The 72089-nt window shown below is 33.8% G+C and overlaps 1 protein-coding gene and 1 long non-coding RNA gene across 3 annotated transcripts; both read right to left on the reverse strand.

Moving 5' to 3' along the window:
* Window positions 1–20746: 20746 nt before the first annotated feature.
* Window positions 20747–26194, reverse strand: LOC145334297 (uncharacterized). 2 transcript variants are annotated; one of them, XR_013884800.1, is made up of 4 exons: window positions 26038–26194; window positions 25257–25316; window positions 24411–24497; window positions 20747–22664 (listed from the first exon to the last, which is right to left on the reverse strand). It is a non-coding gene; the product is annotated as an uncharacterized LOC145334297 (long non-coding RNA). The 2 variants fall into 2 exon arrangements; XR_013884799.1 differs by having other exon boundaries at window positions 25257–26185.
* A 14214-nt stretch (window positions 26195–40408) lies between these two features.
* LOC145333433 (uncharacterized) lies at window positions 40409–47807 on the reverse strand. Its single transcript, XM_080178574.1, has 7 exons — window positions 47658–47807; window positions 47247–47311; window positions 46705–46780; window positions 45738–45777; window positions 41738–41823; window positions 41273–41304; window positions 40409–40831 (listed from the first exon to the last, which is right to left on the reverse strand). The coding sequence occupies exons 1-7, from the start codon at window positions 47748–47750 to the stop codon at window positions 40714–40716; spliced, it is 510 nt and encodes a 169-aa protein (XP_080034700.1). The 5' UTR covers window positions 47751–47807; the 3' UTR covers window positions 40409–40713.
* Between the last annotated feature and the right edge of the window lie 24282 nt (window positions 47808–72089).

The raw sequence follows: 72089 nt of genomic DNA on the forward strand, positions 1-72089 counted from the left end.
GGAAGCGAATCAACTATATAATTGTTACCAGAAAGTCCATACGTCCATTTAACACATGCTGATTTTTAACATAAAAAAAAATGTTTTATGTGATTTAATTATCTATCATCTGGTTTTTAAAAAACTGATTCATAGGACAATAAAGTACAATGTTTTATGCGAAGGATCTCTATAATTAAGTCCTAAAAATTAAAAAGTGTCCTTTGACTATTTTATTTATAAATCTAGCCTTATCAAAAGAAATTAAGAAATGTTAATTCAAATAAAATTATTTTGACCAAAATAACCAACTTGTCCCAAATACAACCCAGAGCCACCTACCCCCCCCCCCCTTTCCTTCGGAAAAAAGGGATTAATTTGAATTAAAAGGTACGGAAGTGATTAGGGTCGTTGCTTTGATCACCCGCAGGGTTTATTTGCTGACAATATTTCAGTCAGGGCTGGGGTTAGGTTTTCGAAATAAAATGTAACAAAATTGTGTTAAAAAAATTTCAGTTCCTTTGAGATCATGAGGGTACATTTGGCTCTAAGTGATACTTGTACCCAAAGTTTCAAAGGTTTGTTCTTGTTCTCTTAATAGTTGGCTAAAAATATTTATTAATAAAATTTTGATTGGTTGGGTTCTAAAGTTGAGTTTCCAAACGTTTCAACCATTAATTGAAATCTATAGACTGGATAATTTTGTGTATCATTATATAATTGGGGATGTACATCAATTGTAATTGTAATATCCTATTAGCTCCCAGCTTATATATAATCTTTATAATTAGTTTGCTTCTTGTTTTATATTATAGCCATCCATTTCCCAGAAAATTTTTCTAATTTGAAAATAATATCAAAGAAAAAATAAATAGAAAAAACTAATTCATAATTGCTAAACTGAACTAATTGCTTTGTGGTTTAATCACTCAATTTTAAAATTCTTTCAAAAACTTTAAATGTTAGAAAGTTTTGTTTTGAAAGATTTTTTTAATTTTTAGCTTTTGATTTGATATACTCTATATCAACATTCAGGCGTTCTTAAGTGAAATATCTTATTATCGTATCGTATTATAGACATTTATTCGCCGTTAGTAAAATTATAGGATAAATTCCAGTTTTCTTGGCACCGACATAGCGGAAGGGCCGAGCTAATGCTATGGAAAATATGTTTGATATTTTAAATGAATTTAGGTTAGGTTAGTTTGTTCATCAAATTAAAAAATAAAACGTATCTTGATTCTTATTTTAGGTTAGGTTAGGATGGGTAGTGTTAAGAAAAACCCACAGGGATAGTTCCCAGTAGATACGAGGCCCCGTAGGATTAGGGCAATAACTTATTTTTTCTATTCAAAATTTAAGAATAGGTTTTTTTTCGTTGGTCAATCAAAAGGTTTGAGTGAAATCCCCAAATATTAATCTATAAAACTAAATACTCTATGATATTCGTATCTGTGGCAAATCGCAGGGATTATCTAAGTACAAGTTCGGTATTAGCCAGGGATTTAGGAATACGATACTGATAGTGGTATAAAAGTAAAGCAAATCATCCTTATATAAAAGTAATAGGATCTCTGTTTGTCTGAACTAAAGGATCTCGCTAACCGCATAACTGAATGGTTCTCCTTTGAAAGGATGTAACCCCCCCTCCCCCCCAAAAAAAAAGTAAAATAAAAATTTTAGGGGGTGTTTACTTTTTAAAAACTAAATGAAAATACAAGGGAGTCGAATTAAACCCTTTAGAGGCCTATAGAGGCGTATCCGCTAATTTTACTTGCAGTAACGATATCAAAAGTATAACTAATTTTTGCAGACATTTTTGATGAATTACTGACTACTTTTTTTATAAGATATTTATGTTGCATAAAATTAGACCATCCATTTTATGGAAGCTTCTAATACGTCTCAGGATGGTTTTATGCTATTTCATTTTATAATTTAAGTCTTGTAATATTTAAAATCTATTTTTCTACCACCTCACCTTCATCTAGAGAGCCCCAAGATTCTAGGGGCGCTTTATCGTCTAATGTCCTGATCCTTTAGCCCTGAAATGAGTGAAGGATTGATTAGTCGGATATCTTATTCAAGATCTTTCAACAGAGTGCACTCATTTCCGCACATGTTTAACATCATCAAACCTTAAAAACCGCGCATACAACAGCACAACTGCTTCTCCCTCATTGCTTCTCTCTCCTTCTTAAATACACACATCTTACTTAATCGATATACTATTACTTGGATGTTGCATCAGTCTTTCTTATTACTGCTCACAGCTGGCTAAAATTACGATACCTCTTATCGACCTCCATTACTCTATCCCTCCCCATTACTGGAGGAACGAACTGACCAATAAAGAAGCTCCATATTAGCAAGCTAAATTGACGAAGAATTTTCCTCTGTCAATATATCCACACATCTCCTATACTCATTATTGTTATTGTGTTTTTTTTGCGATTAAGAAATGTTATCTGGTTGTGATTTTATGCGGATGTGAACTCACAATAGCGTTTACAATTACTTATCCTTTCCTTATTGACACTGAATCTATTTTTTAAAATTAGGTCGACCATTCCAGGATGGGAGAGGTCATTGGGCTGTTTATTACACTCGTACCCAAAGTGTTATAATAACGTTTTCTTATTCTTTGGCTTAACAACTTTGAGGACTTTTTGAATTTTGTTTGGTTGAGTATCCAAACGTTTTAACCACTAATTGTAGTCTTCATATGGGGTAATTTTAGTGTATCTTCATTGGGGATATTCATCAATTTATCGGCCAATGTCTTTAAAATTGAGATTCCTGCAATCATCGCGTCTAAAATGGATATGAGAACTTTCTAAAAAAAACTGTTGGTAGCATCATAATTTCCCCTCTAAAATACCTGTATAAACCGAATTTAAGAATAATTTCAATAATTAAAAGCTTTTTGATGATATGCTAGTTGTATATTGTTCTTGTAGAAATAAATATTTAAATGTCAAAAGCTTTTTGATGATATGCTATAGAAATAAAAGCTTTTTTTACACCAAATTTATGTCGGAATTACATTTTTAAATTTTTTTGTCATTCAAAACTTAAAAAATAATATATTAAAATTGCTTACCTATCCGTTTATGAAATTAAGGAAATGTTTAAAACCGAAAATCAAACAAATAAAACTAATATTCCTAAACCTATAAAATAAAAGCTGATCAAAATTATTTTCTTTCACCCTTCTTAAATATAAATCACCTGAATTTTTAACATATCTCATATCAGTTAATCCCAAGTCTTGGGGGTGGAGTTTTATTTCCCCCCCCCCCTCCCTCTTAAGGTGATATTAAATATACACTACTATATCTATTTACTATATGTTTGTATTTATTACTTTTGTCTGTTTCTCTAATTTCTAAGTGAAAAGTGGTGTTTCAGCAATGTAGGAAATTTATAAAAAATAGCGTGACTTAATTTTCATAACCTATCTTTCAATAAATCTATCTATTTATATAAACCCGCAACTGTAGTGTAAAATGTAGCGCATCCGCTCGTTGTCGGGAAGGTTATAATAGGTTCGAATCTCGTCCCAACACCGTGTCATAACCAAGGACGTTAAAATTAACCTCTACTGCTGCTCTGTCAGGAGCCCGAAATAAATAGTTTGACTAGGGGGAATATCTTGACTTTAAAAAAGGCAAAATTCATTACCATGCTTACTTAGGACTTCCAGACAAAGTTCGTGCAATCAAAGGGTTGGTTGTCTGAAGGGTAAGTGACTCCGCAAAGAAATTGGTTTGGAGATGCACCAAAATAAGATCTAGTGTTGTATCCCGACCTCATAGAAAATCTTTAATTTATTTATCTATCTATATCTTTAATTATCTTACAGTTTAAAGAAACACCCTTCCATAAAAACTGAAACCTAACAGTATCTGCACTCTATATAAATGTTTTATTGGGATGTATATCAGACGTATAGGTGGCTCTCAACAAATTATCAATTTTTATCTACTCCGCCTTCTTAAGAAACAAGGATAATAACATCCATAAATGCAAAGCTAGGACATATACATTTAATTGTATCTCGCAAATTACATCTTTTATTGTGCTGTTATCAAATCAACAAAAGGGTCTTGTCATAATTAGAGTAGTATCAATAAGATTTAATTTAGTAGACCGTCTCTAAATTTACTAATAGAAGAAATATGAACGAACATTAATAATAACCAGGAATCTTAAGAGATAAGACAATGGTAAATTGACCAACCAAAGAACCCAAAGTTTTTAGGCCAACACATTTTTAAAAAAATCTTTGGGTTCCAGTTTAAATTGCAGTTTATTATACCTTTCCCCCTACTGATAATTGTAGAAAAGCTTCGCTTTTTTATGAAACCTACTCCTCCCACATTTAATATAAAAATAGACCATATAATAAAACTACTGGTTTGCCCCCATATGAAACCTTACTGTGTAAATAGCTCTATAAATATTATCACATAATAAAATTATCCCCCCACTACCCCCTCTAGTAACAAGTATAATATTATACTAAAAAACGAAGCCTAACAATTCAGAAATCTCAGGTGATAAGACAATGGATGATAATTTGATGTACATTACCAATGATGATAAACAAAGTAACCTCTTCTGTAGATTAAGGTTTTTGGTCGAGCAGTTTTAACACTACTTGTTTAGAAATTCAATTAAAGTCTCCAAAATATTTGAGACAACTAATAGAATAATCGGGATTATAAAACTTTGGATACCAGTGTAATTTACACTGCAATGTTCCCTCCCTCCATCTAAAATACAATATGCTTAATATAAGCGTGCCTATCTTGGATTGGACGTACTGACTTTCTAGTTATGATTATAGTGTGGCTTCACTTATAGGAATCTGCACGGCATACAAGGTTTAAATCGATAATGTGCCTCACGTACATACAGATACATCCAATATGTGAGAAGCCTTGCTGAAAAAATTATAAATTATCCCCCCTCTTTATTGTTTTGATAAAAACATATACATATATGATGTTCTAAATTATCTTAAATTTTATTATTTACTACAAGGTTTTTAATTTTTAGAATGTGGGAATATTGAAGCTTATTGTAAAGTGTCTCTTTCTCATTTTAAAATAACATTTTTTACATTTTATTACTTCACTAAAGTAACTCCACCTTTTATTTAAAAATCAAAAGAAGGGAGGAAGGGGTTTAGTTTTTTGTTTGTTTATTACTTTAGATTAGGTATGGTTAGGTTATTGGGTATTAGGTAGGCCTGTAGGGTTATGGCCCCGCAGGGGTTAGCCATTGATCAACCCCCTTATTTCAATTAATTTACAAATGAGCGATGGGTGAAGTTTTAGTGCTCGACAGACCCTTTAAGGGAGAGCACATGTTTCGAATTTTTCTAGGGGACATATCTCTGAGAAGGGGAAACACACTCCCTTGCATAAATTCAAATCCATTCTATGAACTTATACTAAACTTACCAAAAATATTTTGGAACGGACGGGTCGTAGGGACAGGCAGACAATCATTATGATACTTTAGTATACAGTATACTATGTTATTAAAAATTATTGCATTTTAACTAACTAAATGCTGATTTTTAAAAAAGTGCCAACAACTTATATAATTTTAGCCAGGATGACAACAATCATAATGGGAAGTAAAATAATTTTGATTTTTTTTAAATAGAGACAAAAGCATTGACCAAAACAAAGCTTTATATCCCCAATTAACAACATTGACGGGCGGACGGACGGACAAATAAAAGCGTTTTTTCTCCCAAATTTTTTATTATCTGAATTTCCTAGCAGGGGATCAATTAGCCGCGGTTAAATCATTTTGTTCACATACTGACATCCAGGGAGGGAAGGGATATTGGACTGGAAATTGGTACCAAAAGTTTTATAACCACTTTATTCTATGGTTGGTTCAATATTTTTAGGTACTTTATTGAGTTTTGATTGGATAGTTAAAATTGCAAGTGTCCAAAAATTTTAACCAGCAATTTTAATCTTGAAAGTAATATTGATTTAACATCGTTCATTGTCTTATCCCTTAAGATCCCTGCGTATTTCTAACAAGAACAATATATAGAGAAGCTATATAATATTTTACACCAATAGAAGATAATATAATATTTTTTAACAACAAAATACAATTATATCTTAAGTAGCTCAGATATTTTTTTCTCTTCTTTTCTCTGTCTATTAAATAGACAAATCTAAATATGAAACTTGATGAAAATATGTAAAATGTAAACTTAATCAAATCCCGGAAATCCCTCTATGTTGAAAAGAAGTTGAGAAAATCTTGATAAAACTTGGTTGAAATATGTAAAATTTGAACGTGTTCAATCCCTAAAAATTTCTGCTGTATCTTAAATAGGAGCTAAAAAAATCACGTTTCCCCATAGCGTTACAGACTGATGGACCGACGTACGGTCAGACAAAATTAAATATTGAGTAGCTTCGCTACTAAAAAGCTACAAGTAGGCAATTGTCCTTTGCATACTGCAAATTTTTAGGTTGGTCAAATAGATCAAAAATCTCTTTAAAACCCAAAAACATTTTTTCAAACAATGTCTTAATTCTTTTGTTTCTGACCCTAACTCTCTGATTAAATTGAATAAAGCATTTTATATAAAAAAACGTTTTTGTGCGTTTCAGGCAAATTTTGTAAATTTTTACACAATTTTGTATAAACACCATCATAGTATGGGAAATACTTAGCGGGGTGTGGAGAACTTTTTTTCTGCCCATTTTCCGTTACTAAGCAGGGATTCTAAGGGATAAGACAATAAAAGATAAATTTATATACATTACCCCTGCTGTAGTTTTAAATCATTGGTTAAAAAGTTTGGACAGTACTAGTTTGACACAAACAATAAAAAATTTAATGAAAGTGCCCAAAGTTTTTATTCAGCAAATAAGCTAACATGGCTATAAAACTTTGGGTATCAGTGTAATTTAGATGCCAATGTCCCTTTCCTCCCTGGATACTACTCTATTTATAAAAATAGACAATTCATTTGATGACAATTGACCCTGCTTGACTTATTATTAGCAAAGCTACCCTATAACTTACTTTGTCTGTCAGTCCATCCCTCAATTCCTCTGTAACGCTTTTGCAGAAATGTTTCTGATAAGATTATCTTGTCCAAACGGTGTCTAGTCCACATATTCAATAAGAGATTTTCTCGTATTCATTCGGTGGAAAAAACTGGTTCTCATCCATACGAAAAAAAATATGTCTAGCATAGTATTATATCCAGTTTTCTACTCAAAATGAAACTCAATTAGTCCTTTTTCTCTATCTACTGTTCTTAAAAACCTATTTTTTTTTTAATACTTCGCAGCTTATGGATATTATAATTCTTGTTCTTTTTAATTACAATTTTGTTTTTGTTTAAATTTTGAGAAAGATAATTGGGGGGGGGGGGGGGTAAAGCCTCGCTGAAATTTAGAACCTATCGTTCAAGCCGTTAAAATTTCTGAACACACACCCATAGAGGCCTCTAAAGTTTTTTTCTAGGGAAATTTCTCTTGGGAGGGTGGTGGTTCGTACCCTCCCCAAAAATAGTCATAAACCTACCCAGGACCCATAAGAAGTCACAATGTAAAAATAAATCGTATCGGTTCAACGGTTTGAGAGATCCTTCTGTACACATACTTACAAATTCTTATACTTTATTAATTTAAGAAAAATAGTCAAGTAAAATGTAAAGCTACATTAAAAGTGCAACACCATTAGTTTAAAAGATCAGAAAGGACAGACATATATATAGATATCAATTTACTTATTTTGCCTTTAAAAAACCATTCATTCAAATATTTCATTTATTTAAGAAATAAAGCAACTCCTTGATTTAATTTATTGAATATTATTAATAAGAAGATTTTTTGTTTCAATTGTTTCTGCCAGTTAAAAATGATAATGATTTAGACATAATTTATTGTTTTTTGTTAATTTGTTTTCCTATGAAATAATAGCCTGTAATTGTTAGCAACAAAGAAATAAGTATAGTAAATTTAATTTTTATCAGAAGTCATATTTATATATAATAATGTTTTTAAAAAAATATTTAATACATTTAATGTAAAATATTATCATATACAAATAAAATCTTCTAAAATATTTGTAGAAATCCTTAAATATTTTCAATGTAAAGTTTTATCCTTGTTATCTTATATTTCTACCAAGTAAATCATTGGGTTATTATATTTATTGGACGTTTTTCTATGAGATGGGTCTAACCCCTTGAACTGATCCATTTTTAGTTTTAAAGCTATTCTGTAAGTTAATTATATTATGAGTCAGTCTAATAGTTTTCTAAAAGAATGCAAGGACAAGGTAAAAATATTCTTTAAAAAGCGACACCATCCTTAATTCTAAAAAAAATGCAATTTACCAGAAAAAAAGTCTTTTCTGCTACTTTTGACCATGTTGATTACCCCACTAACAATAAAATTACAACCCTCTTGTTGTCTGTATTACACCCCCCTAAAAATCACACCACCTAGATCTTGGTTTAGGTGAGAGGGGGGGGGGGAGGTCAAAATCCATTGCACGCCACTTATCATTCTTGTTTAATACTTTGACCTGTCTAAAAGTTCTTCCATTCAAATTCCATAGAAAATATCAATTTCAACACCTTAACACGATGACAGGAAAATTCAGGGTCCGATTTAGTACATTACGATTTCTGTATAGATAAGGATTATAAAAAAAGATACTCTAAAAACAAAATAGTAAGTAATCTATCATAATTTGCTGTTGTACTTTTAAACTAGCGTACATTTACGGTCTATTGGATCTTTGTCACCATTATTCATTCTCTTTGGAAACGTAGCTACTCTAATATTCACCTTGTTCACTTAAACTTTCAAAAACACCCACCTAAACTTGTCCTAAGCAGGTTTTGAGGTATTTTTCTTGTGGAGAAATGACTTAAAGGGTGTGCAAAAAAAATGCGGACATTTTTAAAATTTAAATTGCGCAGCTTGTGTTAATAGAAAAAAATGTTACGCATACCGTTAGAACCGCTAAGAAGTCTATTTTTTGGAAATTTAAGAACGATTCCTGTGCTATGTTTAGTTAGGGAGCTACGTGTGAAAATGTCCCAACTGACTTAAAACTTGACTTACGAGTAAATTTTGGGACATTTTACCTCCTAGCTCCTAGATTATTTGTAGCACAGAAACCGTTCTTAATCTTATATTTCCAAAAATACAGTTCATAGCGGTCCTAATGGTATGCGTATCATTTTTCTGTCATTAACACAAGCTATGCAATTTCAATTTTAAAAATGTACGCACGTCTCTTTGCAAGAATTATTGTCTAATATTTATTAATATACTCACAATTCAAGTTTTAAGTCAGTTATGTAGTAGAATGACCCTGACATACAGAATAGCGACTACAGAGTAGCTATGCTTTAATGATGTGATACTAGACAATCCACACACACATACACACACCTACATTGGCCCAAGATTGACTCAACCTATCAGATAAGAACTAATGATTTGAGACACAATATGGTGTGAAATCATTCTAGCATATTTTTTTGGATTTCTTTTTGTTAGAAATATCTATGCAGACCAAGGAGAAGTTTTAAATGAAAAGAGTATTCCTTTGGAACTGAAGACATTATTTGGAGAATTCTTATGTAGAATCTAGAGACCCTAAATGGAGATTTTCCTTTGTGGAGATGTATACATATAATTGGAGATTTCTTGGGTAGAAATATTATTGTTTTATTTGAAGAACATTTCTTCTGTGGAAATTTGTTATATATATATTTGGTGGTAAAGTGGCCACGCCATGGAAACAAACTTTAAAGTAATCTACCTTCCCTTTTATGGTTCCAGCCCCCAACCTAACAAGATTTCAAAAGGTCAAGATTCCTTTGGACTACCTTCCCTTTTGTTGTAAGCCCCCCAACCTTACACATGCAATCCAGAAGTTATGGTGTGACCATACAATGAAAACATGAATTCATATTTGGACTACCTTTCCCTTTTTGTACAAGCCCCCCCACATCACACCACACAGGCTCAGTTATGGGAGTCTGTTGTGATGAACAGAGAATACACCACCATGTACCAGTACCAGTTATAAATCCTGCTGTGATGTTCAACTTTACAATCAACATGGAAACGGGCAATGATATACATCTGTACACCAGCTACTGCCTGTACGAATGTACACAGTAATACCAAATGCTCAGTTTCAAACTTTGTACTCTCTAACATGGAATCATATTGTGGGGGCAATTATTGTGTACATATGTATACATAACTATTGTCAGTTCAAATGAACACAAAAATACCCAACCCACCACACCTTCCTATAGCATGATGAATTTGACCTTTCTATCGTTAGAATGGCACCATGATTGTACTATTTGTAAATTTCATTATGTATTCTATAATATCCATTTGCACTGACTATAAATACTCATTCAATCATTGTAATATTCAGTCATGTTTAAAATGTAGAACCAACAAGATCAATAAAGACTTAACAAGAAAGAAGACTGTTTTATTCGGACGAGCAACTTTGACAAGAAGACAGGACTACAGGTTCCATCATGGATATCTGTAAAGTATCGAAGAAGTGGACTTTACCACAGTTAGCTCCCTAACTAAACGTAGCACAGGAATCATTCTTATATTTTCAAAAAATAGACTTCTTAGCGGTTCGAACGGTATGCGTAACATTTTTCTACTATTAACACAAGCCGCGCAATTTAAATTTTAAAAATGTCTGCATTTCTTTTGCACACCCTTTAAATAGACCAAAAAATAAAAAATCAAATAGAAAAGTTTTTATATTCGCTTCAGTAGATTTTTTTACAAATTCATGTAAAACATGCAATCTTTTTTTAACTGTTTATTTTTCATGTATCACGTACAGGAATTTAAAGGGATAAGACAATGGCCGATAAATTGATGTACGCCTCCAATGATGCTGCACAAAATTACCCCATCTGGAGATTACAATTAGTAGTTGAAACTTTTGAACAGTACTTAATGAGTCAACCAATCAAAATTCACTAAAGGCCCCTCTCTCTATTTTGCGTGTAGATATATGACGAAAATAGACCAACGAAAAAAGTAAAAGTGTCTAACTATGACGTCAGAAAAAATTAACAATTAACCAATGATAAGCCAGTATTCACAATGGTAAAATATATAGCGGCCTCTCAATTAATTGGTTAATTGTTAATTTTCTTTTACTGTTTTCGAAAAAAATCAAAATTAATACTTTTATTTTCGTTTCCGTAGACAATTTTTACGAATTAAAGTAAAACATGCACTCTTTTTAGAGCAGTAAATTTTTCAAAGGTATCGTGTGCAAGGATTAAAAGGGATAAGAAAATGGCCAATAAATTGATGTACGTCCCGATTAATGAAACACAAACTTACCCATTCTGTAGATTACTATTGATGGTTTAAACGTTTGAACACACAACTTAAGAAACCAACCAAAACCTTTTTTATAAAACTTTAGGGACTAGCGTAATGAACTGCCTATTGTCCCCTCCCTCCCTGTATTGTCTAGCTCTTAGATAAAATTTAATTTTAATGTTTTGAAAAATTTATCAAAATGAATATAAATAATAGCAATTAAAATACTATGATGCAAAATTTGATTGTTAATTAATAATGGAAATTAATTTCAAATTAATCGAGAAAAACAGCTGTGGGCTAAATTTTAATTTATATAAAAGATTGGTTTGTTATAGTGTGTATATGATAAATTTTGGCCCTCCCCCCTAGTTATTTTTACTTACATCTGCTTACACCCCCCACCCCCTCACTTTATAAAATTATCCCTCCAAAGCCCGCCTAAGTATAACACCTACAGAACCATCCATATGCAGTCATTATAATACAACAACTTTTTTCTCTTCAAAAATAGCAAATCTAGAATTGAAATAAGAATACCGAAGGAATAAAATAGAATTTTCACGAGCATTTTTTTATTGTCATTATTACATAAAAAAAAAGACAATTTTGCAATGAAAACTTTATGAAAAGATGAAAAGGTAACAAAAAGGGTATCTTATCACATAAAGATTCAAAGAAGTAATGTTTTTTTTGCCTTGCCTGAAGCTTAAGATTTTCATAAATATTAAACTTATTATTATTTTATCCTTTTTAGGAAAGCTTTACATAGATCCCGGGATAACTTTAATCTGTTTTATTTTAAGAATTAAACTTTAGATGGTTTTAAGCTATTTTTCTGCCCCCTTCTTACCACTTTAAATATAGCTCCCCTATGTGCTATTGGTGCAGCCGCTAGTAAAAGTTAAAAAGAATAAAAAGAAGAAAAGTTTAAAAATTTAGTAGGTTTGATTATCTTTAAATTATCAAAAATTTATTTTTGCTATTAAGAAATATTTATCTATTCTGAAAGAACATCTGCTTAGAGTTAATTAGGCCATATACCACTCTTCAGGGAGAAAGGGTATATTGGACTGTAAATTATACTGGTACCCAAAGTTTTACAATCTGGTTCTCTTATTCGATGGCCTAAAAACAATGGATATTTTAGTACGATCATGATTAGTTGGTGTAAACTGTGTTGATCTATAGATGGGGTAGTTTTATTTATCATTATGAGGGTTGTAGAGTAATTTAATTTTCATTGTCCTACCCCTTAAAATCCCTGACCCCTCTTGCACTATATTTCATTTCATATCAATTCCACTTAAATTGGTTTCTGGGATCAAGTCTAGAAAATACGATAGCAAACCTTTTCTATAATTAAGGGTCGGTACGTCCGTAACGGATAGCTCTAACTTTTAATCTATGCTTGTTAATATTGCAGTATCGATTTTAAACTTGGCATGAAGATTCCTATAACAATATGTTAATCAAAAAAGTGTAGCAACTCTATATTTATTACTAATAATGTCCGTATGTCCATTCTAACATATTGGTTATTACTAAAATTTACATTTTGTAAACTGAAACTGTGCGGCAAGCAAGGACGTTCAAGCTTTTTGAGGGGAGTAAGATAAGGGGTTTCTAATAAACCCCCTCTCGGAAAGAGGTGTTACCCCCCCCCCCCCCCATTAAAATACTCTTTCTTCGTATATTAGACTTGATCTGTAAATTTCTGTAACTGAAAATTCTTAATTTTTTTGATTTATTAATTTTGTGCAATATGCTTACAAACATAGAAGTTGGATGGCAACGAAAATAAAACTGTTTGCCTATAAAGGGGGAGGTTGGTTGTGCTAAAATTCCGTAAAAGTGTGAGTTTTAAGTAACAGTAGTAGAACGATAATATTTATTAAATATGGGTATTCCTTATTGAAAAGAACTGTAGACAATTTTTTTAAAGTTAACAAAATTTTTCCGTTCTTCTACTGTTTTTAAGCCTTAAATCTCACACCTTTACGGAATTTTAGCACAACCTACCTCCCCCATTTTCGCCAGTCTTTTAGGATATTTTTTTATATAAATGTGGTGTTTTTTTCTTATCTTGTTGTAAAAAAGCTTGCTATAAATTTTATTTTCACTAGCGACTGGAATCAAATATACTAAAGCTTCCAATCAGTTAAGTAGCACCGAGACCTTAACTGGCAAACAAACAAAAACTACTTAATATCATCGGGAAAAAAATATCCTATAATAAAAAAACTATTCTTTGATAATATTTTGTATATCCTATTACATAAAGTAGCAAGGTTTTGTTTGTTTGATCTCAATAACTACTGAACTGATTGGGTTCTCTATTTTAGGAAAGTTTCACATAGGTCCTGTGATCGTTATAAATAATATTTTCAAAATATTAATCAATCTTTGAGAATTTTAAGTTTTTTGATTTTATTAAATTTATCAGTTATAATGTTTTCCATTTCATGTTTTTTAGGCAAGGTTTATTAGAATTTCATAAAATAATATATGCATAGATAAAGATTTAGTTTCTCCGTTAAGATCTCAATAACTACTGCACGCGCTTTAATTCTTCATTTAGAATAGCTTCACAAAGATTCTCAAAAAGAAGTTTTTGCCATTAATGTTTTAATTAGAACCCATTTCTCCCTACTCCATATTCCTTGGAGTACAAAGTCGCTCTATGCTAGTGCCACAGCCAATTATAGTTTAGATATAAATTACAAAAGATATAGAACACAGTAATAGTGTCTGACTGATTATGACGTAACAAAAAAAAATAGCCAATGAGAGGCCGTTATTAACCAATGGTAAAATTTATAGTGGCCTCTCATTAGCTATTTTTTTTTTGTTACGTCATAATCATTCAGACACTATTACTGTGTTCAAAAATATAAAATATACTTTTAATATTTTCGATTTTGTGAGGTTTGGTGTTTGTTTTGCAGAATAATTGAATTTTTAGATTATTTTTCTATTGCTACTTTGTTAAGCACATGGATTAAATTATTTTTATAAAAATAATGTAGGGTTCGAGACCATACCACGTCATACTAGCAACGGTAAAATAGTACCTTCAGACAATGAATGACCCGTTACATTAGTAAGCGTTGGCCCATAAATAGCTTACATTATCATACAGCTAGGACTTTAGGACAAAGGTCTAGTAATTAAAGTGTTGGTGTCTCTTAGGCGTTTGATGAGGAAAAATGCTTCTGAATACTTTAGTTGGCTGTTGAACAAGACGTAACAGTGTAATGGACAAAAGACTCGCCCGAACAAGATAATTTATAAGTCAGCGAGACACAGAAAATTATTACAGTATGGCCACGAAACCGATTGATATCCGCTAGTTTAGAACCGGTTCTCAGCCATACTGAAAATAATGTATAGCATTGTCTTACAGACAATTTTTCACGGATATTGAAATATAAATTTATATCAATAATATCTGTTTTGTTAGCGATACCAAAATTGGTTTTAATCTTTTCATTTTAATATCCGCGGAAAGCTGTCTGTAATACGATGCGATATATAACTATTATTTTTTTTTAAAGACAAAACGTGTTAAATTTGTACAAATGAATCAATGGATAATATGAAAAAAATTGAGAATTTGAAATAAAAAAAGAGTTGTTTATATAAGGTATCTGTTTAACTTACAGAAATAATAAAGGTTTTGTGATTTCTTATTACATTAATCTCATTCAATTATAGTTTAAAATCTTGTGTTTTAGGAATATTCGAATGAAATGATAAGTTTCGTGAATAACAATAAACCGTCTTTTTAATTTTGTGTTTGTATACAACCACCCCGGCCAGGGATCTTAAGAGATAAGATAATGGCGATAGATTGATGTAGCTTCCCAATGGTGACACAAAAATTTACCTTTTCTGTGAATTAAAATTAGTGGTTGAAACGTTTAAACACTTAACAAACCAATCAAAATTCAGTAAAAGATTTCATAGGAACACAGTAATTGTGTCTGACTGATTATGACGTAACAAAAAAAATTAGCCAATGAGAGGCCGTTAATGACCAATGGTAAAATTTATAGTGGCCTCTCATTGTCTAATTTTATTTGTTACCTCATAATCAGTCAGACACTATTACTGTGTTCATTTCATAGTTGTTAAGCCAACGAATAAGAAAACGTTATTGTAAAACTTTGGGGACTAAATAGTAAAAAAAAACAGCCCATTTTTCCTCTCTCTCTCTACAACTCCCCCCCCCCCCCTTGGATTCCGCTGGATTCAAACCAGTTTTGATCGTGAAGAAGGACCTATATACCATGCATTAAACTAAATTGCCAACGAAAACATATATAAAAAATAGCACTGACCAATCGGGGCTAAAGAGAAGCCAAATTAACCTAACCTAACATAAAGAAATATTAAAGTAGTATTATCAAAAAAAAGAATTAAGTGATATTATCTCCTTTGTTAAATAAAATCTTTAAACGGCAACTTAGAAATTTTATAACCTGACCACAATAAATTTTATAATGTTATTAAAACTATATAAATTAACGAGGACAATTTTGTCCATTGGTAGCGCAGTAACAATCAGTTTACAATATTTTCTTTATAAGTTTTATGCACAGTAAATTGTAATACAGTAAAAATAATGCTTTTGTGAGGGAGAGGACATTTGACTGTAAATTATTTTGGTACCCAATATTTATTAACACTTCCTTTAATTCGTTGGCTTAAATTCTTTGGTCCCTTTTATTTAGCAGTGTCTAAAATTTTCAACCAATAATTTCAATCTACCAAGGGCTAATTTTTTTTATCATTGTGTTGGGAATGTACATCAATTTATCGTCTATTGTCTTATCCCTTAAGATTCCTTGGTATTTGAGTGTCTGCTGAATGACTATTGTTTGCGCGCTGACAGTCAGACGGACAGACGTCACCTAGTTATGGAGTAGCTTCTCTACTCAAAACAGCACTAAACGATCTCAATATTAATTTTTACAACTGAATTTATACTTCCAAGATTTTGTATGTGATAAGTTTTTGGATATACAAATTACAGAGATATATAAACGTAAGATATTTTTTTTTCTGGTCAACATGTAATTTCAATGGTTTGCATCCATACATAAAAGTAATAGGATCCTTGTCTGTCTGTACCGAAGGATTTCGCTAACCGCTGAACCGATATGGTGCTCACTTTCAATGTAGCTTTTTATAGACGTTGGGAAGGTTCATAGATTTTTTTAGGGTAAGAGGCTGGGGTACATTTTGTTTTGTAACTTAAAATAAAAACTTAGGGGGTCAACTTCAACCCCACACCACCTCAAGTGCTCCAAGAGGCCTCTAGGAGATTATCCGCTAGTTGACAATATGGCATTGAATAATATATTGACTACATGGGTGTATCATCATAACTTATGTTGATACAATAACAACAGCAAAATTTTAGTGGTTAATAGGGGCAATCAAATTTTTTTATTGTTTTTTTATTCTTAAGATATTTAGATACAATTTAACAATTGGTAACATCTTATAATCATTTTACTAAAAGGTTGTAATTTTAGATTTAATTTTAGAATTGCAAAGGGGATTCTGTTTTTAAGAAGTTTGCAACAAATATACGTATAATTTTGTCAAAACTTTTATATTTTTATTTTGCAAATTCAGTGCTGACACTCTATAAGAGTTAATGTTCGTCAGTCATACCATTTCAGAGCTTTGCTTTTATGGATGTTGTCATCCTTGTTTACGCTTAACTTCAAGGGAGATATTGGAGAGAGATTGTAAGATTGTTTAAAATAAAACTTCCTCATATTTATTTTTTATGCATTTATTTTAGGAGGGGATTCCTTTGTACTAATATGGGGCTGTTTTTTTGGGAGCATGGACCCCCTGTACAACCTAACATAAAATAGCCCAAAACCATAATTGAAAAATAATTATATTTCAGAAAAGAAGAGCTTATTTAGCGATCAGCGGTCAACGAGATATTTGGCTTCATTTAGATGCACTGACTGACACAAATACATCATTCTACTTACTATCTATTATGGATTTATTAATTTTCCAGACTTTAGTTAATGATCCTAGCCTCTTATCAGTGTAAGTAAATCCTGCTTTTAAACTTCTTTTCTTTAATTCCTTCCATACCACCCCCCCCCCCCTTCCATCCCCTCCTTTAACTTAAGTAGTCTTTTGGTTGGCTTACTAAAAAGTGGGGGGAGGGGTAGAAAACTCCCTATCCTAATATATAAAGTGGTAAAAGTATTTTTTGTCTTAAGCTCTCAATAATTACTGAACCGATTGGGTTCTCTATTTTATGTAAGCAATTGATGGTTTTACTTTTATGCTATTTTATTTTCAAATGTAAGTGTTGGGATGGTTTTAAGCTATTTTTCTAGCACCTCTCGTGACCCTAGATGCTCTGGTAGGTGCACTTACAGTGCAATCGCCTGACATTGCAGCAGTAGCCCATATTTTCTATTCTACGAATTTTATGTAAGGAATTTCTCGTTTTATTTTCTTTTATTTCCCTACCATTTTTCCCAGCCACCCACCCACCTAGCTTCCTACTTACAAATAGAATAATGGGGGTAAGTTGAAATCCGCAATTTTTTTCTATAGAAGAGTTCACTAGATATATTTAGTAGTTTAGTCAATAGGTGGATTAGTTCAACACAAAGTTATTACATTAAAGTTATTTGATAAGTTAGAAGCCGTATTTTCATGAAACCCACTTAAAAAATATAATGGGTTAAGTGATGTTTTAGGGTTTGGTAATAAAAATTAAACTGAAAATTTTAAAGGAAATGTACACAGTTTTTCATTAACAGTTCGTTTCTGTACGTCTTGCCGTTCGATGTCTATGTTGATTTTTGTGGATGATGACTTAAACTCTTTTTTTTTGTGTGTGATAAAATTTAATATGTAACTTGCTCAAATCGATATATTATTACTTGGATTTTGCACCAGATTTTAATGTACTCTGATAAAGTAAATCTCTCAGCTGGCTAAAATACGATACCCATCATCCACCCACTTTAACAAACTCCCTCTCCTCGTACTGGATGAACGAACTTACCAATAATTGGTGTCCATATTAGCAAGCTAAATTGATGACAAATTTTTCCCTGTTAATATATCCACGTATATCCTATCTATTTTTGCCTATGATAAAACGAAATTTATCTCTGTTTCTCTATGTTTCATTAAAAGCTTTTTTTTCTTTTCCCTTATTTTTTCGGTTTTTTCTTTACTCAAAGAGGAAAGGAGATAAATAAACATTAGTAAAATAAAACTACTTTTACAAAAAAACTTTTGTTTAATCTACTCATATTAAAGACTCCTCCCATTTTTTTTATTGTTATAGATGAAAGGTATGTAAATTTAGGTTTTCTCAGGGCGTATGGGGATATTGGACTGTAAGTTATACTTACACCCAAAGTTTTATGGCAATAAATGTTGTTAATATTAAGGTTGGGCCGGATATCCGGTCTGCCCGGTTATCCGGCCGGATACCGGATATTAAAACTATCCGGTTACATGATATCCGGCTGATTTTTGACGCCGGATATCCGGTAAAGGGCCGTATATCGAACGTTGGCCAGATATCCGGCATTATAAATCAGCCGGATATGCGGTATCCGGCCAAAAAATTATCCGGCCCAACCCTAGTTAATATATCTTGATTGGTTGGTTAAAACCAAAAATGTTTGGAATAAAGTAATTTGTCTAATTTATAAGGAATTAATTTATCTTCTAATGTCTTATCCCTTAAAATCCCTGATGAATTAAGGTTTTGGGAAAATGTAGATTTCTTCAAAATCATTTTAAGCTGTATAACAGTAAAATACAATGCTAAAATTTACTGTAATTTCAGAGTATTAATTTTACTAAACCCCATTCAAGTGGTCAAAATATTTAAGTACTCACATAAGTAACTCTTTTCCAGGGAAGGTGGAATATTGGTGGTACCCAACGTTTTACAAAGTTTTTCTCTTATTTGTTGGACCAAAACTTTGGGTACTTGTAATAATTCTTGATTGGTTTGTTAAAACTACCAATATCCAAACTTTTAGAAAATGACAATATACAGAAGGGTTAAATTTTGTTTGTCATTCATTGTCTTATCACTTTGATCCCTGGTCCTCGTAACTCATATAAGTTACTCTTTATGGAATTATTAAAATTCTCCCATGGATTTTATTTAATTTCAGGAAATAAAGTTTATAATCTTAAAATATTTTAAATTGCTGAATTAAGTGAAAATATTTATAAAATACTAAATAGTTGTTTGACTTATCTGAAGTATTGTAAATGATGAAGGATATAAAGGGATAAGACAGTGGCCGATAAGTTAATATACGTCCCCAATGATAATACACAAAATTATCCATTTTGGAGAATACAATTAGTAGTTTAAATTTTGGACTATCAAGTTATTGAACCAACCAATCAAAATTCAATAAAAGTCCCCAATGTTGTGAAGTCAACGAATAAGAAAACGTTATCATAAAACTTTGGGGATTATTGTAATAAACAGTCAAATGTCTCCTCCCTCCCTGGTAATGGATGCATTTAGGGTGTGTCTGTTCGTTCGTAATGCTCAACGGTTAGTCAATCCTTTTAAAATTTTGTGTAAGTAATTTTTTAACATGAGTATTGTGGTAATCAACACCCAAGTTTATGTATCCTTATCCCTGTTCACATTCCTATACTTCTCTGGCTGAGTCAGACCTCCACTTGTAACCGCCATCATACTCCATCCTGCTGTGTTGAGGGCTAGTTGATTGTTGCAGGCCAAAGAGTGAATACGCTTCCTCCCGTCTGCACTCGGTTAGATACAAGCCTATAAGTCTAGGCTGGCGGTATCTATATTTCCCACGTGTTCAAGTACGTCGTTTCTTACCTAACTAAGAAACAGGACGTCCAAGCCTTTAATATATATATCATAATAAATATATCCTATAATAATAATCCCATTAATCTGCCTATTTCTAACCAGTTTTATATGTTTAATAAATGTGTATTTTTTAGAAATACTTTGTTAGATTATTGATTATTAAATTGTATCGGAGCTACTCTATACTCGTATTCGCAGTCTGTCTGTACATCCCCTCATACGTCATTTTGGCGCAGTCTTGTCTACCACTCATTTTTTGAGGGGGGAAGGTTTAGATAATTAGCGTACAGACAAAATTAAATTGTAAAGTAGCTTCGATTGCAAAGTGAAATTAATATTTTCCTGATAACTAAGTTTATTCACGGAACGGTTTACAGTAACAATTTGTTACAGAATATTTATAATAATTATTTCGTGGCAAACTGCCAAATAAAGATAAAAAGGAACCCGCCTTTTATTTTCACACTAGTATTTAATTTCACACATTTTCATATTTTCTCCTTAAAACAGGAAGAAAGGGATATTCCCAAGTTCTTAAAAAGTTTCGTGGTAGACAAATCAGTGTTAACGAACACTACACTCCAGCACCATGACCGATAAGAAAAATGATGATAAACAAAAACCGCCGCCTCCGCCGGCTCCGGCCGTCTCTGGCACCTCGCAGCAGCAGCAGCAGCAGCAGCAGCAGGCTGACCCGCTTTCCCCTGAAAAAATCAAAGATCTCATATCGGAAGCGTTAAATGATAAGTTAAACGAATATTCGGCACATTATAGAGATTTAATAAAACAAGAATCCGAGATTATGCAGCTCGAATTAGAAACAAAATGGGCAGGGTTTAAGGACACAGAATCACATCGCAGATTATTAGCCGATACCGACATTTTAGACCTAAAACGCAGAGTATCAAAACTCCCAGCGGACGGAAATCTTGGCCCATTGTTTGCGGAAAAAACGCTAAACGAAAGTCTTAACATGACTCATTTTAACACCATAGGTGACGATTCAATTAATGCCACTTTTTATGACCGTATATCGGTCCAGCAAAAGATAAACGTGGTTGAATGGGTCGCCAAGGATAGGATGACAGCCCCAGGTTGTATGGCCTATTCAATTGTAGGCTTTATAGGTCCGGCGGATAATGACAATTGGATGAATGTAAGAGAAACTTCTCTAACTGAATATGAAAAAACCTTGCTAGAAAGGATTCCCTTTATCCCTGATAGGATTAAGTCGTTAGAACCCCTCCGTAAAACTACAAGGTCTGCACCCAATGTAGCAAATAGACCCTCTACAAGAAATACGCCAAACACAGGCGCAGCCGCAACGGCAACAACTAGCGCCGCCGACGATGACTTTATTAAAGAATGCTTTATTAAGGGACAAAAATGGGATTCCGATTTTGCAAGGGATGCCCCTAGGTGGGACGGTAGGGCTGATTTTGATAACTTCTTTTCTAATATGTGGAGGGTTGCAAAGACATATAGAATCTGTGACCCAATCCTTTTTAAGGATATTTTATACCAGCGAATTTATGACTCTAGAGGGGAACGATTAGGAGACTTAATTACGCCTGAAAGAAATCAGGCCTTATCTGCTTTAAGTTATTACCTGATGATTAGGAGGCTGGTCACTCCTTTCTCGGATCCAGAAGTAGCCTCTCAGTACTTCTACAACCTAAAACAGGAGACTAATCAACCCCTTGACACCTATTTTGAAAACAAACTTAGGGTGTTCAAACTCATGAATCCTGGTCTCATACCTAAAAAGAAGTGGAAAGAATTCTATCTTAACGTTAGCAAAAATCTGCTGTATACCAACCTTGCCATAGACATGGCCAATTATGTTGAGAGCATGCAATTTTTGGACGATTACAACGCTTACTTAAATAAACTTATTAATCTCGGACAGAGATACGTTAACTGGGATGGGTCTGGCCATATTAGCAAGGAAAACCTTTCTGCTTGCTATTCTCAAGCTATGGAAATGTTCCTACCTAAAAATTCTGCGGAAACGAAAAAACAACCCATAATCAGTATTATCGAAGATAATATCCCCACTAACACGGCAATGTATAAAGAAAACTTAACCGAAGAACCTGACGAGGTTCCTTCTTGGGTAGACCATGAGGATGATCCTATTGCTTGGGATCAAATCGAGGGCGTTATAGGAGCCTTTAATGGGAGGAGTAAAAATATTAAATGCTGGCATTGTAATATCCCTGGCCATGTAGTGCAAAATTGCAACAAAAAGAAAGCTGGGGAGCCCCCAAATCCTGAGTCCCGCTTTGGTAAAACACGGAGTAAATTCACGCCCAGAAAAGCTCCAAGTAATAGTAATAAAATACCTGAGCAGTATGCGCGTAAAACTATCAACCAAATGGATCAGGAAGCCAGCGAAGAATCTGAAATAGATAAATATGTTCAAGCGATTGTTAAAAATCACGTCCTCTAAATATAAAAGTGGATTTATGCGATATTAATTGTCCCTATCCCAGAAAATAAAAATTTGCTGAATGAGTTTCATATTTTGATATGAAAGATAAACAAAATATCCCATGCCAAGCTAAGCTTGCAAATTCCTTAATATCAAATATCCCTTGCCAAGCAATGCTTTGGCGCGAAAAAATAAAACAAATTATTGTTATTAAGTCTGACTAAGCAACACAAAATAAACTCCTCCCCCTCCTTTCCCTATCCAAATGTAGCTGATACAGGAAATTGGGGGAAGTAGGGAAGTAACCTGAGGAGCATTTCACATGCACTTAATATTTCCATTTTTTTAAAATCTAATAGTCTTTATCAAGAAGCTAATAAGTGAATACCTATTTTCTATTTAGTAGTATTTATTTTTAATATTGCACGACTTATCTAATATGTAAATATCGTATATTTTGAATGTATATATAGTAGAATCTAAAACATTCTAGTTTAATTTTTAACCGCTAGGGGAACTTAAGCGAATTATCTGTATATAAACAATGATTTTTGAGTTGAACCCTCAGTATCGACTTTATCTGAGAGTTGCTCACTCTTAGCCTCTGATTTTTGTAGCTGAAATATCTCAGCAATTATGTATATTAACTTATCCATATGGATACATATTATTGCATTTTGTACAGTGACAATAATAGAACTATATTTAATTTATTATGTATCCGAAAGATGTCGCCTAGAATGCTACCGCGGTCCGTATAAGTAAATGATAAGGTTAAGAAGGGGGGGGGTCTATGGAAAATCTGTATAAATACAAGCAAATTTTCAAATCTAATTCAGTTGTCCTTCAGTTCTTTGTTGTTATCATTTACTCATTTTTGAGCTGCAATCAAGCAGCATTTAAAAATTAAAATCTTTAGTCATTTAAGATGTGATTAATAAAATCTTAAAACATTTTGATTAAATTATTTTCCGCTAGGATTACTAGCAGAATGAAATAAAGTTAGTTCTATTAGCTTCCGCTAGTATTACCAGTGGAATAAAAAGTCTATATAAAAGTGAATGCACATTATTAATCGAGGCCAGTTACTACCAAAGCAGTTACTACAAACCACATCCTATTTTTTTAAGCTGATTTCAGCATTAATTATACTCTAGTAATTATATAAGCTTGTTCTACCCCATAGGTGGTAAAAATTAAGTATAAATACTAACAATATCAGAATAATAAACCAGTCATCATTGACCCTCTTTATTATATTAACCATATCTAATAATTTTTGAGCTATAATTTAGCGCTAACCTTAAATTATCTGCATCGTGAATCAGATACTGACTAATGACACTATATTTTGTATAAATACAGATGTAAGTCAAAAAATAAGTCAGTCTGTTTTTAATGTCTTGTTAGTTGCAAGCTGAACACTTATTTTTAAGCTACTTTGTAGCCCTTCAATCTTTTAAAACTTTTTAGTTCAGTTTTATTCCGATAGGTTTCTATCATATATCCAAGTATATAAATAAGGACCCGTATAAAAATTAAGTAGTTTCTTTAGAACTATTAACATTCTCATGCTTATTGAGACATTTCTGGAGCTGAAAAGCGCTTGATAAAAAACTTAATGAAACCCAGAAAGCTATACAAAATTATTTTAACAATTAACCATATTGTTAAAACATTTCATTATTTAAAAAATTTCGACAGACAACTATACCTGGAACACAGGAAGTCTCTGTGTGAGGATTACCATCGTCTAACCGCTGAGGTGGGAATCTTGGAAAATATGCATCTTAGGCTTCGACTAAAAATATAATTTATTTTATAATGCCTATCTGTGCAAAACTAAAAGTTCTTAATCCCGTGGGGGGGGAATTCCTGCAACACGCTTTAGTGGATACAGGAAATAACTTTAGGTCCCTTATTTCTAGAGAAATCTTAGATGATAATAAAATCACATTCACCCCCGCCAATCTTAGCGCTCTGTCTGTAGATTTAAAACCAGTAAATATCATAGGACATGTAAGTTTAAAATTCAGCTTTGATGGGTCAGATAAAATATTCGAAGAAACGTTTTACATCCCTGAAACGACGTCTAAAATTATAAATCTAGGATATGAATTTCTCAAGTTAATCGAATTAATTTATTATTAGATAAGTTTTCCTTTGAGCTCCCCAATGGCGAGCAAATCCCCATAGAAAATTCAACAATTAATATAGTTGAAGAAAGTAAAAACGTACCCTTAATTCCTACAAATAATGTTCATACGGAACAAAACTCCCTTATCCCGGGAATAAATTGGAGTAACAAGGGGGGTACTGGGACATTGAAACAAAATAAAACATGCGTAAAATTAGCAAAGAAAACAACATTCTTGCCGGGGGGGAATACAACGGTGATAATAACTCCTATTCATCAGAAAAATAGGAAGCTGTATATATCCCCAAATAATTCTAAAATGACAAGCCATAACGGCTTAATGCTTATGGAGGGTATTTATAATGTAAATGAGAAAGGAGAATGTTGGGTAAATTTTGTTAATTTAGCAGGAAAAAATATTACCTTATTGGATAACGTTAAAGTTGGATACTGCTTTGAATTCGAATCAGATCCCCCAAATTCCTGCAATAAAAGTATTAATCAAATAAATGAATTATCAGGAACTACACTTCTTAAAAGAATTAAATTCATTAAAGAAAAATTAGATTTAGAAAATAGTGATCTTATCAAAAATAACCCAGGGATGAAGGAAAAGGTAATAAAATTATGCCTTGATCATTTTGATATATTTTCGGCTGACGATGCCGATATCGGTAACTGTGACCTCTTACAGTATAAAATAGACTTGATCCCCGGGGCTAAACCTATTAAGGCTAGAAACATTCAGTTAAACCCATTATACGAAGCCAAATTAAAAGAACAAATTGAAAATTGGCTAAGGGGGGGCGTCATTGAGGAGGGCTACAGCGAGTGGTCCTCCCCAATCTTTGCGGTAAAGAAAAAACCGACGGCTGGGGGGGAAGGCAAGCTTAGGTTCGTTATCGACTTTCGTGCGCTTAATAGTGTAACACGAAAAATTAATTGGCCCCTTCCCCTGATTTCTAGTAATTTAGAAAAATTAGGCACTGGTAATGTATTTACCACCCTCGATTTGACTAGCGCATTCCATGCGCTAGCCATTTCGAAGGAAAGTAAACACTTGACCGCGTTCACAGCCCTTAACAGGCAGTATCTTTTCAAGAAACTGCCGTTTGGACTGTGTAACGCGCCAAGTGTTTTCTGCCACTTGATGGACAAAGTCCTAACCCTTATCCCTGGCTTATATGAATTTATAATATCTTACCTTGATGATCTTATCATATTCTCAAAGAATGTTGAGGAACATCTGAGACATCTCAGAAAACTCTTCGGAGTCCTAAAAATAGCAAAACTTAAGTTAAATCTAGCCAAATGTAAATTTTTCACATCCGAATGTACATATTTAGGTCATATAGTCAGTTCCCAAGGGCTTAAAATAAACCCCGAATATTTAGAACAAATTAAAAATTGGAGCAGGCCCAGGACTGGCAAGGAACTCCAGCGTTTCCTGGGCTTCTCCAATTATTATAGGGCCTATTTCCCATCCTATGCGAAAAATTCTTGTACCCTAGATGAACACAGAAATGATAAAATTATCGATTGGACCGATTCCCTATCAAAAGATTGGGAAAATTTCATAAATATGTTCTCAAATTCTATAAGTAAAGGCTACCCCCAGTGGGATAATCCTAACCCCTTTATAGTAGACGTAGATTTTTCTACGAGTTATTTCGCTGGAATTCTCAGCCAAAATCAGGGGGGGGTAGAAAGAATTATTGGAATATGTTCCAAAAAATGTAACGGGGCAGAGAAAAATTATCCAAGTTATAAAGGTGAATTAGCATGTCTAGTATTTGTTCTTAAAACCTTTCTTCATTATTTAAGATTCAGAAACTTTATTGTGCGTACAGATTCGATTTCCTTAGTTCATTACAAAAAATGGCAAAAAGGAACAATAAATGGTGTAACTGTAAGATGGATTTACTTCATCCAAAGTTTTGACTTTACAGTAATTCATCGAAAGGGTAGGGACCATTGTAATGCCGACAATTTATCTAGAGGGCAATTTTTATGCAAAGAACATAAGGAAACCGATTGTGAAAAATGTACTAGCTCATTTACCTTGGATCCTTATGAACAGGATTGCCCATACCAAGACCAGATTTTTGAGTTACATTCGGCTTCGGAAGTCGGTGTGAACAATGTTTGGCAATCTGAAACACAAAAAGATCAAGTATTATCTGAAATTCGTAGGTGGATATTCGAAAAAAAGAAGTTGTCGAGCTTTGAGAAAGCTGAACTAACCGGCCGGAAAGAGGTCCTTTTTAAATTAATAGAACATTTATACGTTATGGAAGGACTTCTAATATTTAGACAACCTCTTAGCAATGGAACATTCATTGAAAGACCCGTCGTACCCATTGGATTATATAATAAAGTTTTTGAATTGGCACATAATAATAGTATAGGTCACAAGGGGGTTAACGAAACAACACGCAAGACAAATGAAAGATTCTTCCTTATAGGAATTAATAAGTTTGTCGAATCACGCATTAAAAATTGTATTACCTGCCTAAGAAAAATAGGACAGGTACCTAAACACAAGCAACCTATCACCCATTCAGCCATTAGTCACGAGATTTTTGGCCAGGTGTCAGTAGACCTTATCGGTCCTTTAACCCCTAACTATTTTCAAGGACAACATGTCCGTTACATATTTATACTAGTTGACCTATTCTCTAGGTATATTATCGCTCACCCCATCAAGGACGCCACCGTGGAAAGCACGGTGAAGGTCATCCTTGAACAGGTGGTACCCATCTACGGCTTATTTCGGTCATTGAGAAGTGACAGGGGAACAAATTTTACTGGGGAAGTTTTCAAAAAGGTTATGGATGAACTAGGTATCGAAACTAAACTTATTCCCCCAAGAAACCCTAATAGTAACCCATGTGAAAGGCATAATCAAAGCATTTATGCAGGTCTAAGATCCGATGACCGATTTGAAAGTAAAGACTGGGCAAGAAAATTAGCCTTGACCACTTTTGTAATTAACTCTAGTACGTCTAGAAGAACGGGGTATACGCCTTATTACCTCATGTTCGGCAGGCAACCAACTCTCAATCTCGATTTCTTTTCTCCAATCTTGCAGAAAAGGCAGGACATTGATTGCAGATCTTACTTGAACTACCTAAAAAATTTGGAAGAAATTATTGCACAGGTTTCCAAAAAATCTAAGATTTATTTAGAGTTTCAAAATAAATCTAGGAAGGCTTCATCTCCCCTTTTTGTTAACGACGTGGTCTTTGCATTTTTTAACCTAGTCAAAATAGGGGTCAGTAAAAAATTGCAATCTTTCTATGGGGGTCCTTTTATTGTAACAAAAAAATTCTCAGAGGCCCTTTTTGAGCTCAGTCCCTTTGGATCAAATCCAATAAAAACTAACCAAGTTGTTAGTAGAGATAAAATACGGAAAATTGATTCTAAAGTAGAATTATTGGGGGAAACACTTTCCTTTAACGTCTTTCCTATTGAGGAAATCGTCCCGTCTGAGGAAATAACCTTAGGAATAGATAATACCGGGCAAGCCGAAATAAACGATAATAAAGGTATGGAAAATGACGATTTTACCTACCTAGATAACGATGGTGACGATTTTATAGAAGGAAACCCTGAAACTAGTCAGGATTTACCCCAGGGGGAGGTGGATTGTGATGGGGGAGGGGATATAATGGAAAAAAACTCACCATTTGAGTCACAGCCCAAAGATCAAGAATCCCCTGGCGCAGATCGGTCATCCGGTCCTCAAATTCACGTCGAAAATAGTTTCTTGGAAGAAACCGTCCCGTCCGAGGCTTCTTTCTTTGCACAAAGACCCAAACAATCCAGCCCTGAAAAGGTTATTAACGTTAACAAACAAAGCATAGTACCCAAGTATATATTAGAAGAAGAAAGAAAAACTAGGTCACAAGGGGGGGATAACCGCATACATGTCCAAATCGGACTGCATAACCCAATTAAAAGGAAAAAATAAAATGTATATAATTATATAATATAAAACCAAGGTGGCAAATGTATATAGCTTAATCTACGTATGTATAATAACGAAAATAAACAAAAAAATATATGTTAAAACTAACTAATTAACATATTTCAGAGAAAAACGAGAAGCATAAAAATAAAATGCAGCATCATTTGGCAAAGGCACCAGGAGCTCGAGGTAAATTTATTTTGGGATTCTTGGGGCTTTTTATTATTTTGGCAAAATCAAATGCGTCCGAAATAATACAAATAGATGCGACTCAATGTGTAGCAAACGAAAATCCGCGTTTGAAAATCTCTGAATGCGCTGCGTTTCTTAATATTACTAATATTGAACAAAAACAATTTCACCTGCTGCAAAAGGTTGAAAGAAAAATTATACCTGGAATTCGTTGCCACCTCCGAACCAGTACTCATTACTGGTATTGTGGCAGATATAGCCACATACACCTCGCTGCTCCAGCTCTTGTAGAGATACCGAACCTCGTAACTTATGAAGACTGTTACACCATGTCCAAAACTAAAATATTTAACTTTGAAGGAAAATCAGTCTCAGTGTATGAACACCAGATGTCATACACGCGTTTCCTGGTAAACGGGACACTTACTTACCCCAACAACATCCTTAACGGCATCGACCCCGCCTGCGAGGGGAACGGCGTAAACATTAACGGCATTTTTATCCCTGGGACATTTGAGGAAAAACAAATAGGGGTCCAGGCTGAGCCTGTTGAATTATTACAAACAAAAGCGGGCTGTTACCTGGGCAGTCACTGGGTGGGAAACAATTGTTTAGATCACAATCTGAGATTAGGCTACGATAGAATTATCTCAGATGATAAAACTGATAGCGCACAAAAATTCACTTCTCCTTGGCGAACGGTAGACATCTTTAATATTTCATTGTTTACATTTGAAGGAGAACAGGGTACCCAAAAATATCTAGTGATCGATCCCCAAATTACTCTAGCACTAGAACTTAAAGATAAAAAACATTTTGAAAGTCTAATTCCCGAATTATTTTATTACAAAACTAATATTGATAACTTAATGGTATGGTTCACAAATGCTATAAAACCATATTTCCCACTCTTAAACGCTAAGGAAAAAGATGATATGTTACCACTAGAGATTTTCTATTCCTACCAACAATATAACAAATTAATTGTCCCCGAAACTCGCTGTTTACAGAACCATTTTCTGTCTAAAAGCAGTATTCAGACTCATCGTAAAAAACTAGTTAGGGCGCTCGGTGAGCTGGATTTAGTAATACAGTGCGACAGTCTTAAAATCAATGTTTCTTTGGGAGAAAATTTACCCTGTTTTGTGGATCATTTTTCGGTTTCATTTAATAATAAGACTATGGGAATATCCCCATTTTCACGCAGATTGGTTAATACCACCCATTTAACCCCGACTAAATGTGCCGAAAATCCAATTTTCTTACATTTGTACCAAGGAAAATTCCTCGGTAATCAAGGGCAGGGTATGCAAATACTAAATGTAAATCAATATCTTATGGATAAACCGATTAGCTTATTTCTATATCATTCTTGGCAAAGCCTAGAAAAAACTAATTTCTCAGAAAGTGCCGAGGAATTATACCTCAGCCAACTTGCCGCAGACTCCAATAATTTTGAAGTAAAAATAACTGACTCCTGGTTTATTCAAACGTATCATAAGGTGGTTGATTTTCTATCCAGTACTTGGTATCATATAGTGCTTGTAGTAGCAGCCATCCTTACAGGAATAGGGTCGTTATTATGCGTCGCTTTTATTATCTACATATTAGCCTGCACCAAAATTCACGCGTACAAAGAAGGAGGTACGAGTGAAACGCACGAATTGCGGGATTTTGCAAATAATGGGGAAAACTAATCCCCTCAAAAACGGACGACCTGTATCAAGCATATATACCTATAAAATTGTCGTCCCTAAAGGTCGTCTTTGTAAAAATATTTCCTTATTCGGTATAAGGAATTAATGACCCTTAATTTTAAGTTTATTATTTTTGTTTTAGGATTTCCCAGGCGGAATTTTTCAAGGGGTTTTCACCACTCCCATGGGGCCGGTCACTCTTCATACCGTCGAGAATATGAAGAGGCACCCTTTTACAATGAAGAGGACTATTACTATGACAGCAATCATGGCTATCCCCAGGGCGGCCCTGAGGAAGCCTACTATGAACCTGATGAAAACAGGTATCAGCCGCGTGTAAAACCGCCGCGCAACCCTGAAAACCTCAGTGAACTGCAATGTGTCTCAAAGTCAATCCACGTTTACCGCCAAGCGAGAAAAGATGTTCCAAAGGAACTCCTAGACTTGCAAGAAAAATTGCGGCAGGCTAAAAACTTAGAAGCCAACGAATATTCCGATAAAGCCAGGTCTAGAACCAGGCCTCTAATGGAACAAAATAGGGGAGGGGAACCGCAAAAAAATCGGGTGGAATCGCCGCCAAAACGTAGTGCCTCACCTGAATTGGAGGTAGTCGCCGTAAAATCTGCCCCAAAAGCGGTAGAAAAACGTCCGCCAACACCAACAGGCAGCGGCGGCCCAGTAGCCAAAAAGGCTAAGGTGGAAATTCAACCGCCTCCATTACCCCCTAAAAAGAAAGAAACATTAGCAGAAAACAAAAGTGAGCCTAAGGCTTTTTGGGTGACCGCTGAGGAATGGAAAAAAGTCCTATCCTCCACTGTAAAAGAAGCAATGGAGGAAGCTCTTCTCCCCTTCCAGAGAAGTCTGGAAACTAAGATTGCTAGCAATGCTTCATTTGTTGAGAAAGCATATATACAACATGGCAAGCGCCTTATTGAAATTTCCGCAGAATTACTGCGGAACCGCAGAACTTTGCGCGACAAAATTCGCACCGTCTCTGAGGACTCGACCGTTGAGTTAAAATCACGAATGACCACGGTTATTGAGGCCACTAGTCGACTGTTAGACCAAAACTCTGACAGGGTAATTAAATATATTAATACTCGTTGTAATGTAATGAATGTACCTGGGCAGAATGTGGCACCCATAGAGGCATCTCTTCCTGCTGGGGACGTACCCCGGCCAGATGATGATGGAGTTGAGCTGATCTCCCATTATGGCGGTTCTGAATGCTCTGATGAGTACAGGCCCACCGATAGAGAAGGCAATCCAGAGGTCCTGGATCCTGCAGAGGAAAACAGTGACACAGAGCTCGATAATCAAATCAATGAGCTCTTTCCATCTGGAATTGATCTGCCTGTTAATCCGCAGGCTGGCGCTGACTCTGAAGATCCAGTAGCCACGGCTCCCTGTGAGGGCATGTTAGCTCTCCAGAATGCTGTTGCTCCAGAGCCTCCAGCAGCTCCAGAAAATCCTACTCCCGCTGAACCCAATCCTGTGGATATCGTAGAGAGGGCCATGGCCGCAATCGAAGAACCTGCGAGTACCACATCAACCCGCAGAAGCCGGCGTGCAGGTCAACTGTGAGGGAATATTTCATATTCCCTCAGAGGGGGCAAGTGTGGTAATCAACACCCAAGTTTATGTATCCTTATCCCTGTTCACATTCCTATACTTCTCTGGCTGAGTCAGACCTCCACTTGTAACCGCCATCATACTCCATCCTGCTGTGTTGAGGGCTAGTTGATTGTTGCAGGCCAAAGAGTGAATACGCTTCCTCCCGTCTGCACTCGGTTAGATACAAGCCTATAAGTCTAGGCTGGCGGTATCTATATTTCCCACGTGTTCAAGTACGTCGTTTCTTACCTAACTAAGAAACAGGACGTCCAAGCCTTTAATATATATATCATAATAAATATATCCTATAATAATAATCCCATTAATCTGCCTATTTCTAACCAGTTTTATATGTTTAATAAATGTGTATTTTTTAGAAATACTTTGTTAGATTATTGATTATTAAATTGTATCGGAGCTACTCTATACTCGTATTCGCAGTCTGTCTGTACATCCCCTCATACGTCAGTATGTCGTTACAATGTCATTAGAATAGTATTATATCGATACTATGTAAATTATTACCACTTTTTATAAATACCATTTTGTATACATAAAAATAATGGCAATGATTTAATTTTTTCGTCAGCCTCAGCCAAATGTTTAAAATTTGGCTTATTTTATTTCTAGTATGATTAAAAATGTTATAAACGACAGAAAGTTTATATTTAAAAAAAACTTTGCTTAGACGTCTAAAAGAACAATAAAAAATTTACCTGAAATTAGTAAAGTGAAAATTTTTTTTTTATAACATAAACACAATGTTCATTCTTATTAGTCAGGTTAGGTTAGTTTAAGAAAGGATTGGATGAACCCTCATGGCATAGACGTCCAAGGGGGGGGGATAAAGGGGTGATTACCCCCCCCCCCAAAAAAAAATGCCTCTATGAAATAAAGATTACCCCCCCCCCCAAATGAGCTTTTTTTATTTTCAAAATTTTACCCCCCCCAAAATAAAAAAGCTTGGACGCCCCTGCCTCAGGGTAGTCCAAAAGAGCCTACAAACAGTTATTAGATTTTAGATGTTTTTAATTTTTTTTCCAATTTAGAGAAAAAACAATGTTGATAAAAAGCGGCATTTAAAAAAAGGGAACAATAATAACATGCGATTTGTTAAATACAATGATAAAATTAAATAGATAAAACAGAAAAATTCAATTTTTATTAAATATGATTGACAAGTATTTATTTAACAAATATTACGTATTGTTTGTTGTTATAAAACAGTAAGATCCACAAAAGCAATAATAATTTCTAGTAGAGCTTTTTTTTAGTAGCGAAGCTACTCTCTAATTCTAAATGCCCATCTGTCCAGTTTCACTCTTTGTCAGCTATGCTCAGATGGAAACGTGATTTTCTCGACAGATTTTCAAGACAAACGGCTCAAAATTTGAAGATTCTCTATATTTATATAGAACTGGTAATCTTATAACGTAAAGTTATTTTGTATGTCCACTTATCCAATTAACCGATTGAGTTCTACATTTTAGGAGATTTTAAGATTTACATAAGTCCAAGGAACTTTTAAGGCAGCATAAAGTCTTCTTCTTCTAATCTAAAACCAGTAGCGTATATTGAAATAGTATATAAATTAGCAAACAGTGACTAGTTTGTATAACTAGCTATAAAAAAAAAGACAATATAAAACAAAATGCATAACACTGCATATTTAAACATAAAAGGTCAATTATTTGCTCATCACATGCTTGCAATACCAAGGATGACAACATCAGTAAAAGCAAAGCTCAAAAATTATACAATTTCTAACAAAAACGCTTTTTATAATTAGACAGAATTTTTGCATTATTAATTTGCTACCACCTCTTAATCTATCTTACAAAGTTTGAAATTAATAGGATAATTATCTTGTAATTATGCATTTGTATTTAAAAGGCGAAAGAGGTGGCCTGAAATAGCCTCGAACTATCCTAAGACCTGTATTTTAAAAAATAGCCCAAAACTAACCCGGGATTTCCTAAAATTGAGATCAATTGGTTCAGTGGTTAGCAAGAACCTAACAAACATACAAAAAAAACCTTACTACTTTATGTATTAGGGTAAGGGTAATAGAAAGACTTTTTAAAGAGATTTTCAAAGTCGCTATTATTTCAAGATTCTACCTTATTAATAAAGATTTGAAATACAAAAGAACGTCAAGAACACTAATTAAAGAATAGCTTCGCTCAAACAAAATGTTTTTATATTCCGATTATTCATGACACATAAAACTCACAAATTTTGATCCCATTCATTAAAAGGATTTTGATGAAAAATTTGTGAAAAATAAATACTGGGACAATGGACCATTGAGTGATAGCTACACATCAAAATGAAATAGGTGCATGCATTTCCGCATATTTTCACATCAGCATTCTGTAGAAAAAAACAGGAATTTAAAGTGATAAGACAACGGCATATAAATTGATGTACATTTCCAATGATGATACACATTACCCCTTCTGTAGATTACAATTAGTGGTTGAAACGTTTGGATCCAACTAATCAAAATTGCACTAAAAGTCCCCAAAGTTGTTAAGCCAATCAAGAACACGTTAGTATAAAACTTTGGGAACTAGTGTAGTTTGTGCTGTTGTAATAATATGCTTTTTAGATATTGTGATACTTATGCGGAAGTGAGGGCACACCAATCTAAAGGGACAAGAGCATTTTTCAAATTTCTCGGCTTTTATCTATTTTGTTTCTGATTGACAGGATTTAAAATCATAGATTAATTATTATTATATTGGATATTTAATCAAAATCCGCGAATTTAAAATAAAAATTTATTACTACTGCTGTTTCGTCAGACATGTGACATATGTATTAATAAAAAGGGAATGCTTTGGCTCATTGACAGGTTTTTGTTCAGACAATAGCTGCCAAAATCTAATCTTGAAAGTTGCCTCTTTCCCTTTCCCTCTCTATCTTTTTTCATACCCGCCCCCTTTCTATTTATCTCTCTTTATCTCTTTCTCTCACTCTCTTTCCCTCTCTCTCTCTCTCTCTCTTTCTCTCTTTCTCTCTCTTTCTCTCTCTTTCTCTCTCTTTCTCTCTCTCTCTCTCTCTCTCTCTCTCTCTCTCTCTATCTCTCTCTCTCTCTCTCTCTCTCTCTCTCTCTCTCTCTCTCTCTCTCTCTCTCTCTCTCTCTCTCTCTCCCTCTTTCTCTCTCTTTCTCCCTCTTTCTCTCTCTTTCTCTCTTTGTCTCCTCTTCCTCCTTCTCTATCTATCTATCTGTCTATCTACCTATCTTTCTCTCTTTTTCTCTCTCATTCTCTCTGTCCGTCTACCTATCCTTCTTTAACTATCTATCTATCCCTCTCTCTATCTCATTTAAACAATATTACTTTAAGAATGAATACTGTTTTCAGATTGTGTTAGCTTATAGTCTATGTGCATCTAAATGACATTATTATCCTTCTTAAATTTTATTTTGAGTTTTTCTGATACAATAATATGATTAGTAAATGACAGGAAACAAAAAACTATCCATGGGAGAGAAAGGATTTAAAAATTAGCAAATTTGGTGTCCCCATAAAGCAACTAAAAGCTATATGTATGAATGTGAGTGTACAATAAGATATCAGAAACGGGTTGAAATTTTTTTTTAAACGCTTGGTATTGGTCCTAGGCAAGTTTTTAGCCATTTTTGAACGGAGGTTTTTGGATGGTTTTAAACTATTTACTGCTTCTCCCTTTATGATAGGGTCACATTTACTAGTACTTTTTTTTACCAAGACTCTAATTTTATTTTAATAATTCAATTCTTACAATTACAACACTACATTGTTCTTCTAATAAGTGAACATTTTGCAAGCTAATATAGTAACAGCTTTCCGCGGATATCAAAATGAAAATGATTAAAACCATTTTTGTTAGCCCCCAGGGGCCGTAAACCCGGCCTAACAAAACTTGTATGAATTTTATGATTATTTTTAATATTCATGGATAATTTTCTGTAATACGATGCTATACATGATTTTTTTAATAATGCTGAGAAGCGGATCTTAATTTGCTTTGAAGCCATATTGGAAATATTTTTCTTATTGGTAAAAACACTGAATTATATGTTTAGGTAAAAATGGGATTTGATTTTAAATAAGGGAAAGGGTTAACCACTCAATAATGGGAGAAGGAGAGAGGTTTTCGTATTTAAATCAGGAAGAGTTAGGGCAGGGCAATTGCAGTTAAATGATCTACAACACATTCTTTTCCCCAATGCATTCACCCTTGAAGAGACAGAATAGTTACTTATTATAGACAGCTTTCCGCGGATATTAAAATAAAAAATTATAAAATATCATCTGTGTAAAATATCTTAACGCGTAACTGGTTGATTTGATGAATTATATTTATCATAAACAAATTTACACTATAGTAGATCAAATTATAGACAATCCTTATACTAAAGTAACAGGATGTTTGTCTGTCTGTGTGTCTGTACCGAAGGATCTCGCTAACCGCTGAACCGATCAGGTTCTCCTTAACAGGGAAGTTTCTCATATGTCCTGGGAAGGTTTTTAACTATTTTGGGAGGGTACTACCACCCTTCCAAAAGAAATGACAAAAAAATTGAAAATTTTCTTAAAATCTGGGAGACTTCAACGTAACATTAAGAGGTATCCGTAAAATAAAGAATTATCGTAAAATTTAACAAACAAAAACATTTAAAGTGCCACTAGAGGCCTCTAGGGGCGTAGCCGCTAGTACTAGCATAAATCAACCAATCAGAATCTAATAAAGGAGTCCAAAGTTTTCATATTAACGAATAAGAAGGTGTGTTTTTTAAAACTTTGGGTACTAATATAATGTTCATTTAATTGTCCCAATCCTTCCTAAAGAAAACTCCACAAATTCTGATAAAATTCAGAAGAAATATCCCTGCCAAATTAAGGGAGGGAGGGTACATTGGGTTGTTTATTACACAAGTACCTAAAGTTTTTTTTAATAATGTTACTTATACGTTGGTTTAACAACTTTCATTGAATTTTGATTGGTTGGTTCATTAAGTCGAGTGTCCAATTTTGTTGAACAGAAGGGATAAATTTGTCTATCATCATTGGGGATGTACATCAAATTATTGGCCATTGTCTTATCCCTTACAATCAATGGTCAAATTGTGTATTTCCGTCCACTATGTCAAAATACTTGAAGTGACAAAGTTACTCCCTTCCTTTTAAAATACACAACTACCAGGCAGGGAGGGGACATTGGGCAGTTAATTAATAAGGTTCCAAAAGTTTTACAACATACTTTCTCTCTCTTTCTTAATCTGTGGGTACTTTTCACAAAACTTTAATTGTTTCAACCAATGTTTTTAACCAATAAATTTTATTCACATTGTTTATCATCAATGGGGTAGTGACACCTTATTGTTCTTATTGTCCTATCCCTAAAATCCCTGTAAAAACATAACTTTAAATTGTTTTTGCCAATATTCAATAACCATGAAAAAGATAGATAGGTATGAATCCAGTGTCCAATCACGTCTGCAAAATTGTCATTCCTTGCTATGGTCAGAGATCTTAAGGGATAAGGCTATAAACTTAAAAAATGTACATCCCCAATGATGATAAGCAAAATTACTCTTTTTTAGTTTTAAATTATTGGTTGAAACATTTGGACACTGCTAGTTTGTACTATACAATCAATAGGTAAGTCCCCAAAGTTTTTAAAACTTTTGGTACTAGTTTAACCTACATTCCAATGTACGTCCCCTCCCTCTCTGCTACGTTTTTTTTGTCTGTGGGTTAAGATCTTCCTAAGTACTCTGTTTCAGAAAGGCCTAATATAAGTAGGAGGCAAGTTTTTTGCAATTTTTTTCTTATAAAGTATATAATATTTGGTAGAAGTGATTGTACATCCTGAAGATGATTGATATAGTCGGTCAAAACATTCAATAAACAAATTTAGGAAGTAAGGAAATAATTTTACCTGTTTAGTTTTTTTAGTGGAAATCATCATTTCCGATTGATTTAGCTAGTGGCTTCGCCCCATGTCTTTAGAAAATAAATATGAAAATTAGAAATGCGCCCTTCCCGCATCCCCTATAATTTATTTTGTATTTTAAATGTTATTTATCGCATCGTGCTATAGACATCTTCCCGCAGATACTGAAATGAAAGCAGTTTTGTTACCCCTGTGGGACAGAAGGCCCGGCATAACGAAACTGGTATTATTTTTTTTGTGATTTTTATTTTAAAATTCATTTAAATAGTCTGTAAAACGATTATATGCATGATTTTTCAGTATGGCTGATACTCGAAGCCATACTGGAAAAGATTTTGTAGTGGGCACAGCTCAGTGTATAGCTTTCAAAATTGAATAGCTTAAAACCTTCACTGAGCTTCCATAAAGCCACTTGATCATTCGTTTACGAGATATAACAGAACACACAACATATGCATTTAGTGGTAAGAAATCACACGATAATTCACACTAAAAAAGCGTAAAACCTGTATATTACAAAATTACCAATACAAAACTTTTCTGAAGATCGTAGCTTAACAAGGACGACAACATTCATAAAAGCGAAGCTCTGAAATGGAAGGACAAACGAACATTACACTTGTAGAATGTCTGAACTGAATAAGAAGAATATTAATGAATAAGTTTAAACGAAATTGTAACCCAGCATATACTTTTATTGTATTATTTTAAGAAACATGTTGCATTAATACGTCCTTAATGACGTACATTTTTTATTACTATACAAATGACGTTTCATATTTTTTTAAAGGCCGTATTGTGTACTAAAAACACGTCGTTATCTTTAAAAAAAAGTCACAAAAAATATAAATAATAACAATATTTTGAATTTAATGACATTTTATCTTAAACTAACGGCTACGCCCCTAGAAGCCTCTAGGGGTACTTAAGGTAAGAGGGGGGGAAGTCGATCTCATCCCATTTTAAATTTTAGTTTCAAAAGAGTAAAAAATATTTTTTTTTTTTTGGGGGGGGGGGGTGAAGACACCCTCCCAAAAAATAGTTCAAAACCTTCCCAGGACCTATAAGAAGCTTCACTGTAAAGGAGAATAATATATGTTCAGCAGTTAGCGAGATCCTACGGGACAGACAAAAAACGTTTACTACTTTATATAATAGGATAAAGACACATTGACACGTCAATTTTTCTTTTAAAACGTCCAGAAAAACAAGATGGCCGCCAAACTTTCAAAATTGTATTATATTTTTTTATTATTTGTGGTAAATAAAATGATTAAATTTAATTAAATTTAAATCATTTAAGGCTGTATTAAGACGTCGAATTTCTATAAAAGGTCAAAAAAAACAATATGGCTACCAAATTTAGTAATGTATTATTTACTTACAACAAAATAGTAGAAATAATTCAGGGTTAAAATTTATCTAACAATTTTGAATCAAACACATAATATGTTTCTATTATTTCATTGCTCACTGAAAAGTTTCATGACCTATATATATGGTTCTAATCTTTCTAGAAGGTCTCAGCAAAAAAATTAGTTTTCATAATATACATGCATAAAGGAACTAATATATAAATTCATAGTGGTGTCTGTAGTACTAAAATCCTTCATTTCTCAACACTAAAAATAAGGTCAAAACATTGAGAAAACAAAGCTAAACACTTAGTGATTTCAACTGCCATCTGGTGTCAAAATCAGTAACTATTTGATCCATTTCCTTTTTAAATTTATATAAGATTATTTTAATGCATTAAAATTTGTTGCAAAACTGCATAAATACATGATTCTGCTTCAGGACATAGTTACATTTTTAGGACTTGTTTATAGAAATGCTTCCCTAACAACATTGTACCTTGTTGGAAAGGGAATTTATTGTTTAATGAAATATTTCAGGAAAAATAATTTGTTGTCATAAAAGTAAAAAATCAGCATTTTTGAAATGAAGCTACGGACTTTCTGGTAACGATATAGTTGCAGCGCTTTCTAAGACGTACCTTACTGTTAATGGAATCATTATGCAAAATTTGAAATTGATAGAATAATTCTAACTTGTTTAGATAAACGATAAGAGCTAACCATTATGGACTGACGGACTCTAATTATAGAAAAGCTTCGCTTTTAAAAAGCAAGAAAAATCATATAGTTATTTCAGTATTGCTTTAAATTTGATTTATTTCTTCTGGTTTAGAACTGGTTCAAAGCTATATTGAAAAATATCATCATAATAAAAACAGTTGAATTTTTCTTGAAAATTAAACAAATATTAACAGTATTAATCCCTGTTTTATTGGCCCAGGCCTCGGGGCTAGAAATCATTTTACTAAACATTGTATAATTACAAACCTTTTTTTATAGGAAGCTTTATATAATTAAAATGTTAGGTACTAAATGTACTTTACTATTAATGTTACAGATTCTCTACATTTACCCTTCTGGCTTTTATAGATTCAATAATATATTCAAACACTAATTTTTTTGTTGTCAAAAGATTTTTTATCTTTGCTTGAAAGGTCATCTTTGTTAACTGTGAGGACAAAATTTTCTTTATTTTCAACTTTAGTCTCTAATAGCACATTCCTGAAAAAGATAGCTAGTGAATTTAATAATTAAGCACAATGATCAAGCTAAATTTATTGTCTTTGTTCACTAGATATATATTGAATTGAAAATTAAATAACGAAAAATTGCAGATTTAAATAAATTTATTATCGCGACAAAAAAAATAAAATGTTAATATTACGTATAAAAACCATCAAATCCTTTGTTGACTTTAAGGTGTCAAAATCCATAACAAATTAGTGCGTTTACTTTAATTTAGGATCTTTTGAAAAATATATCTGAAAATTCTTTTATGAACATATAAAAAATTTTCTTTGAATGAAACTAGAATATAAACAGCAGTTCCATACAAAAATTTGTACAATTTCGAACCATTAATATGGCCATATTTTCCTACAATGTTTCCTTTTTGCGCTTCTAGGGTTTTAATTCTATTGTATAATTGAAACTTTTTTTTACCTGTAGGATCTCACCACAACCATGCAGTAAACCTAAATTTCATCATCAAATCAGAAATTGGTATAAAGAAAATAAAATAAAAGATTTTAAATTTAACAATTTTTAAAAATTTCCAAGGTGAAGGGATCTTAGTGCAACAATCCCCCTCCCCTTCAGACCACTCTATGTGTGATATATGAATAACAAAGACAAACCATCTTATTGGCAATAGTTATTTATCGCATCGTATCAGCTTTTCGCATGAAGTAAAATGAAAAGTTATGAGAATAATTCCAGTTTAGTTGGCCCCTAAAGGGCAGAAGGCCCGGGCCAACTAAAATGGTATTAATATCATTTATTTGTGGAAATTGTCTGTGATAAGATAAGGTACAAGAATTTTCCTTATGGCTAATATCATATCTGATCCAATGGATATCAATCGGCTTAAAAGCCATACTTGAATGAAAATTAAGTTTACAATCTCACCATTATAGCAGAGGGAAAGTTGAATATGAGGAAACTGTGGTATTGAAAGTGGAGAAATGAAGCCATAACAATACCAATGTACAAAGCACTTAAATCTTTTCATAGAAGAATTCGCTTACCAAGAGGCATGCGTTATATTGGGGAAACTTCCTGTGACTCTGGACAGGGAGGCATTTTTGGGTTTATGGATAACTGTTTTACAATTGAGGATAGAAAAAGGGATGTAAAAGTTATTGTTTCTAAACACGCAATGTTTGTTAGAGTAAAAATTGGGAATGAATATTTGAATTTAATTCCTGTTTATTTGCCTTCTAATAAAGAGGAATGTAAGCAAATATTAAAAAAAGTTAGCTCATTCATCGACAGAAATAACATAACAAATTTTAGTTTTTTTGGGGACACAAATTGTGATTTCAATCAAAAACGGCATAATAACAGAAACAACCTTGTTCAGTCTTTTCTTGAAAAACACAATATGCATGATTTGGCGAAAAAGTTAAATATTGATCCAGGCTATACTTGGAGGGGTTCAAAACAACGATTTACTTCATATTCATACATAGATCATTTTTACACAAACATAGATTATTTTAATTTTATCGAATTTTCTCATAATTCCTTTTCTGATCATAAATCAATGAAAATTGGCAATAAAAAAAGATATAAATACACACCTCCAAAGTGGCAGGGATACCTTTTTAACAATAAAGATTTTATTGATTTAATGAAAGAAGAAACATCTAAATTTCTTATCAAAAACGCAGATCCCATTTCATTTAAAACTAGCTGTAATAATTACAATAATAATTTTGGTCTAATTGATAGCGATTTTATATATGACAATGCAGAACACAAAAATAGCACTGTCTTATTTGATTTGATCAATCATCTTAAAAAAGCACATGACAGATTTTTTTCTATTTTAAAGTTTAAATCTTACAATAAAACGAAAGAATTTGACAAACAAATGAATGTGCTTTATGACATTATTGATTCAAATAAAGATTGTTCTCAGGTTGTTAAGGAAATCAATCAACTAGTTCAACAGCAACAAGAATACTTTAAAATGCTTGTTCAATCAAACTCTGAAACTTTTCAAATGAGGGCCCTATTAGTAGATGGGCTACCAAATAACTTTACTTACAAAAATTTTAGAAACTCAAAAAAGCAATGCCCTAACTTGCTTGTGGATAACAAGTTGATTGACTGTCCAAAGAAAATAGCCAACATTTTTGGTGATTTGCATGCACAACTAGTGTGCCCAAATGTTATGCCAAATTCGAATTTAGATGAACTACTTAATTTTTTTGATTTAAAGCTTGATAATATGTATCCTAAAATTAAGCATTTAACGAATCCATATTCAACAGCAGGTGAATTTAGAAAAGTTATCAAGAGCATGAAGTCAAATAGCATGCCTGGTCCAACTTCACAACCAACACAATTGTTTGCTTTTTTGCTTGATAATTTACCTAAATTCACCACTAAAGCTTTTAACAACATGTATGATATTGATTTGGATAATTCTAGTTTATCATTTGTTAAGGAAAGAAATATTACATATATTCCCAAACCAGGACTTGATCCAACAATACCTGGAAACCGCCGCCCTATTGCACAAATGGAAAATGTTTTGAAAATTCTTGATAAAGCAATTAATAAAAAAGTTACCCCTTTACTTTCTAAAATTTGTCATTCTGACCAATATGGATTTATACCTAAGCGTCATATGGCCAATGCCACTATTTCTATTGTAAGCATAATAAATCACATAAAAGCACACAACTACAATAGCCAACTAATATTTTTTGATCTACAACGTGCATATGATAAGGCATTACATTGTGTATCAAATACTATCATTAAACATATTTTTCCAGAAGGCAATTTTGCAAAATCTTGGATATCTCTTACAAATGGCGGAAGCTTTAAAATTGTTGTAAAAGGAAACTCATCTAAGAAATATAAAAATAAAATTGGTTTCTCTCAAGGGGCACCTTCAAGTGGAAGTTTATTTGATATTTACAACCACATATTTTATTGTTGTTTAACAAGTCCTAAAATTAAAAACCTAACTTTGAAGTTGGATGGAAAACCATTTGATCCAATATTTTTTGCTGACGATGGCTTTAATGCCTTTCAATTAAAATCAAATGAAGACATACAATTGGTTTCCAACTCACTTCAAAAATTAGAGTCAACAGTAAACATCAAAATCAACTTTCAAAAAACTAAAATTATTACGCATGGGGAGTGTCCTCTTAACATATCAATTCTAGGGACTAAATGTGATATAGTAAAACATTTAGGGGTATATTTATCTTTTAATTTGACTCAAGCAGCAGATTATACATATGAACAGTTATTTGAAAAACTTAACACAAAATCTCAAAAATTTGCATTTTTTTGCAGTGATAATGTTTTCAAACGTAGAAACATTACTTTCTCCTTAATGAACACCATGGCTTTTCATATTTTTAGAATTTATGCTCCAAATCAAAAGCAAATAAAAAAACTTTGGAAAATAACAGCAAAATTTCTTTGGTCCTCTAAAAGCAATGAAGGCAACAATTCTTATAGATACAAGGTTGCAAAAAATAGAATAGAGATGGATTTTTCTCATGGTGGGCTAAATATGTTGCTACCATCTCAACAATCATTTATTATTTGGTTTAATGCTTTTTTAAATCTACTAAAGCACGCCCATCTTTTTCCAAACTCAAATATTTCAAGACTTTTGTCTCACAAACATGTACCAACAAGTAGTATTTTTGACAACCTTGGATCTGAAATCTTTCATAAATATATTAAAAAGTTTAGAACCTTTTATCCATTAGAAAGTGGACTAATGTTTAGAAAAGCCAAAGGATTTTTAGTACTTTTAGAAAAGCATAGAGAAACCTTTCTTCATTCAAATATTACTTCATCTGTTTGGGCAAAAAATGTCAAATTTAACAATGTTGATATAATGGAACTAAACGAGCATGGACTAAACACCATTGCATCAATTCTTGATTTCATCAAAATACAGCACAAAGTTTTATATCAGCCATTGTTAAATTCTGCCATTAAAGAAAATCTTACTGAGAAACCAGTTCTATTAAAACTACAAAAAGTGGTGGAAAATGTGTGTAGTGGTTTTGAATTTAATAACTTAATTTGTTTAACTGAATCAAAACAAAAGTTTGTTTTGAAGCCTATCATAAAGCTTTTTGAAAACTCTCCCAGAATATATACCTTTCATTTTAAAAAAACAAACAAAGAATTATTGCAAGATCAATTTGTCCCCCCTTCATTTAAAACTAGAAAAATGGATAAAAAATACAATCCAGATTTTGAGGTTTTCAAAAATAGCTTTAATAAAATTCTGTCGCTACCTATTGTTTTATACTATAAAAGTTTCCTGTTTGAACAATTTAATCGTACTCTTATAAGTAGAAACAAATTGTATGAAATGAAATTATTGGATAATAATCTTTGCTTGAAATGTAACGTAAAAGCAGACACTGATCATTCAATTATGGAATGCTACTTCCCTAGTTATTTTACGCATTGTCTCGCATTATTTCTTGATGACTACTACAATGATGGTAAACCAGATTTTATTTTTTTAAAAGAAAACTTTTATCTGTTCAATATACATTTTCCTGTATATCAAAATGATGAATATATTCAAATTAGTATTTTAACACTTATAGCAAAAGACAGATCATTAAAAATAAGCAAGGATGAACAAATATTGAAATTCAATGATTTTAATTGTTTTGCTCAGACAATGTTTATTGCTCAATTTGCTTCTAAAATTCTTAATAACACTGGAATTAATAGTAACTTAACTGATAAATTTATTGATTATTTGATGCTTAGTAAAAATAATGTCCAGTTATTTCGCATTAGCTAGATAGTATAATTTACAATATTGTATTATCATAACATGATAATTATACCATATATTAAATATGTTTAATTTGTTTCATTGAAATAAATTTTAAAACAACAACAGTTACCACAAACCAGATCTTGAGATATTGAGCCTTTCCCTGAAAATTGAAAACAACATTCTGATGGGTGTAAATAAAAACAAAAAACGATTACAATTAAAACCATCTTAAGAAATCTTGGAGATTATGATCCCATAATGTTTTTGCTTTTTGATAGGGCATGTTAAGACCTTTATATAGAACTTTAACCAGGTGTATAACCAAATCTTTGCCAAGTTAGCCTAAAAAAGACAAAGCCATCAGACATTGAGACATGACAGGTCTGTCTATTTATAGTTTTTGATGTTTAACTATTTTCTTCAGTAATTTTTACAGGGATTAGGGATAGGAAACTGGGAAATAAGGTAGGTCCTGACCTAGTTTAGAAAGGGATATTGAAACTTTTACCTAATTTCCTATTTAAATAATTAATTAGCGTTTGCTCTTATTGGCTACTGCTCTAAACTAATAAGGCTTGGCTTGTTTTGTATCAACCAATAGGCAATTGGCGGCTGGTGATATAAAAACCGCGGCAAATTGTACTTTAAAAACTTTTTGCTTCAAAAAAGGATCCTAAAGAAACTCAAAAATAGATGGATTTTTTTTATAAAGTGCGTAGCAATTGTACTTTTATAAATGAAATGTTGTATTTCAAATTTTTAAATTTTTAGATGGAATTGATTAAAACCTTAATGTACACTGTACAGGGTTACAACTATGTACATTATATTATTGAACACCATTTTTAGGTTTCTTGGTACATTTTTGGTCATTATTGACTTATGTGTATAATGTGAACATTTCAGTATACGTTATTTTACCTTTCTTCTATAATAAAATACATGATGAGTATTAGTAATCATTACCTAATGTATCTGTATTTCATAAACACTAGTAAAAAATGTTCATTGGTAAATAATTCCAAAAAAAATACCAATCCAACCCTGCCTAGCTGCGGTAACTTGGCTTTCTAGCATATAACCTGACCTTGTAAGATCCGTAAACAAGTAGGGGAGCCATGATCCAGTGGAACAATCCCATTCCAATCGATGCATAAAACATCCTTAATTTAATAACTATTAAAATTATTTGGAAACTTATTAACTAATAAAGATAGCAACATCCATATATAGACTGGTTTTGTATAGGTCATAGAAATCTACACAAAAAATCAGCTTAATTGCTTCAATAGAAGCCAAGATTATCAGGTTTTTTTTCTAATAATAAAAAAATTTAACCAAAAAAAGAAGGGCTACAATTAATCTGGAATATTCTTTAATCAATAATACACAGTTATCTCAGAGTGCACATAAATGCGCATAAAAAACTTATTTTACGCGTTTTTCTTCCCTGTGCATTATTGGATTTTGGCTATTCAAGATTATTTGTTGGCCTTCTTTTGATGTTTAAAACTGTGTACATGCATAGTATGTACGTTCAGCCGTTTGGAATCTAGCAGCCTTTAAAATTTATAGATTTTTGGAGATGAACATTTTACCGTGAACTACAGTAGATCCTTAAATCCTCACCTCATATAAGGATTATTCAAGTTTATTGTAAGTCCAGCGTAAGTCATACATAAAGCTCCCACAATCTAAACATTTCAATATAGAGGTGGGGGGAGGGGGGCCTAAAAATAACCAACAAAAATGGTTAAACGTCTGAGCTTCCAGCTGTTAGCCGTTACTTTTCCAAGGATAACTCATGACAAGTTTGATAACGTTATTCGGATTCTACGTGCCATTTGCACACTGATTACGAGATGGTTGCAACCACCCCCCCCCCCCCTCCACTTTCATATAATAATTTTTCATATTAAGGAAAGAGTTATATTAAGACATAGAGTTCCAAAATCTAATTTTTACTATATAAAATTTCATATTTTAAACTTATAATTTTTCATTTTAATATCTGCAGAAACCGATTAATAAATAATATACCATTTGTAAAGCGCCAATGGTAAAACATCCCGTGCGAAGAGAAAAACAGCACAAGAAGTGTGTAACTTCAAACATGCCCGTTTCTCTAACCATTTTATCTAGAACAATGTATGTTTATTGAATTGTAACACAAACAAGAATAACAACATCCATAAAAAGCTAAGATCTAGAAACTAGATGAACATTGCGAGGTAAAGGGAAAGGAATCATCATGCCAAGCTTAAAATCGATGACAATTCTATTTTGAAGTATTGGAACTAAACCTCTGATGAGTCAAAAAACTACTGAGGAGACTTTCATAGATAATACTTTTCTTTCAACGGTGTAGAAAGCCAGGAAGGGAGGGGACATTGGCCTGTTTAATACACTTGTTCCCAAAGTTTTATAATAACGTTTTTTTATTCGTTGGCTTAACAACTTTGGGGGCTTTTTATTGAGTTTTAACTAGTTGGTTTATTAAGTTCAATGTCAACCACAAATTTAGAAGGGGTAGTTTAGATATTATCATTGGGGATGTATACCAATTTATCGCCCATTGTCTTATCCCTTTAGATCCCTGGTAGAAAGCTCTTACTAAAGAGCAAATCACTCTTTGATCATGTATACATCACGCTGTTTTATAATGCAATCATTATTTAAGAGTTGAAGGATGTCTCTCTGTCTGCCTTTTGTTTAAGATCTTGCTAGCCGTTGGATTGATATGGTTCTCCTTTACAGTGAAGATATAGGTTCATAATTGGTTATAACTATTACCTAAATTATATGGGTGGTTCTTGAAGAGATTAGCAATGAAGGTAATTTCATTCTTTAATCCTTTGGAGCTAAACACTGCATTTGGAAGCTCGTTCAAATTAAGAGTAAAAGGGGGGGGGGGGATAAGTGCATATCCCCTAACCCTGAGATTAATATCATATCTAATTTCTGCATTTAAAAACAATTTATCAGCATGACGAAATTCGATAATTTCTAATTAAGTTTTAATAATAAAATTTAAAAAAACAAGGATGACAACATCCATAAAAGCGAAGCACTGAAACGGTAGGACAATCGGACATTAACACTTGTATAGTATCAGAACTGAATAATCAGAATATAAATGTATAAGAGTCAAAGCAAAATTATAAGTAAATTTGTTGAAAAACTGCTTGATACAGGATAATGTTTATGGACATACTTATATTTTTAGGACTTTATTATAGAGTTGCTTCGCTTATAACATTATACTTTGTTGTCCCAGGAATCAATATACCAAAATTCATATCAATCGGATCACATAAAAATTTGTTGTTAAAAAATCAACATGTTTAAAATGGACGTAAGAACATTTTGGTAATGATTATAGAGTTGCTAAATCGTACCTAACTACTAAAGGAATCACCATGCAAAGTTTGAAATAAATAGGACACGTCTAACATGCCTAAATTAGCGGGAAAAAAAGCTATCCGTTACGGACGTACGGACGGACCGACCCTTATTATAGAAAAGCTTCGCTTTTAAGAATTTATATCACTAAAAAATATATATACATATATAAAGATATTGGACTAGCGCAAAATATGGAGGTACTTACAACCAAAGCTAAAAATTTGCTTTTGAAACTCAGGACTAAACAATGGGCTGTTATTACACTAGTCCCCAAAGTTTTAATTTAACATTTTTATATTCGTTGGCTTAAAAACTTTGAGGATTGTTACTGAAATTTGATTTGTTGGTTTATTAAGTTGGGTGTCCAGAAGTAATCTACAGAAAGGGTAATTTTGTGTATCATCATTGGAGATGCACATCAATTTATCAGCCATTGTCTTATCCCTTTAGATCCCTGTCTAAAAAACTAGCTGTTTATTGGCATGAGGCCATGTAATATAATATTAATTCTTAACGGAAATAACCCTTGTAACAAAATATTATATAATAATAACCTAAAAATAAATTTAACAAGGATGAAAATAATCATAAAAGTCGCAAAAAAAGTAGTTGTAAAGTAAATATTGTTTAGGAATAAAGTAATCTACAAATCTAGGGGGACGGTGGGGCAGTAAAAGAGCCCAAAACCATCTCTTAGACTTAAGATGAAATATAGAATAAGCTTAAAATAGCAAATAACAAGTGTAAAGAGTCTCTAATATGGAGAACCCTATAAGTTAAGCGGTCATCAAGATCTTACAGTACAAACAAAAATCTTACTACTTTATATATAGGCACTTTTATCGTTAATATGCGCTTAATATTCAAGTAAATTACAGAGTGGTTTCGAGACCCCAATAAAACCTCTGAAAATAAAAGCATTAAATAAATTGTTTACTCAAAGCATAGAAAAAGAAGGACAATAGGTGTAAAATATGACACTGATTTCTACCAAGATAGATAGATAGGTAGGATATCAAGATAGAAATGATTATTATAGAATCAACGGATAAAGAGATATATAAATTGTTATTAAATTTATTTTACAATTTTCTTGTTTGGTTTGTGGATTTTATCATTTTTTTAATGGTTGTAGAATATACGTGGATATTATGACAGGGGAAAAATTGTCGTCAATTTAGGTTGCAATTTCCACTCGCATTGATTGGAGGGGATGGAGTATATGAGGGAGATCATTATATTAGCCCGCTACAATGTTCACTTTATTATACAACATGAAAATTTCATATTGAAAATGCTAAAAGAAGATTCACAAAAATTTTAGGCGTCATCCAAATCTCATTTTGCCTAATATTCCAGTGTATGGTTTCAATCGATATATAATTACTTGGATGTTGCACCAGCTTATCATTTGCTCTAATAAAGTGATACTCGCAGCTGGCTAAATTAACAATTTCCTCCATCTATCCCACTTACCCCAGTGGTTGAACGATCTGACCAATAAATGAGTTCCATATTAGCAAGCTAAATTAACGACATATTTCCCCCCTGTCAATATATCCATGTATATCCTATATCCATTAATATCTGACAATAAGAATTAGCGACCACAATACAATTTTATTTTATGGATTTATAGCACTTTAGGTTATCCCATAAAACAGCTAAATATTTTAATGCTTACTTTAAGAACAATTTTCACATACATAAACTACTAGATATCATTTTTTAAATGACATGATTGTAATTAACATTTATGTGCACAAATTTCAGAAAATCATACCATACATTTTTATCACATTTTTTCAAAATTTCCTTTTTACATTGATTATTCTTTTGCCTAAACGTGAAAACGTCGATTTATTGCCCTTCCCCATTCTTTATACCCTTTTGCTTTAAGTATATAGGTATTTCAGGATTTTTGTAACAATTTAATTCATAAGTTTTACAGATAACTAAGGGACATTTTCTACTGTAATATCAAGGGAATTAAATAACTATAAAAATCTCCGAAAATATATTCTTTAAGGTTAGTTAAAATCATTGACAGAGAATATTTATTTTCTTCAAATTAGATTTAAAGTCAGGGAGGGAGGGGACATTTGGCTGTTTATTGCACTAGTTCCCAAAGTCTTATAATATCGTTTTCTTATTCGTTGGCTGAACATTAACAACCTTGGGGACTTAAAATTTTTTTTTTTGATGGTTCATTTTGTTTAATGTTCTATAGTTTCAACCACTAATTGTAATCTACAGAAGAGATATTTCATTGGGATGCACATCAATTTATCGGCCATTGTGTTATCCCTGATTTAAACTAGCAAGGCCACTCTATAACTCATTTTATCTGTTAGTCCATTAATTCTTCAGACCCTAACGTAATTGGCTAATGAGATTTACTAGACTAGCTACGTGCGAAAGGACTCTTAAGAGCAACTACTCCTTAACTTATTTTGTCCGCATGTCCATCAAATTAGCAATTTATTTTCTGTAACTTACTGTAAATTACACCATAACCCAAAGTATAATAAACACGTTTTGTCATTTGTAGGCTAAAATCCTTTTTTTATTAAAGTTCGATTCTTTTTAAAAACTTTTCAACCGATTTTAATTTATATTCTTTTTAAGAATACTAGAGTTGTAAATATTTATATAGGCTATTGTCTTATCCCTTAATACCTTTACTAAACAGGTCACAATGTTGTCTCTCAATAGTTTTTGTCGCTGCGCTATTTATGAACGATGAACATATTCTTCCTTATTTTTATTCATGTCTGTTCTACCCTAAATTACACTATTCAACGAACGTGTCAAAAACGTTAGACATTTTTAGAACCTAGAGGGGTTGGCCCTTTAGTTCTATGCATTAACAAGGATGACAACATGTAAAAAAGCGAGGTTTTTATTTTTAAGAATAAGGGGTTATTATTTGTTTTGAGGAGGGGGGGTGTCCACACCAAAAAAAAATAAAAAATAGCATGACCAGTAACTATAATCCCTGAAAAGTAGAAAGTTTTAGCGATTACCGATATCTTAAGCTTCAGACGGACAGATAGAGAGACGGACAAAAAAGCTTACTACTTTGTATTACAAGATAGTCATTGTAAAAGGTTTTAAATCGATGGGACTCTACTTATATTTCTAAATTACGGATAGACGAATCAAGGTGTAGAAATGCTTTGCTTTTAAAAAGTTTAATGCGAAAATTTAATCAAATATTTCAAAGCAGTTTAGATATAGGGATTTTTTGCAATTATTCTAATATAGCAAATTTTTATTGGATTATTTTCGCAATAGTTTAAAATAAATTTAAATACAACCCCGTGATTTTAGAAAATTTTCAAAAGAAATATTTAACTACTTAGTGTCGACTTTCTGGTACTTCATTAAAGAGGTCGTTGCTGACTTATTATCGATATGTATTTCAGATGAAATTTTTTATTATTATTTCTGTCTATATGACATCAAATAAAAGTGGTCATATTTTACAAAGAATTGAAATCGATATTTCTATGAAATTACGAACACATTTTAATGAATAATGATTCCTATAACAAAAAATACAATATTAAGCTTCTTTACAATAAAGTTTTAAAAATGTAAGTATGTCCTTAAAATTATCCTGTATTTAATCAATTTTGCAACAAATTGTATTAATACTGATAAATTGTTATTCTGCTTTTTAAGTTCGGACACTCTACAAGTGTTAATGTTCAGCATGTAGTAAATCGATCAGCCATGGACATTTTATAACTAGTAAAATATTAAAATAAATTATATATCAATTCCTGTTAATTACAATTATAGAAATGCAGTGTTCAGTGGCGTGCGAAGCACTTTGTCTAGGGGGGGGCATTTTGATTATATATACTAATTTTAAATAAGGGCGTTTTAAGGGGTGGGATTATTTGATTATGGGCCTCCTAGTCCTTATCCCTTCTTCCCCATCCCTTCCCCCATCCCTATTTCCCATTTATATCCCCCACCTCTCCCCCCCCCCCATCTTCCCCCCCCCATCTCTTCTCCCCCATCCCTTCTCCCCACCCTGTAATGACCGAAGGGAAGGGAGCTAGAAAGCATCTTCGAAAAAATAGTACAGAAGATAAATTAACCTTCCCCCCCCCCCCCTCCACCACAAAACATTTTTAATGGGTGGAAGGGGATGTTTTAAAATCTCAGCAGGAAGGATGAATAACCCCATTAAAATAAATTAGGGGGTGGGGTGAGATAAAAACACTCATTTTGGAAAAAATTTACCAAAAATTAACCTAATATGAAAAAATGATATTAAATATTTATTTATTGTTTGACAACAAGGATGACAACATCTTTAAGTAGCAAAGCACAAAAAATCATTAATAAGAATACAGACAAGTAGATTTAAAGAGCATCTGTTGAAATAAATATATATTTTAGGTAGAAAAAGTCACAAATCCTTTTTCCTGTATGTTGTGTGATGACAGTCAAAGTAAATTACATACTGGATGCTCGAAACAGCAAGAAATTTTTTTTTTTTAATATTATAATCCACAAAAAAATTTATCGTACCATAAAAACCAAAGATATAATGAACTGTGTAAGAAATAAAAAAAAAATTACTTGTCCTTTCATTGTGATAAAAAGCAGAAACCATTTGGAAGGGCGCGAAGCGCAAATTTTTTTCTTCAAATATGCAGGGAGGGAGGGGTTTTTGGGCTATTTATTACACTAGTCCCCAATATTTCATAGCAGAAACCATTTGGAAGGGCGCGAAGCGAAAATTTTTTTCTTCAAATATGCAGGGAGGGAGGGGTTTTTGGGCTATTTATTACACTAGTCCCCAATATTTCATAGCAGAAACCATTTGAAAGGGCGCGAAGCGCAAATTTTTTTCTTCAAATATGCAGGGAGGGAGGGGTTTTTGGGCTATTTATTACACTAGTCCCCAATATTTCATAGCAGAAACCATTTGGAAGGGCACGAAGCGCAAATTTTTTTCTTCAAATATGCAGGGAGGGAGGGGTTTTTGGACTATTTATTACACTAGTCCCCAATATTTCATAGCAGAAACCATTTGGAAGGGCGCGAAGCGCAAATTTTTTTCTTCAAATATGCAGGGAGGGAGGGGTTTTTGGGTTATTTATTACACTAGTCCCCAATATTTCATATAAATTTTTCTTATTCGTTGGCTCAACAACTTTGGGGACTTTAATGGAATTTTGATTGGTTGGTTAATTAAGTCGAGTTTCCATACATTTCATCCACTAATTGTAATCTATATAAGGGGTAATTTTGTGTATCATCATTGGGGATGTACAAAATTTCTTTTGTAAAAAGTTTATATTATACAAAATAAAATACTTCCTTTAACCTGGTTTGTTATGTTCAGTGAAAAAAGATTATAACCTAATTTCTACACTAATTAAAAAATTTGGTAAGGTTAAATGAATAGTAACTGTCTGGTTGGCGCGAAGCGCCAAAATTTTTTTTGTGGAGTATTTCTTGATCTTTTTTTTTGGAAACTGGGATAGTTTTGCTTTTTGTAGAGTAGGGGGCAAAAAGGGGCATTTTTGTTGACCAGGGGGGGGCAAAATGGGGCATTTTTTAACATTTAGGGGGGGGGCAGGGGGGGCGGTTGCTAGGGGGGGGCGTTTTGGTCGCTAGGGGGGGGCGATTGCCCCAAATGCCCCCTTCGGTTCGCACGCCACTGGCAGTGTTATGGATTCACAGAACAATAATTTTAAGGCTTTAAAGATCGTGTTGAGCGTATTAAAATTTTATTTGATAAAGTTTGATAACAGAAAGCGTTAAACTCACAAGACGTTTAATGCGATTATTTTACTACAATTGATTTTTTTTCTTATAGAAAAAAATGACTATGACACAAAAAGAAAAGCATCCTTTGATTACTTTAAAGTAGGAAGTAATCAACCTCCCAAGAAGCCTTCGACAATTTGTAATAAATCTATTATCTTTAAGAAATTAAAGCATTATGAAATAGTGAAGTTTTAAAGGATGTCCCAAAACTCCCAAGATGTTTTCAGCCATTTCCTATTTACCAGATTAATTCTATTATATTAAAAACAAAACTTATTATTGAACTTCATTAAATCCTTATACTAAAGTAACAGGATGTCTGTGTGTCTGTGTATCTGTGTGTCTGTACCGAAGGATCTCGCTAACCGCTGAACCGATCGGGTTCTCCTTAACAGGGTAGCTTCTCATAGGTCCCGGAAAGGTTTATAACTTTTTTTGGGGAGTGGGACACCCCCAACCCCCCCCCAAAAATGAAAATCCTCTCCCCCAAAAAATTTAAAATATGAAATTGGGTTATTAAATTTGACTCTCTCCTCCTCAAGTGTCCCTAGAGCCTAGAGGCCTCTAGGGGCGGAGCCGCTAGTAATGTAAAAAGTACAAAGAAAAAGCCTTTAACCATTTATATCTAGGAACAAAAAGAGGATATCCCCGATTCAGTATTTAGCGAGATTTTAATGGAAAACCCAGAAATCTTACTACTTAACGTGATAGGACTAGCGGATGCACTCCCATAGAATATAGGGTTTTGTTATTTAAAGAGGAAGGAAGTAAAAGCATAAAACCACCCAAAGAAATAAATTTAAATTTAAAACAAAATAGTCTGAACTACAGGACCAATATAAAGCTCCTGTAGAGATATTTGTCAATTCAGTGGTTAGCGAGATTTTAATGGACAAACATAAAAAAAAATTTTTATAATAGGACTAGCGGCTTAGCCACAAGCATCTTGAGTCTCTATATTTAAATATTTGAAGGGGAAGGAAGAATAGTTTTTTCTCGTATCGTATTATAAGCAGCTATCCGCGGATATAAAATGTACACTAAGATTAAAACCAGTTTTTTTAGCCCCGAGGTGCCCAAGGCACGAGCTAAAAAAACTGGCTGTAATCTTATGATTGTACATTTTTATATTCGTAGAAAGCTGGTTATAATACGATGCTAGACATAGTTTTTTCTTATGGATGAGAACCGGTTTTTAACCACCGGATTCGAATGAATACGAGAAAAAACATTAAACCACCCGACCCAAAGACTTAAATAAAAAAGCCCAAAACTATCCTAGGACTAATAAAGCTTCCCTAAAAAAATGAAAACCTAATCTGTGCAAAATGTAGTTGGTTGGCAAAATCTTAATGGACAAACAAACGAAAAACCTTACTATTTCATATAATAGGATTGAAAGGATGCTTTGTGTTTTGAAGAATTAAAATACCATTAAAATCGACACTTCTTAAAGAAGGACCACCTTCAATTTGTCAATATTTTAATATATAATTATACAGGGACAAAAGGATGGTCAAATTAGGTGCATAAGAAAGGTCATAGTTACCTAAATTATAAGTACAATAGGACAATGCAAAACAAGGACACTTCATATGCGTGATATAATCCTCAGATCAACTTGAAATTTGCCTGATATTTTATACGCCAATTTTAGATTTTTAAACCTATAATAAGGATTTTATAGCAACGCTGTAATCTACCGTGCTTATGTCCGTTTAAATCTATCAATTTCATTATTTTTAGCAATGATGATTCCTTAGAGAACACAGTAATAGTGTCTGACTGATTATGACGTAACAAAAAAAATTAGCCAATGTGAGGCCGTTATTGATCAATATGGTAAAATTTATAGTGGCATCTCATTGGCAAATTTTTTTTGTTAAGTCATAATCAGTCAGACACTATTACTGTGTTCTTCCTTAGATGAAAAGACACAATGTTATTGACAAATCATGTATAATAAAGCATCCTGAGCTGGATCTTTAAATCATTTTAGTGGTGATCCAGATCGGGGTGCGCAAAATTTCAGCCAATAACAGCTCGGCATTTCATAAAATGCTGTTCTCTCATTGGTGGAAAGTTGGCTCACCCCGATCTTGCTCACCACTTAAATGATTTAAAGATCCAGCTCTGTCATCATGTATTTTGAAATAATATTTAATAATATTAAAAATATTTCTCTATCCTCTTATCTCATAAGACAATAAAAAATGTTCTAAGAGAAAGAAATATTTGAATTTTGAGTGTGAACTACTAGCCACTATAATCATACAGGGGTAAAGAAACAGATAGATTAGAACCAGGAGGGTCATAGAAATGGATATAACCAATGTTCGATATCCGGCAATGTACCGGATATCCAGCCGGATAACCGGATATCAGGCGTCAAAAATCAGCCGGATATCATGTAACCGGATAGTTTTAATATCCAGTATCCGGCCGAATATTGAAAATGGCAGGATATCAGGCCGGATAACCGGCCAGACCGGATACCGGCCCAACCCTAGAATATAGTATATACGTGGATATATTATTCACAGAAGAAAATTTGTTCTCAACTTAGCTTGTTTAAATGGACCTCATTTATTTTCCAGTTTGTTCATCTAGTAGGAGGGGAGCGAATAGTGTAAAGGGTTTAATGGGAGATATAATTATTTTAGCCAGCTGCGAGTATTAAATTATTTTATCAGAGTACAAAAAAACTGGTGCAACATCCAAGTAATATTTCGTTTAATATATCGATTTATGTACTTATTAAGTTGCTAAAATTTTCTTTAAATTACCTATACCTTTTTTCATGTATTTTATTATTAGTAGGTAGCAAAGTGAGGGATTATTTTATTTCAGGATTAATTTTCAGAGTGTTTTCACTTCCGCAAATTATCATATTTTCCGGAAATCAGTATATTATTACAATAGGACAAATTTCCTATCATTAAACTCCCCCTTAATTTATTTACCACTAGATGCCTCTAGGAGCACTAGAGAGGGGTGGGGGGTGTTAAAATCGACAACTCAATTTAAAAAAAATAGATTAGTAATCTTTTTTTCTAGGGGCGATTTCTATGGGGAGGTTGGTGAAACCCTCCCCAAAAATAGTAATAAACCTTTCCAGAGCCAATGAGAAGCTAAATTGTTAAGGAGAACCATATTGGTCCAGCAGTTAACGAGATTCTTCAATACAGACACATTCACAATCACACACACACAAACATCTTTTACCTTATTATAAGGATTGTGTCTTTACTTGCGGAAAAGGAACACCATGCCAAAGCGGAGTTGATTGCACCACCCCCCCCCCCCCCCCCCCGCCTGATTTTATTGTTTCATGACCCTAGGATTAAGCAAACTTAAGGAAATAAAATTACAAAAAAATCGTCCTGAATTATTGGGGTGGTGGTTAGAGCAGGAGTAGGTTCATGGAATATAATTATATTCATTCTATATCCAATCTATTATTAGATCATGTTCTTCTATGTGTGTGTCTGGGGTTGCGTTCGTACTGAAAGATCTCACTAACTGCTATACCGTTATGGATATAGAAGTATTTTTAAAAGCGAAGGTTTTCTATAGTTAGGATCAGTCCGTCCATCCGTACGTCTGATACGGATAGCTTTTTTTTATTAATTTAGGCATGTTAGAATTGTCCTATCAATTTCAAACTTTGCATGGTGATTACTGTAGTAGTTAGGTACAATTTAACAAGCGTATCAACTCTATTATGATTACCCGAGTGTCCGTACGTTCATTTTAATGATGTTGATTTTTCTACTTTTTAAAAGCGAAGCTTTTCTATAATTAGGGTCGGTTATAGAAAATTAGGGTCGGTCCGTCCGTCCGTACGTCTGAGACAAATAGCTTTTTTCGTTAATTTAGGCATGTTAGAATTGTCCTATCGATTTCAAACTTTGCATGGTGATTACTGTAGTAGGTATAATTTAACAAGCGTAGCAACTGTATAATGATTACCCGAGTGTCCGTACGTTCATTTTAATCATGTTGATTTTTCTACTTTTTTAATAACAAAATGTTGTGTGTTCTAATTATTCGATTAGTCTGATTTTTGGTATATTGATTCCTGGGACAACAAATTACAATATTATAGGCTAAACAACTCTATAATCAAGTCCTAAAAATGTAAGTATGTCCATAAACATTATCCTGTATCAAGCAGTTTTTCAACAAATTTACTTACAACTTTGCTTCGACTCTTATTCATTTAAATTCTGAGTATGCAGTTCTGACACTATACAAGTGTTAATGTCCGATTGTCCTATCGTTTCAGTGCGTCGCTTTTATTGATGTTGTCATCCTTGTTTATATAATTTTGGGGAGTTGGTTCTCACATCTGTTTAAGGAGAAATCACATATAGAAAAATATACCTCTCCTTTAAAAAAAAAAATTAAATAAGAATCACCCTCCTTCTTTGAAGTGTATCTAAATGTTTCTAAAAATTTATTTTGGTATGATTAATATAATCTCCAAATGAAAATCTAGGGACACCGATGGTTACTTCCGCTAGTAATCTATAATACAAAGTAGAACGATGTCTGTTTGTTTGTCTGTCTGTCTGTTTGTTTGTAGCGAAGGATCTCGCTAACCACTGAACCGATCGTGTTCTTCTTTACAGGGTAGCTTCTCATAGGTCCCGGGAAGGTTTATAACTATTTTCTTGGGGGGTGAGACACCCCCAACTCCGCCCCCCCCCCCAAAAAAATAAAAAGTTTTCCTCCCCCCAAAAAATTTATTTTTATTTTTCTTTTAAATCTAAAATACGAAAAATCTTGGGGCAAAGCCCCTAGAGGCTAGGTGCGAAGCCGCTAGTCCTATAATATAAAGTAATAGGCGTTTTTTTGTCTGTAGTGAAGGATCTAACTAACCGCTGAACCGCTATGGTTCTTCTTTACAGTGAAGCCTCTTATAGGCTCTGAGATGGTTTTAGGCTATTTGATATATTTTAAAAATAAGTCTGGGTATGGTTTTAGGCTATTTTTCTGCTCTTCGAATATAGAGCACCTAGATGCTAGGGGCGCAGCCGCTAGTCTTTAATACAAAGTAGAACGATGTCTATCTGTTTGTTTGTCTGTCTGTTTATTTGTAGCGAAGGATCTCGCTAACCGCTGAACCGATCGGGTTCTCCTTTTCTGGGTAGCTTCTCATAGGTCCCGAAAGGTTTATTACTATTTTCTTAGGGGGTGGGACACCCCTAACCCCCCAAAAAATGAAAAATACCCCCCTCAAAAATTTTTTTTATAAATTTTATTTAAAATCTAAATTAGTTTGATAAAACCTCTTGGTGCAAAGCCCCTAGAGGCTAGAGGCGAAGCCGGTAGTATACATAGAAGTAACATCTTTAATAGTTAAATAAGTTTTGAATACAAAAAAAACATTAAAAAATCAATTGTTATTTAACAGCAGTTTTACAAAAGCGAGGCACAGCAAAGTTGTAAAAATAGAAATAAAATTGAAATTCAGAAAAGTAACTTAAAATAATAGAGATTGCTAGATTGATTAACACTGACGTATGAGGGGATGTACAGACAGACTGGAATACGAGTATAGAGTAGCTTCGATACAATTAAATATCAATAATATAACAAAGGTATTTCTAAAAAATACAACATTTATTAAGCAATTAAAACTGGTTAGAATAGGCAGATTAATGGGATTATTATTATAGGATATATTTAATATGATATCAATTAAAGGCTTGGACGTCCTGTTTCTTAGTTAGGTAAGAAACGACGTACTTGAACACGTGGGAAATATAGATACCGCCAGCCTAGACTTATAGGCTTGTATCTAACCGAATGCAGACGGGAGAGAAGTATTCACTCTTTGGCCTGCAACAATCAACTAGCCCTCAACACAGCAGGATGGAGTATAGTGGCGGTTACAAGTGGAGGTCTGACTCAGCCAGAGAAGTATAGGAATGTGGACAGGGATGGGGATACATAAACTTGGATGGTGATTACCACACTCGCCCCCTTCTGAGGGAATATGAAATATTCCCTCACAGTTGACCTGCACGCCTGCTTCTGCGGGTTGCTGTTGTACTCGCAGGTTCTTCGATTGCGGCCATAGCCCTCTTTACGATATCAACAGGATTGGGTTCTGAGGAAGTAGGATCTTCTGGAGCTGCTGGAGGCTCTGGAGCAACAGCATTCTGGAGGGCCAACACGCCCTCACAGGGAGCCGTGGCCACTGGATCTTCAGAGGCAGCGCCAGCCTGCGGATTAACAGGCAGATCAATTCCAGATGGAAAGAGCTCACTGATTTGAGCATCGAGCTCTGTGTCACTGTTTTCCTCTGCAGGATCCAGGACCTCTGGATTGCCTTCTCTATCGGTGGGCCTGTACTCATCAGAGCACTCAGAACCGCCATAGTGAGAAACCAGCTCAACTCCATCATCATCTGGCCGGGATACGTCCCCAGCGGGAAGAGATGCCTCTATGGTCGCCACATTCTGCCCAGGTACATTCATAATATTACAACGAGTATTAATATATTTAATTACCCTGTCAGAGTTTTGGTCCAACAGTCGACTAGTGGCCTCAATGACCGTGGTCATTCGTGATTTTAACTCAACGGTCGAGTCCTCAGAGACAGTGCGAATTTTTTCGCGCAAAGTTTTGCGGTTCCGCAGTAATTCTGCGGAAATTTCAATAAGGCGCTTGCCATGTTGTATATATGCTTTCTCAACAAATGAAGCATTGCTAGCAATTTTAGATTCCAGGCTTCTCTGGAAGGGGAGAAGAGCTTCCTCCATTGCTTCTTTTACAGTGGAGGATAGGACTTTTTTCCATTCCTCAGCAGTCACCCAAAAAGCCTTAGGCTCAATTTTGCTTTCTGCTAATGTCTCTTTCTTTTTAGGGGGTAATGGAGGCGGTTGAGTTTCCACCTTAGCCTTCTTGGCTGCTGGGCCGCCGCTGCCTGTTGGTGTTGGCGGACGTTTTTCTACCGCTTTTGGGGCTGATTTTACGGCGACTACCTCCAATTCAGGTGAGGCACTACGTTTTGGTGGCGATTCCACCCGATTTTTTTGCGGTTCCCCTCCCCTATTTTGTTCCATTAGAGGCCTGGCCCTAGGCCTGGCTTTATCGGGATATTCGTTGGCCTCTAAATTTTTAGCCTGCCGCAATTTTTCTTGCAATTCAAGGAGTTCCTTTGGAACATCTTTTCTCGCGGTGCGGTAGACGTGGATCGATCTTGAGACGCATTGAAGTTCACTGAGGTTTTCAGGGTTGCGTGGCGGTTTTACTCGCGGCTGATACCTGTTCTCGTCAGGTTCATAGTAGGCTTCCTCAGGGCCGCCCTGGGGATAGCCATGATTGCTGTCATAATAATAGTCCTCTTCATTGTAGAAGGGTGCCTCTTCATATTCTCGACGGTATGAAGAGTGACCGGCCCCATGGGAGTGGTGAAAACCCCTTGAAAAATTCCGCCTGGGATATCCTAAAATAAAAATAATAAACTTAAAATTAAGGGTCATTAATTCCTTATACCGAATAAGGAAATATTTTTACAAAGACGACCTCTAGGGACGACAATCTTATAGGTATATATGTCTGATACAGGTCGTCCGTTTTTGGGGATTAGTTTTCCCCATTATTTGTAAAATCCCGCAATTCGTGTGTTTCACTCGTACCTCCTTCTTTGTACGCGTGAATTTTGGTGCAGGCTAATATGTAAATGATAAAAGCTACGCATAATAACGACCCTATTCCTGTAAGGATGGCTGCTACTACAAGCACTATATGATACCAAGTACTAGATAGAAAATCAACCACCTTATGATACGTTTGAATAAACCAGGAGTCAGTTATTTTTACTTCAAAATTATTGGAGTCTGCGGCAAGTTGGCTGAGGTATAATTCCTTGGCACTTTCTGAGAAATTAGTTTTTTCTAGGCTTTGCCAAGAATGATATAGAAATAGGCTAATCGGTTTATCCATAAGATATTGGTTTACATTTAGTATTTGCATACCCTGCCCTTGATTCCCAAGGAATTTTCCTTGGTACAAATGTAAGAAAATTGGATTTTCGGAACATTTAGTCGGAGTTAAATGGGTGGTGTTAACCAATCTGCGTGAAAATGGTGATATTCCCATAGTCTTATTATTGATTGAAACCGAAAAATGATCCACAAAACAGGGTAAATTTTCTCCCAAAGAAACATTGATTTTAAGACTATCGCACTGTATTACTAAATCCAGCTCACCGAGCGCCCTAACTAGTTTTTTACGATGAGTCTGAATACTGCTTTTAGACAGAAAATGGTTCTGTAAACAGCGAGTTTCGGGGACAATTAATTTATTATATTGTTGGTAGGAATAGAAAATCTCTAGTGGTAACATGTCATCTTTTTCTTTAGCGTTTAAGAGTGGGAAATATGGTTTTATAGAATTTGTAAACCATACCATTAAGTTATCAATATTAGTTTTGTAATAAAATAATTCGGGAATTAGATTTTCAAAATGTTTTTTATCTTTAAGTTCTAGCGCTAGCGTAATTTGGGGATCGATCACTAGATATTTTTGGGCACCCTGTTCTCCTTCAAATGTAAACAATGAAATATTAAAGATGTCTACCGTTCGCCAAGGAGAAGTGAATTTTTGTGCGCTATCAGTTTTATCATCTGAGATAATTCTATCGTAGCCTATTCTAAGATTGTGATCTAAACAATTGTTTCCCACCCAGTGACTGCCCAGGTAACAGCCCGCTTTTGTTTGTAATAATTCAACAGGCTCAGCCTGGACCCCTATTTGTTTTTCCTCAAATGTCCCAGGGATAAAAATGCCGTTAATGGTTACGCCGTTTCCCTCGCAGGCGGGGTCGATGCCGTTAAGGAGGTCGTTGGGGTAAGTAAGTGTCCCGTTTACCAGGAAACGCGTGTATGACATCTGGTGTTCATACACTGAGACTGATTTCCCTTCAAAGTTAAATATTTTAGTTTTGGACATGGTGTAACAGTCTTCATAAGTTACGAGGTTCGGTATCTCCACGAGTGCTGGAGCAGCGAGGTGTATGTGGCTATATCTGCCACAATACCAGTAATGAGTACTGGTTCGGAGGTGGCAACGAATTCCAGGTATAATTTTTCTTTCAACCTTTTGAAGTAGGTGAAATTGTTTTTGTTCAATATTGGTAATATTAAGGAACGCAGCGCATTCAGAGATTTTCAAACGCGGATTTTCGTTTGCTACACATTGAGTCGCATCTATTTGTATTATTTCGGACGCATTTGATTTTGCCAAAATAATAAAAAGCCCCAAGAATCCCAAAATAAATTTACCTCGAGCTCCTGGTGCCTTTGCCAAATGATGCTGCATTTTATTTTTATGCTTCTTGTTTTTCTCTGAAATATGTTAATTAGTTAGTTTTAACATATATTTTTTGTTTATTTTCGTTATTATACATACGTAGATTAAGCTATATACATTTGCCACCTTGGTTTTATATAATTATACATTTTATATACATTTTATTTCTTCCTTTTAATTGGGTTATGCAGTCCGATTTGGACGTGTATGCGGTTATCCCCCCCTTGTGACCTAGTTTTTCTTTCTTCTTCTAATATATACTTGGGTACTATGCTTTGTTTGTTAACATTAATAACCTTTTCAGGGCTGGATTGTTTGGGTCTTTGTGCGAAGAAAGAAGCCTCAGACGGGACGGTTTCTTCCAAGAAACTATTTTCGACGTGGATGTTAGGACCGGATGACCGATCTGCGCCAGGGGATTCTTGGTCTTTGGGCTGTGGCTCAAATGGTGAGTTTTTTTCCATTATATCCCCTCCCCCATCACAATCCACCTCCCCCTGGGGTAAGTCCTGACTAGTTCCAGGGTTTTCTTCTATAAAATCGTCACCATCGTTATCTAGGTAGGTAAAATCGTCATTTTCCATACCTTTATTATCGTTTAATTCGGTTTGCCCGGTATTATCTATGGTCAAGGTTATTTCCTCAGACGGGACAATTTCCTCAATTGGAAAGACGTTAAAGGAAAGTGTTTCACCCAATAATTCTACTTTAGAATCTATTTTTCGTATTTTATCTCTACTAACAACTTGGTTAGTTTTTATTGGATTTGATCCAAAGGGACTGAGTTCAAAAAGGGCCTCTGAGAATTTTTTTGTTACAATAAAAGGACCCCCATAGAAAGATTGCAATTTTTTACTGACCCCTATCTTGACTAGGTTAAAAAATGCAAAGCATACGTCGTTAACGAAAAGGGGAGATGAAGCCTTCCTAGATTTATTTTGAAATTCTAAATAGATTTTAGATTTTTTGGAGACCTGTGCAATAATTTCTTCCAAATTTTTTAGGTAGTTTAAGTAAGACCTGCAATCAATGTCCTGCCTTTTCTGCAGGATGGGAGAAAAGAAATCGAGATTGAGAGTTGGTTGTCTGCCGAACATAAGGTAATATGGCGTATACCCCGTTCTTCTAGACGTACTAGAGTTAATTACAAAAGTGGTCAAAGCTAGTTTTCTTGCCCAATCTTTACTTTCGAATCGGTCATCGGATCTTAGACCTGCATAAATGCTTTGATTATGCCTTTCACATGGGTTACTATTAGGGTTTCTTGGGGGAATTAGTTTAGTTTCGATACCTAGTTCATCCATAACTTTTTTGAAAACTTCCCCAGTAAAATTTGTTCCCCTGTCACTCCTCAATGACCGAAATAAGCCGTAGGTGGGCACCACCTGTTCAAGGATGACCTTCACCGTGCTTTCCACGGTGGCGTCCTTGATGGGGTGGGCGATTATGTACCTAGAGAATAGGTCAACTAGGATAAATATGTACCGGACATGTTGTCCTTGGAAATAGTTAGGGGTTAAAGGACCGATAAGGTCTACTGATACCTGGCCAAAAATCTCGTGACTAATGGCTGAATGGGTGATAGGTTGTTTATGTTTAGGTACCTGTCCTATTTTTCTTAGGCAGGTGATACAATTTTTGATGCGTGATTCGACAAATTTATTAATTCCTATAAGGAAGAATCTTTCATTTATCTTGCGTATTGTTTCGTTAACCCCCTTGTGACCTATAATATTATTATGTGCTAATTCAAAAACTTTATTATATAATCCAATGGGTACGACGGGTCTTTCAATGAATGTTCCATTGCTAAGAGGTTGTCTAAATATTAGAAGTCCTTCCATAACGTATAAATGTTCTATTAATTTAAAAAGGACCTCTTTCCGGCCGGTTAGTTCAGCTTTTTCAAAACTCGACAACTTCTTCTTTTCGAATATCCACCTACGAATTTCAGATAATACTTGATCTTTTTGTGTTTCAGATTGCCAAACATTGTGCACACCGACTTCCGAAGCCGCATGTAACTCAAAAATCTGGTCTTGGTATGGGCAATCCTGTTCATAAGGATCCAAGGTAAATGAGCTAGTACATTTTTCACAATCGGTTTCCTTATGTTCTTTGCATAAAAATTGCCCTCTAGATAGATTGTCGGCATTGCAATGGTCCCTGCCCTTCCTATGAATTACTGTAAAGTCAAAACTTTGGATAAAGAAAATCCATCTTAGAGTTACACCATTTATTGTTCCTTTTTGCCATTTTTTGTAATGAACTAAGGAAATCGAATCGGTACGTACAATAAAGTTTCTAAATCTTAAATAATGAAGAAAGGTTTTAAGAACAAATACTAGACATGCTAATTCGCCTTTATAACTTGGATAATTTTTCTCTGCCCCGTTACATTTTTTGGAACATATTCCAATAATTCTTTCTTCCCCCCCTTGGTTTTGGCTGAGAATTCCAGCGAAATAACTTGTAGAAAAATCTACGTCTACTATAAAGGGGTTAGGATTATCCCACTGGGGATAGCCTTTACTTATAGAATTTGAGAACATATTTATGAAATTTTCCCAGTCTTTTGATAGGGAATTGGTCCATTCGATAACTTTATCGTTTCTGTGTTCGTCTAGGGTACAAGAATTTTTAGCATAGGATGGGAAATAGGCCCTATAATAATTGGAGAAGCCCAGGAAACGCTGGAGTTCCTTGCCTGTCCTGGGCCTGCTCCAATTTTTAATTTGTTCTAAATATGCGGGGTTCATTTTAAGTCCTTGGGAACTGACTATATGACCTAAATATGTACATTCGGATGTGAAAAATTTACATTTGGCTAGATTTAACTTAAGTTTTGCTATTTTTAGGACTCCGAAGAGTTTTCTGAGATGCTTCAGATGTTCCTCAACATTCTTTGAGAATATAATAAGATCATCAAGGTAAGAAATTATAAATTCGTATAAGCCAGGGATAAGGGTTAGGACTCTGTCCATCAAATGGCAGAAAACACTTGGCGCGTTACACAGTCCAAACGGCAGTTTCTTGAAAAGATACTGCCTGTTAAGGGCTGTGAACGCTGTCAAGTGTTTACTTTCCTTCGAAATGGCTAGCGCATGGAATGCGCTAGTCAAGTCGAGGGTGGTAAATACACTGCCAGTGCCTAATTTTTCTAAATTACTAGAAATCAAGGGAAGGGGCCAATTAATTTTTCGTGTTACACTATTAAGCGCACGAAAATCGATAACGAACCTAAGCTTGCCTTCCCCCCCAGCCGTTGGTTTTTTCTTCACCGCAAAGATTGGGGAGGACCACTCGCTGTAGCCCTCCTCAATGACGCCCCCCCTTAGCCAATTTTCAATTTGTTCTTTTAATTTGGCTTCGTATAATGGGTTTAATTGAATGTTTCTAGCCTTAATAGGTTTAGCCCCGGGGATCAAGTCTATTTTATACTGTAAGAGATCGCAGTTACCGATATCGGCATCGTCAACCGAAAATATATCAAAATGATCAAGGCATAATTTTACTACCTTTTCCTTCATCCCTGGGTTATTTTTGATAAGATCACTATTTTCTAAGTCTAATTTTTCTTTAATGAATTTAATTCTTTTAAGAAGTGTAGTCCCTGACAATTCATTTATTTGATTAATATTTTTATTGCAGGAATTTGGGGAATCTGACTCAAATTCAAAGCAATATCCAACTTTAACGTTATTCAATAAGGTAATATTTTTTCCTGCTAAATTGACAAAATTTACCCAACATTCTCCCTTCTCATTTACATTATAAATACCCTCCATAAGCATCAAGCCGTTATGACTTGTCATTTTAGAATTATTTGGGGATATATACAGCTTCCTATTTTTTTTGATGGATAGGTATTGTTATCACCGTTGTATTCCCCCCCGGCAAGAATGTTGTTTTCTTTGCTAATTTTACGCATGTTTTATTTTGTTTTAATGTCCCAGTCCCCCCCTGGTTACTCCAATTTATTCCTGGGATAAGGGAGTTTTGTTCCGTATGAACATTATTTGTAGGAATCAAGGGTATGTTTTTACTTTCTTCAACTATGTTAATTGTTGAATTTTCTATTGGGATTTGCTCGCCAGTAGGGAGCTCAAAGGACAACTTATCTAGTAACAAATTAATTCGATTAACTTTGAGAAATTCATATCCTAGATTTATAATTTTAGACGTTGTTTCAGGGATGTAAAACGTTTCTTCGAATATTTTATCTGACCCATCAAAGCTGAATTTTAAACTTACGTGTCCTATGATATTTACTGGTTTTAAATCTACAGACAGAGCGCTAAGATTGGCAGGGGTAAATGTGATTTTATTATCATCTAAGATTTCTTTAGAAATAAGGGACCTAAAGTTGTTTCCTGTATCCACTAAAGCGTGTTGCAGGAATTCCCCCCCCACGGGATTAAGAACTTTTAGTTTTGCACAGATAGGCATTATAAAATAAATTATATTTTTAGTCGAAGCCTAAGATGCATATTTTCCAAGATCCCCACCTCAGCGGTTAGACGATGGTAATCCTCACACAGAGATTTCCTGTGTTCCAGGTATAATTGTCTGTCGAATTTTTTCAAATAATGAAATGTTTTAACAATATGGTTAATGGTTAAAATAATTTTATATAACTTTCTGGGTTTCATTAAGTTTTTATTAAACGCTTTTCAGCTCCAGAAATTTCTTAATAAGCATGAGAATGTTGATAGTTCTAAAGAAACTACTAAACTTTAATACGGGTCCTTATTTATATACTTGGATATATGATAAAAACCTATCGGAATAAAATTAAACTAAAAAGTTTTCGAAAGATTGAAAGGCTACAAAGTAGCTTAAAAATAAGTGTTCAGCTTGCAACTAACAAGACATTAAAAACAGACTGACTTATTTTTTGATTTGTATCTGTATTTATACAAAATATGGTTTTACTAGTTAGTATTTGATTCACAATATCAAATAATATAAAGTTAGCGCTGAATTACAGCTCAAAAAATATTAGATATGACTAATATAATAAAGAGGGTCAATGATGACTGATTTATTATTCTGATATTGTTAATATTTATACTTAATTTTTCCACCTATGGGGTAGAACAAGTTTATATATTTACTAAAGTATAGTTAATGCTGAATATCAGCTTCAAAAATAAGATGTGGTTTGTAGTAACTGGCCTTGATTGATAATATGCATTCACTTTTATATAGACCTTTTATTCCGCTGATAATCCTAGCGGAAGCTAATAGAACTAAGTTTATTTTATTCTGCTAGTAATCCTAGCGGAAAATAATTTAATCAAAATGTTTTAAGATTTTATTAATCACGTTTTAAGTGATTAAGGTTTTTAATTTTTAACTGCTGCTTAATTGCAGCTCAAAAAATCAGAGAGTAAATGATAACAACAAAGAACTGAAGAACAACTGAATTAGATTTGGAAATTTGCTCGTATTTATACAGATTTTCCAGTAGACCCCCCCCCTTCTTATTATTTACTTATACGGACCGCGGTAGCATTCTAGGCGACATCTTTCGGATACATAATAAATTAAATATAGTTCTATTATTGTCGCTGTACAAAATGCAATAATATTTATCCATATGAATAAGTTATTATACATAATTGCTGAGATATTTCAGCTACAAAAATCAGAGGCTAAGAGTGTGCAACTCTCAGATAAAATTGATACTGAGGATTTAACTCAAAAATCATTGTTTATATACAGATAATTCGCTTAAGGTCCCCTAGCGGTTAAAAATTGAACTAGAATGTTTTAGATTCTAATATATATACATTCAAGATATACGATATTTACATTTTAGATAGATCATGCGATATTAAAAATAAATACTACTAAATAGAAAATAGGTATTCACTTGTTAGCTTCTTGATAAAGACTATTAGATTTTAAAAAATGGAAATATTAAGTGCATGTGAAATGCTCCTCAGGTTACTTCCCTATTTCCCCCAATTTCCTGTATCAGCTACATTTGGATAGGGAAAGGAGGGGGAGGAGTTTATTTTGTGTTGCTTAGTCAGACTTAATAATAACAATTTGTTTTATTTTTTCGCGCCAAAGCATTGCTTGGCAAGGGATATTTGATATTAAGGAATTTGCAAGCTTAGCTTGGCATGGGATATTTTGTTTATCTTTCATATCAAAATATGAAATTCATTCAGCAAATTTTTATTTTCTGGGATAGGGACAATTAATATCGCATAAACTTATTTTTTACATCTAGTGGACGTGATTTTTAACAATCGCTTGTACATATTTATCTATTTCAGATTCCTCGCTGGCTTCCTGATCCATTTGGTTGATAGTTTTACGCGCATACTGCTCAGGTATTTTATTACTATTACTTGGAGCTTTTCTAGGTGTGAATTTACTCCGTGTTTTACCAAAGCGGGACTCAGGATGTGGGGACTCCCCAGCTTTCTTTTTGTTGCAATTCTGCACTACATGGCCAGGGATATTACAATGCCAGCATTTAATATTTTTGCTCCTCCCATTAAAGGCTCCTATAACGCCCTCGATTTGATCCCAAGCAATAGGATCATCCTCATGATCTACCCAAGAGGGAACCTCGTCAGGTTCTTCGGTTAAGTTTTCCTTATACACTGCCGTGTTAGTGGGGATATTATCTTCGATAATGCTGATTATGGGTTGTTTTTTCGTTTCCGCAGAATTTTTAGGTAGGAACATTTCCATGGCTTGGGAATAGCAAGCCGAAAGGTTTTCCTTGCTAATATGACCAGACCCATCCCAATTAACGTATCTTTGTCCGAGGTTAATGAGTTTATTTAAGTAAGCGTTGTAATCGTCCAAAAATTGCATACTCTCAACGTAATTGGCCATGTCCATGGCAAGGTTGGTATACAGCAGATTTTTGCTAACGTTAAGATAGAATTCTTTCCACTTCTTTTTAGGTATGAGGCCAGGATTCATGAGTTTGAACACCCTAAGTTTGTTTTCAAAATAGGTGTCAAGGGGTTGATTAGTCTCCTGTTTTAGGTTGTAGAAGTACTGCGAGGCTACTTCTGGATCCGAGAAAGGAGTGACCAGCCTCCTAATCATCAGGTAATAACTTAAAGCAGATAAGGCCTGATTTCTTTCAGGCGTAATTAGGTCTCCTAATCGTTCCCCTCTAGAGTCATAAATTCGCTGGTATAAAATATCCTTAAAAAGGATTGGGTCACAGATTCTGTATGTCTTTGCAACCCTCCACATATTAGAAAAGAAATTATCAAAGTCGGCCCTGCCGTCCCACCTAGGGGCATCCCTTGCAAAATCGGAATCCCATTTTTGTCCCTTAATAAAGCATTCTTTAATAAAGTCATCGTCGGCGGCGCTAGTTGTTGCCGTCGTGGATGTGCCTGTGTTTGGCGTGTTTCTTGTAGAGGGTCTTGTTGCTACATTGGGTGCAGACCGTGTAGGTCTACGGAGGGGCTCTAACGACTTAATCCTATCAGGGATAAAGGGAATCCTTTCTAATAAGGTTTTTTCATATTCTGTTAGAGAAGTTTCTCTTACATTCATCCAATTGTCATTATCCGCCGGACCTATAAAGCCTACAATTGAATAGGCCATACAACCTGGGGCTGTAATCCTATCCTTGGCGACCCATTCGACCACGTTTATCTTTTGCTGGACTGACAGCCGGTCATAATAAGTGGCATTAATTGAATCATCACCTATGGTGTTAAAATGAGTCGTGTTAAGACTTTCGTTTAACGTTTTTTCCGCAAACAATGGGCCAAGATTTCCGTCCGCTGGGAGTTTTGATACTCTACGTTTTAGATCTAAGATGTCGGTGTCGGCTAATAATCTGCGATGTGATTCCGTGTCCTTAAACCCTGCCCATTTTGTTTCTATTTCGAGCTTCATAATCTCGGATTCTTGTTTTATTATATCTCTATAATGTGACGAATATTCGTTTAA

The sequence above is a fragment of the Acartia tonsa genome, chromosome 12, assembly GCF_053477335.1.
Source record: "Acartia tonsa isolate MP-2025a chromosome 12, ASM5347733v1, whole genome shotgun sequence".
Taxonomy (NCBI): Eukaryota; Metazoa; Arthropoda; class Copepoda; order Calanoida; family Acartiidae; genus Acartia; species Acartia tonsa.

What these genes read in the sequence shown, in the direction of transcription:
- LOC145333433 (XM_080178574.1), bottom strand. Translation starts at nt 47,750, where the DNA reads ATGGTTAGAGAAACGGGCATGTTTGAAGTTACACACTTCTTGTGCTGT. An exon ending in TTGAATAATCCTTATATGAG is followed by an intron (nt 46,781 to 47,246) that starts GTGAGGATTTAA and finishes TATTAAATTAAG; the next exon opens with GATGTTTTATGCATCGATTG. An exon ending in TTGTTTACGGATCTTACAAG is followed by an intron (nt 45,778 to 46,704) that starts GTCAGGTTATAT and finishes TTCAATTTTCAG; the next exon opens with GGAAAGGCTCAATATCTCAA.